Source organism: Chlorocebus sabaeus, chromosome 2 (assembly GCF_047675955.1).
Source record: "Chlorocebus sabaeus isolate Y175 chromosome 2, mChlSab1.0.hap1, whole genome shotgun sequence".
Classification (NCBI taxonomy): Eukaryota; Metazoa; Chordata; class Mammalia; order Primates; family Cercopithecidae; genus Chlorocebus; species Chlorocebus sabaeus.
In genome coordinates this window covers 60,787,616-60,859,704 of record NC_132905.1, presented here as the reverse complement: position 1 = coordinate 60,859,704, position 72,089 = coordinate 60,787,616, and positions in this window count along the sequence as shown.

Genomic DNA, 72,089 nt, shown 5'->3' with positions numbered 1-72,089 from the left:
GAATTTGTAAATAAATCTTTCTCTCCTGCCAGTGAAAGAGTTTCTTGAGGATAGATAGAGATTGTATCCATATTTATCTCTTCCTTCATCTCCAGACTCAGCACAATGTCTGGCACCAGTGATCATTTTGAATAAATAAATTACATTAAACATATTCTTCTGTATTCTTCTATTGTCTAAGATGGAAGTTTTTTAGACGACAGAAATGCCTTCGCATCATGACTGCTGAGCTCACCCTAAGCTCAGAAGTATAACAGTGAGGCTAATGACTAAGGATGCATTTTTGGCAGTTAACTTTTAAAACAGTGTACGGTACCGCAAAATTACAATGCAGGCCAGGCAAATGTAGGCCATGAGTGTGACTTCATCAGGAAATCAGAGGACACAAGTCGGAGACCAAGAAACACTGTGCAGGGCAACTAACACATTTCACTTGGACAAGCGTTGACTCTGGACATCATTCCCAGTGACTTAGTAAATGGGGAGGAAGCTGTGCTGGACGCTGGCCATCCTTCACACGCGTTCTGCCTTGATGCTGCCTGCCCTCTACCCCTTCCCTGCCGTTACCTGTGTGAGCCCAGCCATTCCCAGGATGGCTTTAATTAAAATAATATTGACTATTGAAACAAGTTGCGATAGCAATTGTTCATAGTGTTGATGGCCACAGAAAAGGAACAATTGCATTTAATCCTAATACATCAACCAGGAAAGAGACCAAAATGTAAGTAGAGGGAGTTGTTCTCTGTGGGTTTGTGAGATGGTGAGGATGGGTCAGCTCACTCACAGCTGGGAACAGTAACGAAACATCAAACACAAGCATGCTGGCTGGTGAGGCTGGGACACCCCTGCAGGCCTCATAATTCTAACAAACGGTGTCTCTGTGGGGTGGAAGTCAGAGATGTAGTATTACAGGAGAAAAATATAATTGGGTGCAAAACAGAAGACTGTAAAAGAGAGGTCGAGAGGGCAGAAAGGGCAGTGAACCTTGCTGGACTCTCCTCAGAAGATCTACACAAATGGACCTCCCTGGGTCTGTGGAGCACTGTGGACGTCCTCAGTGTACCCCCGTCCAGTTTGAATATATGCATGTCTCCCCATGAGCTTCTTCCAGCTCCCTCGGCTGTCCATCCCCAGTCTCTACAGGGATTTCTCCTCCCTTTCGCTCCTTAAGTGACCCCCAAATTCATCATGGCATCTGTCCCTGCTGATAATTGTGAATAAACAGATACTGCTATGTATATTCCTCTGGGTTCTTACAACTCGAATGGCAGTTTCTTAGACCAGAGCCTCTGTTTTCATCCAACTCACTCTCCAGGATCACAGCCGTCTCCACGCTGTGACTCTCAGATGAGCCATCTCTTCTCTTCTAAAACAGGCATAATTTTAGACTCATCACCTCTATGTTCCCCTAGAAATCAAGTGCCCACAGCTCCACACCTTTTACTGCAGTCACCCTCTATGTTCCTGTCATAGCACACAATTAAAAGCCCACATCTCTCTCTGTTACTTCTTCTCTCCCAGTCCCTTCAGAGTCAAATGTATAGAAAGTTGTCTGTACCCACCTCACTGTACACTCACTTCTCAGTCACGTGGAAACCATCTTGTATCCCCACCACTCTATGGAAGCTGTTCTCCCCAAGTCACGAAAGATTTCCTTGCCTTGAAATGTAACGTAGGATTTTTAGTCCATAGCTCAACTTCATCTTGGCAGTGTTTTATGTAACTGCTTCTTCCCTCATCCTTTGTGGCATTCTCATTTTCCTGACTTTCCTCTCACCTCTCTGGCCATTCCTTTTTGGCCTCCTTTGTTGCTTTCTATCTGCCCTTTAAATGTAGTTCTCATACTTCTGCTGGCACTTCTCACTCTCTCTCTCTGCTCAAATGAACAATGTTTCCCTGAAACATTTTGTCCTGTTTCATGAATGCATTTAGCCTCTGTATATATGAATGATTTCCAAACTCAGCACATGCCCCTGTCCTAAACTTCAGACCCATATAATACCACTGTATAAGTCAACATTGCTATGTGCATGTCATATAGTAGCTCAAATACAACAATGGCAAAACTGAACCCACCAGCTTCTCCTCCAGCTTTCTTCCCCTGCTCCATCCTCTTGCCCATCTAGTTGCACGAGTCATGGTTTTAGGGACATCCTGGGTTCCTCCTTCTCTCACAACTACTAAATAGGCACATGTCCTTTTGTTTCCACTGTCCACAAATCCTTCAGATCCATCCAGTCATTTCATTCCCACTGCTAATTCTATCCTTTCTTGCCTGCCTGGCTCTAATAGCTTCTTATGTGATCTCACAGCCTACAGTCTTCCCCCCACTCCAATCTAATTGGATCTATAAACATAAATCCCTTAAAATGTCAATACAATCATTGTCCTATCCCATGTAAACCCCTCTGTGACTTTCCATTGTTCTTAGCATAGAGAACACATCTCCCAAGGGTCTTAGGTTATAGTCCATGTTGCACCTCAACTTTCCCCGTTCACTGCCCTGTACCTTATGTTGCAGCAAAACTCTAGGAAATCGCCTTCCAGGAAATTCTTTTAGTTTCACTCAAGCAAGTCATGCTCATTGCCCCCCCAGCCCTGCTGGATCTTTAACCTAGTTCCCGCACTGCTCTCCAACACCTGCCATTGCTTTAGGGGACAGGTTCCTCCTCGTCTTTCAGGTTTCATCTTGGCTCTCATTCCCTGGGATGATTCCTCTGGTCCCCCAGGCCTGGGTTTTGCCTTAGGTTAGCTTCCCAGGGAAGCAACTTCTGAGACAAGGATTCCAATGCAACAGTTTATCTGGGAAGTAACCCCAGGAAATGCCAGGTGAGGAGTGGAGAATGGGAGAGAAAAGAGAAGGAAGTGGATACAGGGTGTTTTCACACAGGTTACCACCATGGAAAATGGGACTTTTTCCTGCTGGCAACCTCAAAGAGAAGTATAGAGCCCTTCTCCAGAAGAGTGAGGAGGTTGAGGTATTTTCCCACAGACTCCCCCACATCACTGGTTGAGCTCAGCTCCCTGCTGCATAACTCCTCTGGCGCTTCCTGCCTCCTCTGCCTGCAGGTGGGTCCCTTTTCTGAACCAGAGACAGCGTCAGGCAGTCACTGGGGCCGGCAGCAGGAAAACATCAGCATTTATGGGAGTGGGGAGGGCAACGGGGGCACCTACAGTCGGCTGTTATCGCACTTAATCACTATTTATTAGAATTGCCTTTTGACTGTCTACCTGTAAATCTTAGGACAGCCTTGCTTTACAAAAGAAGAATCAGTAATAATGTTTGGGGGAAGCTAAGTGTAGACATGGAATGCAAGGCGGGTTGAAGCAGATAATGACAAGCTGGTGTCAGCTGAAGTAAAAACACAAGTATGAGTGGTGAGCTTCAAAAGACAGTGACCTCAGAGGGACTGGAGAATTGGAGTGGAAGAGACAGAATTCATAAACCACACAATGGCAGGACATAGGGTGATTGCATTTAGGGAAGGAAAAGGAGGGAAGGTCAAAGATGAGTCTCCGATTTCTAGGCTGGAGGGATGGACTCACGTGGGAAGCAGTGGAACTTGGAATCTGGTTTCCATTGCAGCTCCTGCTAACTTCCTGCTGGGTGCTCTCAGGGTGATCGCCAACACTGGAAAACCTGTTTTCTCATGGTTTTCATAAAGAGACTGGAATATATTTTTCAATCTCTGTATGTCTTTAACATGCTATCATTCCGGGTTACTCATAGCAATAGGAAACTCATATTACTAAATAGAGTGCCAGACCATTCTCATTGAAAAACTTAAGACCAGCGACCTGGGATTCCTTTACATAACTGTGCAATGCTGTCCAGTGGGAAATGTGCCAAAAACATACAATGAGTATAAAAGTGCCAATGCTTAGAAGTTCTTTCTTTAATTAAAATTAGAGCTAGTTTTAGAGCTCCTTATAACAATATTACTCTCTGCCCATTGTTTATTCAGTGGCTGTCTTTAACTATATGTCCTTGTAAGATTCAGAACATTTTTCCCTTTCACTTTCCACAATAGTTATCAGTGAAGGGTGTATGGTAAACACACCTGATAGCAATAACTTGAGCATACTGTCAGAATGACCCTGTATGGGAGATGAGATGCACCTGAATGTGTGTTCTGAGCTAGGGAATCTGAGGGTGGCCAACCTGGAGATTCATTCATTGCCTATGAGGGACATCTGAGCCCCAGGTCCATCCCATGAAACATGGGCCATCCAGGAGATTGAGACCCTGAGCTTCAGTCTTGGGTTAAATGAAGATTGCCAGGCCAGGTCTGGTGGCTCACGCCTGCAATCCCAGCACTTCGAGAGGCTGAGGCGGGCAGAATGCCTGAGATCAGGAGTTTGAGACCAGTCTGGCCAACATGGTGAAACCCTGTCTCTACTAAGAGTACAAAAAAATTAGCCAGGCATGGTGGTGTGTGCCTGTAATCCCAACTACTTGGGAGGCTGAGGCAGGGGAATTGCTTGAACCAGGGAGTTGGAGGTTGCAGTGAGGCAAGATCACTCCACTGCACTCTAGCCTGGGTGACAAAGAGAGAATCCATCTCAAAAAAAGAAGATTGCCACGTGCAGGTCATTAAGGGGAGGGAGTTGAGTGAAAATGCCATATAAACTGCACGCTTTTTACAAGCGGTTGCAGTTCTCATGTCCAGCCTGCCACCACTAGGCCATGAGAATATCTTGTCCAGCCTGCAGACCCTGGACTCTCTCCCGTGTATGTAAGCCGTTAATAAAACCCTATGTATTGTTTGCTGGGTCTGGGTCTCTTCTTTGGCCTCTTGAACCTGGCGCCTTTCCCACTGAGGTTAGTAGGGGATTGGTGCAGCAATGGCTTAACACATATTGGCAGCGAAGCGTGGTGTCATGGTTTACTTTAGAAGAAAATGGTTAGAAGCAAAGGAAACCTATGTAGTAACCCATACCATGGAAGTCTGCTTCTTTCCTGCATCTGCCACAGTGACTGCTAGGTTCTTGGATCTTGACATTATTGCCAAACCCATCAGATCCCCAACATATCCAAATCAGTGAGGGCTCCCAAGTGTCTTCTCAATTTTTAATTCCTTGATTAAAATTCATCTCTATCTTCTCTTTATCACTTTGGCCAAGGTTCCAAAGTGGAAGTATCTGTACAAGTTTCCCATCAGCTCAAAAAGGGGTAGAGATTCTAACTCCAGCGGCGAGGACTCTGTCTCTTGGGGCACATTCCCCCACTGTCCAATCTCTTGTGCCTTATAGGGTTGTTCTGGAAATGAAACGTTATGATACCGGAATGGCACTAAGAATATGCATGAATTTTCATTCATAGTACAATGTCTTCCTTATATTGGCTTTCCCAGAAATAGGACCTGAAGCAGGGGTGTGGGAACAAGCAGCTTATTTGAGAGGTGATCCCAGGAAGCACCCAAGCAGGAGTGGGGAAGTGAGACAGGGAAAGGTAATACAGGATGCATGAATGAGAAGGCCACATCTGTGATAACCGGGGCTCAGTCCTGATGGGGACCTCTGAGGAACCAGGTGGAACATGCCTCAGAATCGTCCCATCTCATGTGTGAGGAAGCTGCATTTTTATTTTCCACGTCCTGTCCCTTTCTGCTTGAGAGCTGTTCCCCAGGGCACTAACTCTTCAGCACTTTTGACCTGGCTTGCAGCTGAAGTTAGTGGTCTGAGCGCATCTCAGATGTGAGCACACCTAAGCAAGCCCTCAACAGAGCCCCAGGGGCCTGCAGCAGGAAGCAGTGGAGCTCATGGGAAAGTAAGCATCTGTGGCTACCGCTCTCAGTCTGAGTGAGCAGCCGAATCATCTGCAGGGCTGGCAAACACACAGATGGCAGGGCCTCTATTTCAGGATCTTATCCAGGAGGTTTGGGGAGAGGACAAAGTCTGCACTTCTCACAAGTTCCTAGGAGATGTTGATGTGCTGCTGGTCCAGGGACCAAGTTTGAGCAACACCGGCCTAGTAGACAACAGTAAGTCTTCAGTGGTGTCTGCTACAGAAAGCTTACTAGTAAAATCTTCAGAGCAAGAAGTCTGCAATTGTGGATGGTGAATGAAACTCAGAGAGGAGGGGATATGGAATAAGAAAAAAATGGGAAGTGAGCACACATGGCATCTCTTTTCTCTCACTCTTAGAGAACATGATTTCTTGGCAAAGGGGATCAGCTGTAAGTTTCCATTCCTGAATATCATCTTCACTTATAATGGAGTTTTAAAAAATCGTGCTGGATCTGTTAGACATAGTGGTCTTAATCTTTTCCAATAGCCACATGTGTAAAGAACAACGGTCTCAAGTGTGGCACACTCTTATGGGTGTATCCAGATTTCGACAAAAAACTCAAATTTTGTGAATGGATAAAGCACTATAATACTTGTAAGCACCATCTTATTCATGGTAAGAGTGCAAGAACATTTCTAAAAGTGCCTCAGCAGGAAAGGAAATTGGTCAGTGTTTATTCAGGATACTGCTGATTCCAGACCCACTCATGCAAGCCTGAAGGAAGGCCCTGGCAAGGTCAGGCTCTAAGGGTCTGGTAGCATGACTCCCTGCAAGGCTGGGCAAACAGCCTTCACACCAGGCCTGCAGCTCTGATTTGAAGAATGTCCTTGACACACTGCGCAAGCTGGTGGAGTCTGTTGAACTCTTCGGTGCTGTGCTCTCATCATCGCCTCTCTCATGCATTGCTGCTGGTGATGTGTGGCACTTGGCCTGGATTCAGGGGTCTCCATCCTGGGTCCAGGTAAGATGGCTTCCTGGGCTGCTTTGGCCTCATGCATGTGGCAGGGTCAGGAGGCCCCTCGAGTTTCTGAAACTGCCCTCATTTCAATTGTGTGTCTGTTGAGGGTGGTGGAGGACCAGAGAAGGTTGTACTTCCATTTGTCATGGAGAATATTTTTGCTGGGAGTCCCAGCAGTCCAACTCCTCTCTGTGAGTGGTAAGGTGCCCTCTGTGGTCTCTGTGTCCCTTGAGCCTATTTTTCAGGCACTCTAAATCAGGACAATATGTTATCTATGGTTTTCCAATGCTCCTTCAGCTGGAAACGATTCATCAGAGGCTGAGTCATCCATTCAAATAACCCAATGTTTTTGAAACCCATTCGTATAATTGCTGGTCTTAATTATGAACATTTCTGGATCATCAGGGAAGAATTAAATCTTCTTCAGCTGAGTTTTGATTATAAAGAGTGTTTAATATAGTTTCATTTACAATGTGCGATTAATCAGGAAGCCCAGTTAGCCAGCATGCCATACCTCCCACCATTAAAGACAGGAAGGAGATGAATATGCAGAGTGAGTGGGAGGCGTGGAAAATGAAGCCAGTTCCATGATCTTTCCTTAGATTAGGTACAGTGGCTCACGCCTGTAATCCCAGCACTTTGGGAGGTCAAGATGGGCGGATCACAAGGTCAAGAGTTGAAGACCAGCCTGGCCAACATGGTGAAACCTTGTCTCACTAAGGCTACAAAAATTAGCTGGGTGTGGTTACCTGTGCCTGTAATCCCAGCTACTTGGGAGGCTGAGGCAGGAGAATCACTTGAACCCCAGAGGTGGCGGTTGCAATGAGCTGAGATCACGTCACTGCACTCCAGTCCGGGTGACAGAGCAAGACTCTATCTCAAAAAAAAAAAAAAAAAAAAAAATTGTCCCATTGTTCTCATGAAAATTATTTTATCTGAACACAAATATTTCCAAATTTCAAACAAGAAACAATTCTTTAATTTTTACAGTGGCTGAGAAATCAATGTTTATAGCTTGTAGCAGAGAGTTCTGCGAGTCACTGCTGCTTCTGATACACATGAAAGGAAAAACGGATTACTGAAGGAGGTCTTTGTTTCCTTTCAATCAGTCTACATTATTTTAGGAGACAACAGAAAGATGAAGTAAGTCCAACATCAAAGAAAAAAACAGATGAGGATTTTGTGTTGTCTTACTTAAGGTCATTTCAAAGTGTCCCACTTGAATCCTGACCTGTCTTTAGTACTGACCACACAGTTCCAAAATTTGAAATTTTGCTTTAGAGAAAAATTTAGTTTTGTAAGAAAGCCTGGGTTTTCTTTATTTCTTCCCTCACATTTCTTTTAGTTTATTTTCTTTACTTTATAAAAGACAACCCATCTTCTTAACTTTCTTATGGTAGTGGGTGGGCAGTCTTAGCAACTAAAACATTGTGTTAAAAATCAAGAAAAGAGAAAAAATGCCAAAAAAAGGTTTTACACCGCAATGAATAAGATAGTTAAGGCAATTACAGCCTGACAGACCCAAGCACCCAAGATTGATGTCTTATCATCCTTTAGAAAGTTGAAAACAGAATTAGTGTGGCTTTGGCAAAAAAAAAAAAAAAATTCCTTACATCAAGAAAGCAGACAAAAAAAAAAAACCCTACTTTTTTTAGTATTCTTTTAAATAATGGAGGAAGAAAAAAAAGTATATTAAGTAATAGAAACTCCTTGTTTGTGGTGATAATTTCACAGGTGTCTGCATTTGCCCAAACTCACCAAATTGTGTGCATTAGATACACGCAGATTTTGTATATCATTTACACCTCAACAAAGCTGTTCAAAAAGCATTAGAGAAGTATAATCACTTCTATTTTGACAAAGATATGGCTTTCTGGCTCTAGTTATTTACTTGTTTATTTTTCTTTCCAGCTTTTGGGTTTGGAGTACCTGTGCAGTACTTGAAGGTATCATCTTGTTTCAACCACACAGTAGCCTGTGAGCTCAATCTGTTCATTGTCTTTCACTAGTGAGGCAGTGGAGACCTCCAAGTCTCCCTCCCAACCATTAGCACCTAGATTTTTTACCTTCTTATTTCCTCTGGCCACCAGAGTTTTCTCTGCCCAAGCATGACAGACAGGAAGTGCTGGAAACAGTGACTCTCTGGAGCTGCGCTCAATTCAGTGGCTGGTGGGGTGGAGGGTAAGGACCCCAGCTCCCTCCCATTTCATGTGGGATGGTTCTGAGGTGTGGCAGCAGATTTCTCCAGCAGAACCAAGCTTCAGCTACCTACAGGTCCCCTGCTTGTTAACAAACACTCCACTGACTGACTTTCCTACCTGGTCTCTCTTCTCCACTTTCCTACCAGTCATCACCTCCCAGATAAGCTACTTATACTGTCATCTGTGTCTCAGGGTTGGCTTCTGGGAAAAACAGAAATGAAAATAATGTTCTCTCCCTCCTAGAAAAAGAAAAGACTTGTCCTAACAGGCAAAAGTTCCCTTCAGTATAGGGGCTCTAACCAATTGTCCTACCACCTTTCCTCTAGAAGGGCCTGAAAGGGTAGAGCCCAGCACTTCTGCTTCCTACTACAGCACTTTTCCAAGTCTGCTGTGCTCAAGTCTTTACACTCATTGCAACTATAAAAGCAGAGGGTGGCTTTTACCTTGGCCTAGAGGAAAATAATGCAGAGTTGGAAACATGCAAGGGAGAGAAAGAAAGAATAGAAATGAATTAGCTTAGAGACCCTGCCATTTCTCTATGCCCATCTTGCTATGCTGTGGATACTAGCATGAACATTTGCTAGGGGGAGGATGGGAATGGTTGATGGCAAAGATTTTTTTTTTTAATTTTTATTAAAGCAATTTTTCTTATATGCTCTGGAAAAAAAACAGGTATGACTGTGGCTAATCTGTTATTCTCAGGCATGGTGGATGTCAAGAAGTGACTATAAATCAAGGGCAGCTATCAAACCCAAAGAAGCTAATAATCACGTCCTGGAATATTTCATGTGAATGCCCATGTGAAAACTTGTACTCTTTGATTTCAACTTTATTAAAGTACTAACTAGGACTGAAATGCTGGAATTCAGTTCAGTGGGAAGGAATCAATGTTGACTCAGAAATAACTTAGGAAGAAAAATTCTACAGCATGCAGTAAAGAGATATGCAGGGACTTTGGATTTTCTCTCTTTTACCTTAAGACAGATCTAGAAAACTGAAGACTGAGGTAAGAACAGAAATACATACAATGGGTGAACTGGAAAAGTGAATCTGAGCCTGCCAGTGTCCCAACTCTCGGGTTGGCAGCTTTTCAAAGGCATTGCTTCAGGACAGCACTTGCTCTTCTGTCCTGCTTGTAGCTGTGGAGGGGAGTGAGAGGAGATAAAAGATGCAGTTGTATTGCATAGTTCATCTAGATGGAGGTGAATTTTTAGAAACAATACTTTGTAGACACAGTATCACTTGATTTAGTCCATTCTGGGTTTGGGCAATAAAATACAAGGTCATGAATTTTATTTTTTTGTTTTATTATTATTATTATTTTGAGACACAGTCTATCTGTATCACCCAGACTGGAGTGCAGTGGTGCGATCTCGGCTCACTGCAGACTCTGCCTCCCAGGTTCAAGCAATTCTCCTGCCTCAACCTCCCAAGTAGTTGGGATTATAGGCGTGTGCCATCATGCCTGGCTATTTTTTTTGGATTTTTAATAAAGACAGGGTTTCACCAGGTTGGCCAGGCTCGTCTTGAACTCCTGACCACAAGTGATCTGCTCACCTTGACCTCTCAAAGTGCTGGGGTTACAGGTGTGAGCTACCACGCCCTACCAAGTTCATGATTTTTTAAATAAATGAGAACACTTGTTTATTACTGAAAACTCAAAGATTTTAGATAATAAATTGCAAAGCTTCAATAATTTCTGTTCCCAGAAATCATCACCATGAGCTCTTTAGTGTCTGTCCTCCTTAATCTCCCACCCTTCCATGTGGATGAGACCAGGTAAGGTGCGCAATTTGGAGTCCTGCATTTGTCTCTCATTATTGATATCTTCAGGACTTCTTGTGTTATTAAGAATTCTTCTGTAATTTTTAAAACATTTTTGTGTGGGTAGCAGAGAGAAGACAATATGAATGTTACAAGGCCCCAACCCTCAGGGAGCTTGCAAGATTGCTGGGGATAATGTGAATTCCTCCAAGACAGAGAGACAAGTGTGCAATGCAAGTGTGTGGAATGGGATAAGGGGATTTTGATGAGGATGCTCTTATTCTTAAAAGGAAGTTCAAGAAGGGTACCAGACTGAATATATAAGTAGCTGGCTCTCAAAGACTGAGTAGGAGTAGACACAAGGTGTATTCGATGAAGCCACGGCACCTGTGTGGCAGAGTGTGTTTCCCACATGCTACCACAACAATATCTCTGTCACTCATGTTCTTTCTTCAAAGTGACTTTGTCACTCGTCCCATTGAGAGGGAGAGTCTAGGTCTCCTTTGGCACTTGGAATCGAGAGGGCTTTTGTGACTCTCCTGGCCATAAGAGTATGACAGAGGTGACCTTATTTACTTCCAAGGCTAGGTAATTAAAAACAAACTCAGCTTCTATCTTCCTGCTGGAACACTCATGAGTGGAGCCCTGAAACACCACATAAGCAGTCTGACTGTCCTGAGGCCACCATTCTGGAAGGGAGCCCACATCATTCCATGTTGGGAAGCCACATGCAGCAGTCCCAAAACCACACGAACTGCAATGCTGTCCAGCCATCCCTCAGCCTCTCTAGCCCTCTGATACCCCAATCTCTTCCAACTCCAGCCAAGAGACTCTGAGCCAGAACCACTTGCCCAGCTCTTCCTAAGTTCCAGACCCATGGAAACTATGAGAGAGTAAAGTAATTGTTACTGTTTTAAGCCAATGCATTTAGAGGGGATACGTGAGCAGAAACTACGTGATAACATGTGGAAGGATGTGGGTCATCATGATTCTACTCCTTCCCCATCAACAGACCCTGAGAACAGCCCACCTGCCATCTTTGGCATGAGAGGTTTGCACAAAACTGAGTTGCCATGGAAAGATGTGAGCTGATGGGCAAAGGGCTAACTGTAAGTATGTGGCCTGGTGCTGACATGTATTGACTGGGTTTTTAATATTTTTAACACTACTCAAGTATAAAAGGAAGCCTATGACAAATGCAGCATCAATCTTTGTGTATCTTAGCTTAGTGATCTAGTACAGACTGAAGTGTGGAAACTAGAAGGAATGGGAAGTTGTTGGGTGCAGGCCAGCAAATGATAGGAGTGCTGCATCTTGGGAGGGATGCCTGCTGTATTGAATGGGATCTTCCAGGAATGGCTGGAGGCTGTCATTTGACTTTTTGAATTGAAAAATAAAATTGTATGTATTCATTGTGCGTAACATGATGTTTTGAAGTGTATCTATATTGTGCAATGATGAACTCTAGCTAATTAACAAATGCATTATTTGGGGGGTGAGAACACTTAACATCTACTCTCTGTGTTTTTTAAGAATGCTGTATATCAACATTAACTATAGTCATCATGCTGTACAATTGATTGCTTTAACTGACTGATTCTTCCTGCCTAACTGTAATTATGATTTTAAAGGATCACACCTCGCTGTGTTGTGAGTTTGGCCCTTTTCCTGCTTTAGAACTACTATAAAAATCTGTGTTGTGGAGCATGTTTGGAGTAGCATGATAATTTTCTTCAATTACAAAACAATTCTTATTGACTTTTAGAACTTCCTAAAATATTTTAAAAATGAATAAGAAACCAAACTTTATCAATAATCCTATCACCCATTGTTACCATTTTCGTGTACTGGTTTCCAGCCTCTTTCAGTGTTTATACATACATTAATACATATCTACTTAGAGCAATGCTTGCTTTCAATATTCAGAGGGAAAAATACTTGCATAACATTCGGTCTAACACACTAGCATTTGCTCAGTAAGTATGGAAATGCACATATAAATATGATTACTTGTCTATAATGGAAAAAGTTTTATAAGAGCTATATTGTCTATACAAGCTATGATTTTCCTTTTTTTCACTTCACATTATGTCATAAGCATTTATGAAATGAGATCATGGAGGGATAAAGGATGGAACCTCAGCGCCTTTCATCTCTGACTTGAGTTCTGACTCTGCCTCCATGCCCTTTAGTTACTATCTGAACCATGGGGCAGGACAGGTTTCTAACAGGCCCTGTGTCCTGGGACATACCACCCACCTCTGTGCTGTGGGAAATACTTCTGGGCAATGATAGCCTCCAAGTAACTTTGAGGCAGCTGCCCCAGAGGTCATAAAACAGAGTGGATTTTCCAAACACAGTGAGAAGCAACACAGTGAGAAAAGGGATGGGGTAAGTTTCACGCTCCAGATGGAGCATCAGTGGGCTGAATGCAACCAGTTACTGTAATGTTATGTTTGCTGCTTCCCTTTCCTGCTGATGGGGAGTGATAAGGACCTGAGTGGGGCTCAGGAGATGGAGGGACCTGGGTGTCAGGCCAGAATCTATAGCTCGCAGTGATCTGCAACCAGTCATGACTCCTGTCTGTGTGTTTTGGGTGACAGACACATGGAGCCCGAAAGTCTGTCACCAGTGGGTGGGTGGGTTCAGTTTCAGATCTCATAAATGTTGGTTACCTCTCTGGCCCTCCCATCCCTTTCTGCCCACACTTGGGAGCACACACATGATCAGCTTGAGTCACTGAAGTCTTTGTGACTTGCAGGCCACCTGTTTCTGCACTTAGATTTGTCTGTCACCCTTATTTGTTTATTTCTCTTATTTTCTAGAGCAAAGTTGAATATTCTCAAAAATACAGAAAATACGTGTCACAGTAGGAAAATGGCCAACTTCTGGATCCCAAGTACATGGACAAGTCAGAGCGGAGTAGATGAGGGTTGGTTGTCTGTTACCTACTTAGGGGAACTTCGAAGTCAGAGAGTGGAAGAGTGCAGGGACATCAACAGCACTGCAGTCAAATCATGAGGCAGCATCTCCCGGGCTGGGGATTTCTGTGAACTCATGAGGCCAGGGCAAGAAAAGGAGAAGCCATATGGGGCATTATTAATCTGTTTTAAAGCTTGGTAATGGAAATCTGTATTATTTTTAAAGCCTGATTTGATGACATTTAATTACAAAAAAAGCTCATTGGACTTCTCTCTTAAAGAAGGGTTATACCAACTTGTCCACCAAATCTCTGTTCTAGTGCATCCAAACTAAGGTTGTTCAACTTTTGAGACACACGTGTCTTTTACAGATGACCAGCCAATCCTAATTATAAAGAAAAAATACCTGACCTCAAACTTACTTCTATATTTTAACTTTACGTTTCAATAATTAAAGGAAATATCATGCAATTCTTCCTTTCCTATTTTTTATCTTTATTTATTTTTTCTCTAGTGCTTAACTTGGTTTAAGTTAGGTTAAAACTAAAAAGCCAAGGAATCCTGTTACCCACCAGGATATTTTCAGATTAATGCTTAACTCAAAGTTTAGCAGGCCTGGATAATGAAAATGACATCAAAGCCATCATCACCCATTAATGAGCCTCCAAAAAGAAAAGAAAAGAAAAATCAAACTGCTTAAGAGAAGAGGCTGGAGTCAGGAGTTATAGAATTGTAGAATGTCCAGGGGACTCTGTGCTGTTCAGGAAGGAGGATGCTGTGGGAAGGATCTGGGGCGGGGTGCTTGTAGACCTGGGGAGTAGGGAAGACATGCAGCTCTGCAATTAAGATTTCTGCCAACACCAAGAAGCAGCCAGCTTGACATTTTTCCAGATGGTTACATGAGGAATGCTGCTCCTGTCTGCTCCACCATGACCATGCTAGCCACCCCAACCCTGGCAGGCGTGCTGAGGCCACTGTGGGCCTTGGCTTCACCAGCAGTGAATGCTAAGTACGGTCCTAATGGAAACCTCTGAACTTGATTCAAATTCAATATTTCCACGAGGGCTTTGGTTCAAACACCAAAAAGCATCCCTAATTCAGACACCACAATTATATTTTTGATATTTTGGCAGAGGACTGTATTAGGCCATACTTGCACTGCTATAAAGAAATACCTGAGACTGAGTAATTCATAAAGAAAAGAAGTTTAACTGGCCCACAGTTCTGCAGGCTGTTCAGCAAGCACGGTGCTGGCATCTGTTCAGCTTCTAGAGAGGCCTCAGAAAACCATCATCATCGAGGAAGGTGAAGGGGAGCAGGCACTTCACATGGCAAAAGCAGGAGCAAGAGAGTGGGCAGGGAGGTGCCATGACTTTTTAAATGGCCAGATCTTGTGAGAACTATCATGAAGACAGCACCAAGGCATGAGGGATATGCCCCCATGATCCAAACACCTCCTACCAGACCCCACCTCCAGCACTAGGGATTGCAATGCAACATGATGTTTGAGTGGGAAGAAGTATCCCACCTATATCAAGGACTGTACTAAATTTAACTAAGTGAGAAAGCTTGTTGAATAATGTAAGGAGGCCACATAAACGGCATCAGAGAGCAACTATCTTTCAGGCTTGGAGATGCATTGTCTGTAGACAGTTTGCTGTTCACAGACGGTTCTTAGCCACTCCTAAATGTAACTGTGGTGGGTTACTGCTGTGTGTGATGCATGAAGTCCTAGAAACTGCATATATCCAAGAGAAGCAAAGCTGCATTGTCTGAGACAAATTCTGTAACTCAAACTTTCTACTAAATTAAACCAACTGTCATGATTCAAAAGAAGAACTTTCTCTGTGTAATTGGTTTACCATAGAGTTGTAGGTATTGCAGACTTCAGAAATCCCTCTTTTTGGAGTGTTCTGACATTCATTGGTATTTATCACTCCTTTTCCCTCTATATTCATTTAAGAATCTAAGACTTCATTGTCTTAGACTAGGTCCCTTCCTAGAGGCAAACCCCAAAATGAAGATGTGGATGAATGCGGCTTATTTGGGAGGTGGTCCCAGGAAGCACTAGGATGGGCATAGGGAAAAGGACAGGGAAGACAAGGGAGCACCATTGCTCCAGTCAAGACTATGGGAACTCAGGATGCTAAGGAAAATGGCATAGGACATGGGTCGTCTCACTGAGGGGAGAAGAGGCTCAGGTGTCTACCCACCAGCTTCCACCCTCATTGCTTGAGACTGTGCCATTGCCATCTGTTTTGATATGGAGGATGCCATATCCATTCTACACAGGATTTCCTTTAGTGGAATGAAAGGGGGGAAAACAAAAATGCCTTTTGTTATGACTCTGCCTGTTTCCTTAGCTATATAGTAATGCCTAGACTGTGGGGCTATTTGGGGTTGCATCAGTACTTCTAGTCTTTTGAGACACTCCTTTTCCCAAAAGTTTCCTCAGTGGTAAAAAAGACAGAAAATATCAAGGTAGACTAAGCGCTTGCGATGATTTTCCTGCACCAGAAAAAGCAGTTCAAACCCAAACTATGACATCCAGCGCTCCATTTTTAAAGTCTGAAATCGATTCCACAAGCAGAGAATGGGGAACACAGGTACGGAAGGGCCTTTGAACTTGAGCAGACCACGAGCTTCACAGAGGCTGTTCTGCAGCTGCTAAAGTGATGTAGATTTTAGGAGGGAAGATGATTCTCCTCTAGGGAAAGTACTTGTCTGAATGGTTTCTCTTGCTCAGGTGGTATTGAAAGTCAGCGGCAGGGATGGGTGGAGCCTTTTGAGAGACATATTGACAAAATAAACTAATGAGCAGTCTAAGAAGCAGCTCACACAGAGAATGACCAAAGAAACAGAAAATATTGTTCTCAGAAAATCTAATATTCATGGGAGTTATGAAAAGTCTAGTTATCAGAAGCACTGTCTTGTGCAAAAGGTGTCTCTGGGTTTTGTGCAGCTCCAGAAGGTAAAACAAGGACGCGCAGGTGAGTGTTAGGGGTATGGGTCTAGCAGGAAAGGGCTCTAACTCCAGGACTGCCTGACAAGAAATGAGATCCTTAAAGTATCTGAAACTTCTGGTCTGTTCCTGCTGCAAACCAGTGTAGGTATTTTAAACATGGGAGCTCAGAAAAGCCCATTTTTTAAAAAGAGAGACAGGGTCTTGTTCTGTTGCCAAGGCTGGAGTACAATGGCACAATTAGGGCTCACTGCAGCCTCAAACTCCTGGGCTCAAGCCGTCCTCCTGCCTCAGCCTCCCCAGGTAGCTGGACACTACAGGTGCACATCACCACACCTGACTACTTTTTTATTTTTATTTTTTGTACAGACAAGCTCTCACAGTGTTGTGCAGGCTGGTCTTGAACTCCTGGACTCAAGTGATCCTCCTGCCTCAGGCTCAAAGTGCTGGAATTGCAGGCATGAACCACCATACCTGGCAAAAGGTGATTCTTCAGCATGTTTTATTTATTTGTTTTCTTGCATAACAGTGGGTAGTGAGTAGGGGAACCTAGTGGCAATCTCTGCAGAGAGAAATTGCCTTTCCTCTAGATATGGCTGCTATATTTAATATTTCTATTTCAGACTCAATGTCAGTCTTTCCAGAGGAGCGTAGAGCTTATGCATTCCCACAGGTGCCAATCATGAAAGTATACAATTGGAGGATGTGGTGGCATCTCAGAGCCAGCTTAAACGTAATGGGAATAGCTTGTGGTTGCTGCTGCCTGCCCGGGTCTCCTTCCAGCTCACCTTATGGAAGACTTTTGTGAAGGATTGTCCATCTCTTTTATCCTAGGTCCCAGGGAGTTCTGGCAAGGTGGCCTAGATGGAAAACAACTAGGAAGTGGTGGCTTAGCTTCTCATCTGGCAAAATGACATATCACAATCATCCCACTTCTCATACTTGGCAGCCTTGAAAGCCAGCAACCCTTCCTTGGAGTCACGCAGAGTCACAACACAAGTGGCCCCTCAGAGTTCAGAAGACAGTGTGTCATCTGAACACACTTAAGGTATGTCTTAAGACACACTTAAGGTGTGTCTTAAGGTAGCAGACCTTTGTTTATGGAAGTCACTTGGTCTGGGCACTTGGGATTTCGTCGGCTTTGGCCAAATGATTTTTTAATGTGCAGGGAGAGGTGGGCTGAGGACAAAGGAAAGTTAAAAAGAAAGCAAAGCTGCATGGTGTTGGGTTGCAGGGATGAGGAGTAGGGATGTTTAAGGGCTGAGGGCAAGAAGAGAGTGTTCCAGGCCTTGCTTAGGGGATCTGTTTATGAGAGACTCTGCGGCAAGAGACAGTGTGACTGGAAGGAAAACTGTTCAGAGTGGCTGAGGTCCAGATGGAGGTGCAGGGCAGTGAGACGGGCAGGAGAAGTGTAGTAGCCAGGCTTCCGGGGGGCCATAAACTCCTTAAGAATTCAGATGGTGTAGATATGAAGATGCTGGGACATTCTCTAATGCTCAAGCTTAAAGATTCTTTAGCTCAGGGTGAAAAATTAGAGTCAAGAAAATATTGTTTTTTCTCTCTAGTGTGAGTGAGTTATGTCTGGCTCTGTGAACTGTGCATATGTGTTCATGCGTGTGTGTGTATGCGTGTGCATGTGTTTGTATGTCTGTATGTGTGTGTGTTGGGGATGGAGAGGAAATGAGAGACCCTTGGGGTAGAGGAAAAATCATCGATTGAGGGATCAGGAGAGAGCATACCAATGCCATCCTATCACATTTTTTTCCTTCCTGATAAGTCTTTTTGTTTCCACCAAAGAAACGATTTGCAATCTCTATGAGCCTCCATCATGAAGATGACAGGGGTCCTCTGTCCTCAGCCTTTTGCCTGAGAATTACTTGGGACAGAGAAAGCAGTAAGGGTGAGTGTGGATACCAGTGGGCATTGTCCTCTGGCTCCCTGAGGGCCAGACAAGAGAGGCTGGGTGCTGAATCCGGGTAATCCCTGCAGGCCGTAGAGGTGCTCTCAGAAGTTTTAATGCAGGAGGGATTGGGGCTGTGCGACTCCATCGTCCTGTCTGCCCAAGGAGAGTGTGCCCAGCCTTCTGAGTAGAGAAACTTTCAGAGAAAGAACTTAAACAGTGGGTCTCATGAAGGTGATAGAGAACAATCTTGGATTTCTAGATTCCAGCCAGCTAAATTATTTCTCCAAAACCTTGATAACTTAATGGGTGACCTGGTGCATTCTAGAAAAAAAGCCACTGAGCTAAGAAGTGCCTGGACTTTGGTAGGTGGTAGGTACTTTTTGACCCCAGGTGAAGTGGGCTTGTAGAACGGGTATAATATGAATAGCCAGTGCAAGAATATACCTGGGCTTCAGTAGCTGGGTTCTGTAACTTCAGTGGGAAGGTGGCATTGAGCTGCCTGTGTGGGCCATTGTAAGTGAAAGACAGCTCTCCAAGCCTTGCACTGGGCGGTCTCTGACTTTTGGTCTCCTGATCTCTGCCCCCACCCAATGATGAGCACTGAATCAGATCTTTTCAAATGATTTTTAAACTGTGGTGTATTTGATACACATAATCACAGCATGTACATATGTATCATAAAGTACAGATATAAAATAGAAATTAACATACCCACCACCCAGTTTAAGAAACAGATCACTTGTTCCCAAATATTCCACCTGGGCCCCATCACTGCCTGCCCCCCTGCAAGAAGTAGCCACTGCCCTCAAGTAGTTGTCCTTTAATTATCAACAGGTATTTGTATTCTTTCCAGGATTTTGGCTATAAGAAAAACACTGTGGTAAAGATTCTTAGACACACATCACAGAGCAAATGGACCAGAGTTACCAGTATATACCACCAGGTCTGAAAATTGCTTTATGGAAGGGCATGTACAGCTTAAACTTCCTAGATAATGACAAGTTTTCATGATTTGTACTTCAATCAGAAATTTATAACTGTTCCATATTGCTCCATAGCTTTGCCAGGCACTGGGTGTGATCAAATCTCTTAACTTTTGCCAACAAGTGTGTGTTCAATGAAATTTACTCTTGTGTTTCTCTGGTAACTAATGAGGTTGTGCATTTTCAATGTTTCCTGGCCATTGTGTTTCTTTTAATCTGTGAAATGCCAGTCCATATCTTTTGCTGTTTTTCTTCCTTGAGGCTTTCTTTTCTTGATATTGATCTGAGAAGCTCGTGGGCTCTCTCTTTCCCTCTCTCTCTCTCCCTCTCTCCCCCCACCATCTCCCTACCCCCAATCTATTTCCATTGACCTGTGTGGCACACATTTTTCCACTTTCTGTTAGTGAAGAGAAGTTCTCAGTTTTAACGCAGCTGAATGCATCACTGTTTTCCTTGTGGTTTATATTTTTATATTTTATATTTTATATTTTCTGGAGAAAATCTTTGCTGACCCTGAACTCCCAAGGATACACTCTTCTATGTACTTCTAAACATGTAACATTTGCCTTATATATTGAAACCTGTAATCCACTAAGGTGCACGGTGTGAAACAAATGTGCATGCTTGCTCTCTGTTTAGATATGAAATTGCCCCATCCTGTTTCTGTGGATCAGAACCTTAACTTTTCCTTACGTTCTATTGCTTGATATTTTTTTTCTTTACATATACTGAAATCTCACTCTTATTACCATGCCTTTATAATATTTTGATATCTGGAAGCGCACCTCTTCCCACTTAGTTCTCCATCTGCAAGAGCCATGCCAACACTTGCTGCTGTTAAAACAAACTGCAGGCCTCCTGGAAAGGAATTCCCAAGTCAGCTGACAGCTTTGCACTTGTCTATCTCCTGGGATTCCTGCTCTCACTTGATTCTTGGCATCAGGGTATTTATCTTACCTTCCCGTAAGACCTGCCATGCATTTAAAAGTATATATTAAAATATTTTTCCAGCGTTTATGCACATTTTATTCCAGATGAGTGTAGTCAACCATTGGCAGAAACCTTGATTGATTCTTAAATCACCACTACCAGCTAATAGCAAATGCCCTTGAGGAATGTTCCTTTGGAACAACACAATTCATTCTGCTGCTCTCATGCTGGACCTGGCAACACATGATACAATAAATGTTTCATGAATTTTCTAGTTGGCTTTAGTGATAAAGTGAAATTTTAAATGCTTAGAGATAGTCCTGGATATTTTAGCCAAGAACCTTTCATTCTTCTTTTTGATCACCTCTTCTAACTCTGAGTCAGTCCAAACTCTAAGGAAGGTAGAAGATTTCCCCAGAACTAAATGAGATGACCTAGGAGAGAAAATTGTGGGATGTCTTCTAATGCTTGGCCATACAAACATACTCACTAGACTCTCTAATTGCCTCCGACCCTGCAGGGGAAGTTGCCTCATCAATCTACATACAGTCTGTCCGCAGGTAGGGTGATTGACTTTGTTGCTGAGATACGCACCACTGAACACCTGGTCAGCCAATGCAACCACTCACCAGCGACTAGAGCAGCTGGCTCAGCACTGGGGAACACATGGTCAGTCTGTAACCCAAGAGGCACCCAGCACATTCTCTTAAAACTGGTTGACAGTACCCAGATGGCACAAGCCTCTTGCTTAGGTCAATCCTGGCTTTTGCGTTTGGTTGCCATTATCTCTTTCTAGAGCCATGAAGCTAGTTTCCATAGGTAATGAAAACTGTAGCAGAGCCATCAAGTGTCAAGATAGGTCTACACAGCCTCCTAAGGCCCTGGACACCTGCTCAGAAGCCTTACCCTAGACTTTCCCGAGTTCCTGAAAACTAGCTGCCTTGTGGGCTTTTTCCACCTTGCTGAAGGATTTTATAAGCAAATATGCTTTACATAGGTTTGCAATCCTATTTTCTGACAAAATAGTCTTCACACCAACAAAGATAAAAAAAGACAAAGACGGGCGTTACATAACGGTGAAGGATTCAATTGAACAAGAAGAACTAACTTTCCTAAATAAGTATGCTCCCAACACAGGAGCACCCGGATTCATAAAGCAAGTTGTCAGAGACCTTCACAGAGACTTAGACTCCCACACAATAATAGTAGGAGACTTTAACACCCCACTGACAATACTAGATAGATCATAGAGACAGAAAATCAACAAAGATATTCAGGACCTGAACTCAGCTCTGGATCAAGTGGATCTGATAGACATCTACAGAAATCTCCACTCCAAATCAACAGAAATACATTCTTCTCATTGCCACATGGCATTTACTCTAAAATCGATCACTTAATTGGAAATGAAACACTCCTCAGCAAATGCAAAAGAACCGAAATGATAGCAAATAGTCTCTCAGACCACAGCACAATCAAACTGGAAATCAAGTCTAAGAAATTCACTCAAAACCATACAATTACATGGAAATTGAATAACCTGCTCCTGAAGGACTTATGGGTAAATAATGAAATTAAGGCAGACATCAAGAAGTTCTTTGAAATGAATGAGAACAATGATACAACACCAGAATCTCTGGGATGCAACTAGGGCAGTGTTAAGAGGGAAATTTATAGTACTAAATGCCCACATCAAAAGGCTAGAAAGTTCTCAGATAGACACCCTAGCATCACAACTAAAAGAACTAGAGAACCAAGAGCAAACAAACCTTGGAGCTAGCAGAAGACAAGAAATAACCAAGCTCAGAGCAGAACTGAAGAAAATAGAAACAACAACAACAACAAAAAAAAAAAAACCATTCAAAATATGAAGGAATCCAAGAGCTGGCTTTTTGAAAAAAATAATAAACTAGATTGACCACTAGCTAGACTAATAAAGAAAAGAGAGAAGATTGAAATAAACACAGATATGTAGGGGGGATTATTACCACTGACCCCGGAGAAATGTGAACAATCATCAGAAAACATCATAAACACCTCTCTGTACATAAACTAGAAAACCTACAAGAAATGGATAAATTCCTTGACACATACACACTCCCAAGACTGAACCAGGAAGAAATTGAATCTCTGAGCATCCTGGTGGGAAAGAAGTCTTAAGGGAAGAAGTCTTAAGGCAACAAGCTGGAGGTGACGCTACTGCATACTTTGAGGATGTTGGGCACTCTACAGATGCCAGGGAAGTGTCCAAAGCATATGTCACTGAGGAACTCCATCCAGATGATAAACTTAAGTTAAGCAAGCTTTCAGAAACTTTTATCACTACTGTTGATTCTAGTTCCATTTGGTGGACCAACTGACTGATCCCTCCCATCTCAACAGTGGCCGTTGCCTTGATGTATCACCTGTACCTGGCAGAAGACTGAACAACTCCTCAGAAGCCAGTGCAGGAAAAGCCTGATTTGGACACAGGAGAAAAGAAGCCAATGCTAACTACTTAACAGACAGAAACCTTCACTGGAAAAAAATAATTTTAATGTCTCTTTCTCTTTCTTCAGGCATTAGAAACAAAATGAAAAGAACTGTCCTTTCTGCTCTTGAATTTTTTGAGTATGCCTTTTTATTCATCTACTTTATTCTGATGTTTCCTTACTACGTAATTTGTGTATTATAAGCATGATCTTTCAAAAATATATCTAGCTTTTAAAGTAAAAATAATAATAATAATGAAGTTCTGAAATGATAAATAGCCTACCAACAACAACAACCAAAAAGGCCAGGACCAGATGGTTTCACAGCTGAATTCTACCAGATGTATAAAGAAAAGCGGGTGCTATTTCTACTGAAACTATTCCAAAAAGTTGAAAAAGAGGGACTCCTCCTTAACTCATTCTATGAAGCCAGCATCATCCTGATACCAAAGCCTGGCAGAGACACAACAAAAAAAGAAAACTTCAGGCCAATATCCCTGATGAACATTGATGCAAAAATCCTCAACAAAATACTGGCAAACTGGATCTAGCAACACATCAAAAAGCTTATCCACAGTGATCAAGTAGGCTTCATCCCCAGGATGCAAGGTTGGTTCAACATATGCAAATCAATAAATGTGATTCATCGCATAAACAGAACTAAAGACAGAACCCGCATGCTATTCTCAATAGATGCAGAGAAGGTCTTCAACAATATTAAATATCACTTCATGTTAAAACAAAAAAAAACTCTCAATAAACTAAGCATTGAAAGAACATGCCTCAAAATAATGAGACCTGTATATGAGAAACCCAGAGCCAGCATCATACTGAGTGGGCAAAAGCTGGAAGCGTTCCCCTTGAAAACTGGCACAAAACATAAATGCTCTCTAAAATCACTCCTATTTGACATAGTATTGGAAGTTCTGGCCAGGGCAATCAGGCAAGAGGAAGAAATAAAGGGCAACCAAATAGGAAGAAAGGAAGTCAAACTGCAGAGGGCATGATTCTATATCTGTATGATTCTATATATAGAAAACTCCATTGTCTCAGCCCGAAAGCTTCTTAGTCTTATAAGCAACTTCTACAAAGTCTCAGGAGACAAAGTCAATGTGCAAAAATTGCTAGCATTCCTGTACATCAACAACAGTTAAATTGAGAGCCAAATCGGGAATATCATCCCATTCACAATTGCCACAAAAACAATAAAATACCTGGGAAAACAGCTAACCTGGGAGATGAAAGAGAGAGAACAAAGAGAACTACAAACCACTGTTCAAAAAGAAAAAAAACAGAGATGGCACAAACAAAATATTTTATGCTCATGGATAGGAAGAATCAATATTGTTTAAATGGCCATAACTGCCCAAAGCAATGTATAGATTCAATGCTATTCCTATTATACTACCATTGACATTCTTCACAGAACTAGAAAAAACTAATTTGAAATTCATATGGAACAAAAAATGAGCCCAAATAACTAAGGCAATCCTAAGCAAAAAGAATGAAACTGGAGGCATCATGCTACCCAACTTCAAACTATACCACAGGGCTACAGTAACCAACGGCATGGTACTGGTGCAAGAACAGACACATAGATTAATGGAACAGAATACAGAACACAGAAATAAGACTGCACGCCTACAACTATCTGATCTTCAACAAATCTGACAAAAACAAGCAATGGGGACACAATTCCCTATTCAACAAATAGTGCTGGGATATCTGTCTAGCCATATGCAGAAGATTGAAATTGGAACCCTTTCTTACACCATATACAAAAATTAACTCAAGATGGATTAAAGACTTAAATGTAAAACCCAAAACTATAAAAACCCTGGAAGACAGCCTAGGCAATACCATTCAGGACATAGACATGAGTAACGGTTTTATGATGAAGAAGTCAAAAGCAATTGCAACAAAAGCAAAACTTGATAAATGGGACCTAATTAAGCTAAAGAGCATCTGCACAGCAAAGGAAACTATCAACAGGGTAAACAGACAACCTACAGAATGGGAGAAATTTTTTACAAGTTATCCATCTGACAAAGGTCTAACATCCAGCATCTATAAAGAACTTAAACAAATTTGCAAGAAAAAAACCAAATAACACTGTTAAAAAGTGGGCAAAGGACATGAACAGACACTTTTCAAAAGAAGAGATACATGTGGCCAACAATCATATGAGAAAAAAAGCTCAACATCACTAATCATTACAGAAATGCAAATCAAAACCACAATGAGATACCATCTCACTCCAGTCAGAATAGCTGCTATTAAAAAGTCAAAAAAAAAAAAAAAAAAAAAAAAAAAAAAACAGATGCTGGCGAGGTTGTAGAGAGAAAGGAATGCTTTTACACAGTAGGTAGGAGTCTAAATTAGTTCAGCTATTGTGCCACAATTCCTCAGAGACCCAAAGACAGAAATACCATTAGATTCAGCAACCTCATTACTAGGTATATACCCAAAGAAATATAAGTCATTCTATTATAAAGACACATGCAAGCATATGTTTATTGCAGCACTGTTCACAATAGCAATGACATGGAATCAACCTAAGTACCCATAACTGATAGACTGGATGAAGAAAATGTGGTGGTTCATATACACCATGATATACTATGCAACCATAAAAAGGAACAATATTTGCCTGGTGCAGTGGCTCACGCCTGTAATCCCAGCATTTTGGGAGGCCGAGGCGGACGGAAATCCTGAGGTCAGGAGTTGGAGACCAGTCTGGCCAACATGGTGAAACCCTGTCTCTATTAAACATACAAAAATTAGCTGGATGTGGTAGGTGGGTGCATGTAATCCCAGCTGCTTGGGAGGCTGAGGCAGGAGAATCGTTTGAACCCGGGAGGCAAAGGTTGCAGTGAGCTGAGATGGTGCCACTGCACTCCAACCTGGGCGACAGAGTGAAACTCCTTTAAAAAGAGAGAGAGAAGAAAGAAAGAAAGAAAGAAAGAAAGAAAGAAAGAAAGAAAGAAAGAAAGAAAGAAAGAAAGAAAGAAAGAAAGAAAGAAAGAAAGAAAGAAAGAGAGAGAGAGAGAGAGAGAGAAAGGAAGGAAGGAAGGAAGGAAGGAAGGAAGGAAGGAAGGAAGGAAGGAGGGAAGGAAGGAAGGAAGGAAGGAAGGAAGGAAGGAAGGAAGGAAGGAAGGAAGGGAAAGAAAGGAAGGGAAAGAAAGAAAAAGAAAGAAAGAAAGAGAAAGAGAGAGAAAGGGAGGGGAGTTGGGGGGGGAGAGAGAAATAAAGAAAAAGAAATAGAGAAAGAAAAAAAAGAAAAAGAAAGAAAGAAGAGAAAGAAAGAAAAAGAAAGGAAGGAAGGAAGGAAGGAAGAAAGAAAGAGAAAGAAAGAAAGAGAAAGAAAGAAAGAGAAAGAAAGAAAGAGAGAGAAAGAAAGAAAGAAAAGAAAAGAAAGAAAGAAAGAAAGAAAGAAAGAAAGAAAGAAAGAAAGAAAAAGAAAGAAAGAAAGAAAGAAAGAAAGAAAGAAAGAAAGAAAGAAAGAAAGAAAGAAAGAAAGAAAGAAAGAAAGAAAGAAAGAAAGAAAGAAAGAATTACTATGTCATTTGCAGGGACATGGATGAAGCTGGAGGCCATCATTAGCAAACTAGGGTTGGAACAGAAAATCAATCACTGCATGTTCTCACTTATAAGTGGAAGTTAAATGATGAGAACAGATGGACACACAGAGGGGAACAACACACACTGTGAGAGGGTGGGGAAAACTGCTGTTACTAGGCTTAATAACCGGGTGATGAAACATCCTGTACAAAAAAAACTTCCATGACACACGTTTACTTATGTAACAAACCGCACTATACCCCTGAACTTAATAAAATTTGAAAAAGAATTAATCATTTAAAAAATCTGTTTTAAAGAGTTGGGTGGCTTACCAACCTGGAGTTATTCCTCGGCAAACCTCGGTTAAAATTCCCTAAGATATTTTAAAATTCTTTATAATTAATGAATTGAGGCCAGTTGATGATAATGAGTATCATTTATCCTATGGTCTTTTCCTTTCTTTTTGGAAAGTCTCAGCCTTCCAAATTCAACCCTGCTTTAAGATATTGTGAGGTCTGAAATCTAGGAGTACTCTGAAAACCTCTAGAAACCTCTGAAGCAATTTTTTTTTTCTTTTTGAGTTTGCTACAATTGGTTCATGGCCATTGTTGATTACGGATAGAGTTTCAAGGTCAATACTGTCTCCAGGCTGGGACCTCTGTGTCCACTAACAAAGGTGCAGGGAACTCGACACATGTCTAAGGACAACATTAAACTATTTTCCTGAGGGGACCAGATATCCAAAGGACCTTGCTTCTATTCTTCTGGTGCTGGTGAAAATAATTATCTCATCTAAATAAACAAATGCTGCTATATATTTCACATCCTCATTAATCTTTTCCTTTACCTCAAGATCTCTTTGTAAATTGTTAAAAGCCAACAGGGAAATGAAGGCAAACTGTGTCTTTGTTCTAACCAGCTAAGGACACTCTTTGAGTCCTTTACTTAAAGCTACTACTCCCTAGCAAGCAGTCCAAGGTGTCCTCAATTCAAGCAGAAGTGTACTAATCTTCTTTAGCATTTTTATGGGCTTTGTGCTGGCTATATTCCTTCTGCGCTATGAGAATGGATGATTTATAGTGCTGTAGGATTCAGATATTATACTCAATTAACCTCTGTTCAATGTGTTTTTTCAAGTCTTTGATATTAGACAATGAACATAGCTTAGATTTCTCTGGAAAAAATGTTATTCTCTTCTGTCCTGTTTTGCTCACAGTCTGAAGACAACTTAAATCCCATACCTGAAGTATTCTTTTCCATGTGTACTTTTCCTTCGACTGTCCATTACTGAGGAGCTATCAAAATAAAAACTCTCAGACTCCATTTGGTGGGGAGGGCTTTATACATACCACCCTGGAAGATAAATTACTGTGTATAATTACTGTGTGCCTTTATTCAGCCTTCATCTGTCCATAGTGTCTGCACATGGGAGGCAAATATGAAGAGTAGTTAGGTATTCATTTCTGCATGCTGCCTGACATACTGGGCTGGAACTCTGAAAAGAACCCTCGTGACAAACCTGAGCCTTCCATAGGGAACCTCTGAGTCTTCTTATTTATAATCCTCCTTAGCCTGGAGAGTTCCCATCGTGCCTTCCTCCATCCTTGGAGCAGATGCTGCTGATGCTGTGCTTAGATGCTTCGTTATCATTCATACATGTTGCTCCCTGCTCTAGGCTTCCACTGGCAGGGGAGACATGCTCGGTCCACATGCAGGGCAGGCCAAAAGTGATGGGAGGTTAATGCCTTGGAAGAAGACTTCAAAGATAAGTGAAAGTTGATAGATAAATGCCCCAGCTTCTCTCACCCTCCTGGACACCTCTGGGACAATGCTCCCAGAGGTCTTCATGGATAAAGTTCCAGCTCCCCATGAGTGACCAGCTCATGAAGGCACACTACATTGGCTGACTTCCCTTCCATGTCATACTCCCCATCCCACAGCAGTATTTGCTGATATCATCTTCTGGGGCAACCAACCTGAGGCAACAGCTGAGGAATGGAAGTTGTCTCCACCAGCTCTGACATTCCCCAGCTCCTGCTTCTGTTCCCACCCTACATGCTATCTTCCTTCTTATAATCCCTGCATCCTTCCTTACAGATGACCACACAAGCATGGTTGGGTGGGTTTTGCTCCTTAAGCCAAATTGGCCCAGCATGTCCTGCCTTTACCTCAGGTAGTGGCTCAGCTCTCTGTCATTTACTATCAAGAATACACCTGTCACTTGCGACCCACTATCTAGTACTTTGAATTCCAACCTCGTATATTTTCATAGGCACTTCACTTGAGGACCTACTTGGTGCTCTGGGAAAAATAAAGTGCTGGTAGGCTTGGCCGGACCCTACTGCGGTAGGGCTCAGGGAAAACTCAGCTCTCCTGCTTCTTTCCCACTTTCTTTGAGTGAGATAGTTTTTCCTTCTTCATGATGCTAGATCCAGGTGGATCCCTGTGTTGAGGTTACCAGGGCCCTGTTGGTTCAACTGTTGCTTCTTAAGGGAATTTGTGGTAGGTAGAATAGTGGTTTCTATCCAGTCCCAAGATGTCCATGGCACAGTCTGTAGAACCTGTAGTGTGTTATTTGTCATGGTAAGAAAAACTAAGGAAGCAAAATCAGCTTACATACCAACCAACCTTGAAATATGGAGATTATCCAGAGCAAGATGGCCGAATAGGAACAGCTCCAGTCTCCAACTCCCAGCGCGAGCGACACAGAAGACCGGTGATTTCTGCATTCTCAACTGAGGTACTGGGTTCATCTCACTGGGGAGTGCCAGACGATCGGTGCTGGTCAGCTGCTGCAGCCCGACCAGCGAGAGCTGAAGCAGGGCGAGGCATTGCCTCACCTGGAAAGCGCAAGGGGGAAGGGAATCCCTTTTCCTAGCCAGGGGAACTGAGACACACAACACCTGGAAAATCGGGTAACTCCCACCCCAATACTGCGCTTTAAGCAAACAGGCACACCAGGAGATCATATCCCACACCTGTCCGAGAGGGTCCCACACCCACGGAGCCTCCCGCATTGCTAGCACAGCAGTCTGTGATCTACTGGCAAGGCAGCAGCAAGGCTGGGGGAGGGGCGCCCGCCATTGCTGAGGCTTGAGTAGGTAAACAAAGCTGCTGGGAAGCTCGAACTGGGTGGAGCTCACAGCAGCTCAAGGAAACCTGCCTGTCTCTGTAGACTCCACCTCTGGGGACAGGGCACAGTAAACAATAACAAAGGCAGCAGCTCTGCAGACGCAAACAACTCTGTCTGACAGCTTTGAAGAGAGCAGTGGATCTCCCAACACGGAGGTTGAGATCTGAGAAGGGACAGACTCCCTGCTCAAGTGGGTCCCTGACCCCTGAGTAGCCTAACTGGGAGACATCCCCCACTAGGGGCAGTCTGACACCCCACACCTCACAGGGTGGAGTACACCCCTGAGAGGAAGCTTCCAAAGCAAGAATCAGACAGGTACACTCGCTGTTCAGAAATATTCTATCTTCTGCAGCCTCTGCTGCTGACACCCAGGCAAACAGGGTCTGGATTGGACCTCAAGCAATCTCCTACAGCTACAACCTACAGCTGAGGATCCTGACTGTTAGAAGGAAAGCTATCAAACAGGAAGGACACCTACACAAAAACCCCATCAGTACATCACCATCATCAAAGACCAGAGGCAGATAAAATCACAAAGATGGGGAAAAAGCAGGGCAGAAAAGCTGGAAATTCAAAAAATAAGAGCGCATCTCCCCCGGCAAAGGAGCGCAGCTCATCGCCAGCAACGGATCAAAGCTGGACAGAGAATGACTTCAACGAGATGAGAGAAGAAGGCTTCAGTCCATCAAATTTCTCAGAGCTAAAGGAGGAATTACGTACCCAGCGCAAAGAAACTAAAAATCTTGAAAAAAAAGTGGAAGAATTGATGGCTAGAGTAATTAATGCAGAGAAGCTCACAAACGAAATGAAAGAGACGAAAACCATGGCACGAGAAATACGTGACAAATGCACAAGCTTCAGTAACCAACTCGATCAACTGGAAGAAAGAATGTCAGCGATTGAGGATCAAATGAATGAAATGAAGCGAGAAGAGAAACCAAAAGAAAAAAGAAGAAAAAGAAATGAACAAAGCCTGCAAGAAGTATGGGATTATGTAAAAAGACCAAATCTACGTCTGATTGGGGTGCCTGAAAGTGAGGGGGAAAATGGAACCAAGTTGGAAAACACTCTTCAGGATATCATCCAGGAGAACTTCCCCAACCTAGTAGGGCAGGCCAACATTCAAATCCAGGAAATACAGAGAACGCCACAAAGATACTCCTCGAGAAGAGCAACTCCAAGACACATAATTGCCAGATTCACCAAAGTTGAAATGAAGGAAAAAATCTTAAGGGCAGCCAGAGAGAAAGGTCGGGTTACCCACAAAGGGAAGCCCATCAGACTAACAGCAGATCTCTCAGCAGAAACTCTTCAAGCCAGAAGACAGTGGGAGCCAATATTCAACATTCTTAAAGAAAAGAATTTTAAACCCAGAATTTTATATCCAGCCAAACTAAGTTTCATAAGTGAAGGAGAAATAAAATCCTTTACAGATAAGCAAATGCTTAGAGATTTTGTCACCACTAGGCCTGCCTTACAAGAGACCCTGAAGGAAGCACTAAACATGGAAAGGAACAACCGGTACCAGCCATTGCAAAAACATGCCAAAATGTAAAGACCATCAAGGCTAGGAAGAAACTGCATCAACTAACGAGCAAAATAACCAGTTAATATCATAATGGCAGGATCAAGTTCACACATAACAATCTTAACCTTAAATGTAAATGGACTAAATGCTCCAATTAAAAGACACAGACTGGCAAACTGGATAAAGAGTCAAGACCCATCAGTCTGCTGTATTCAGGAGACCCATCTCACATGCAGAGACATACATAGGCTCAAAATAAAGGGATGGAGGAAGATTTACCAAGCAGATGGAGAACAAAAAAAAGCAGGGGTTGCAATACTAGTCTCTGATAAAACAGACTTTAAACCATCAAAGATCAAAAGAGACAAAGAAGGCCATTACATAATGGTAAAGGGATCAATTCAACAGGAAGAGCTAACTATCCTAAATATATATGCACCCAATACAGGAGCAACCAGATTCATAAAGCAAGTCCTTAGAGACTTACAAAGAGACTTAGACTTCCATACAATAATAATGGGAGACTTCAACACTCCACTGTCAACATTAGACAGATCAACGAGACAGAAAGTTAACAAGGATATCCAGGAATTGAACTCATCTCTGCAGCAAGCAGACCTAATAGACATCTATAGAACTCTCCACCCCAAATCAACAGAATATACATTCTTCTCAGCACCACATCGTACTTACTCCAAAATTGACCATAATTGGAAGTAAAGCACTCCTCAGCAAATGTACAAGAACAGAAATTATAACAAACTGTCTCTCAGACCACAGTGCAATCAAATTAGAACTCAGGACTAAGAAACTCAATCAAAACTGCTCAACTACATGGAAACTGAACAACCTGCTCCTGAATGACTACTGGGTACATAACGAAATGAAGGCAGAAATAAAGATGTTCTTTGAAACCAATGAGAACAAAGATACAACATACCAGAATCTCTGGGACACATTTAAAGCAGTGTGTAGAGGTAAATTTATAGCACTAAATGCCCACAAGAGAAAGCAGGAAAGATCTAAAATTGACACTCTAACATCACAATTAAAAGAACTAGAGAAGCAAGAGCAAACACATTTGAAAGCTAGCAGAAGGCAAGAAATAACTAAGATCAGAGCAGAACTGAAGGAGATAGAGACACAAAAAACCCTCCAAAAAATCAATGAATCCAGGAGTTGGTTTTTTGAAAAGATCAACAAAATTGACAGACCACTAGCAAGACTAATAAGAAAAGAGAGAAGAATCAAATCGATGCAATTAAAAATGATAAAGGGGATATCACCACCGACCCCACAGAAATACAAACTACCATCAGAGAATACTATAAACACCTCTACGCAAATAAACTGGAAAATCTAGAAGAAATGGATAATTTCCTGGACACTTACACTCTTCCAAGACTAAACCAGGAAGAAGTTGAATCCCTGAATAGACCAATAGCAGGCTCTGAAATTGAGGCAATAATTAATAGCCTACCAACCAAAAAAAGTCCAGGACCAGATGGATTCACAGTTGAATTCTACCAGAGGTACAAGGAGGAGCTGGTACCATTTCTTCTGAAACTATTCCAATCAATAGAAAAAGAGGGAATCCTCCCTAACTCATTTTATGAGGCCAACATCATCCTGATACCAAAGCCTGGCAGAGACACAACAAAAAAAGAGAATTTTAGACCAATATCCCTGATGAACATCGATGCAAAAATCCTCAATAAAATACTGGCAAACCGGATTCAGCAGCACATCAAAAAGCTTATCCACCATGATCAAGTGGGCTTCATCCCTGGGATGCAAGGCTGGTTCAACATTCGCAAATCAATAAACATAATCCAGCATATAAACAGAACCAAAGACAAGAACCACATGATTATCTCAATAGATGCAGAAAAGGCTTTTGACAAAATTCAACAGCCCTTCATGCTAAAAACGCTCAATAAATTTGGTATTGATGGAACGTACCTCAAAATAATAAGAGCTATTTATGACAAACCCACAGCCAATATCATACCGAATGGGCAAAAACTGGAAAAATTCCCTTTGAAAACTGGCACAAGACAGGGATGCCCTCTCTCACCACTCCTATTCAACATAGTGTTGGAAGTTCTGGCTAGGGCAATCAGGCAAGAGAAAGAAATCAAGGGGATTCAGTTAGGAAAAGAAGAAGTCAAATTGTCCCTGTTTGCAGACGACATGATTGTATATTTAGAAAACCCCATTGTCTCAGCCCAAAATCTCCTTAAGCTGATCAGCAACTTCAGCAAAGTCTCAGGATACAACATTAATGTGCAAAAATCACAAGCATTCTTATACACCAGTGACAGTCAAACAGAGAGTCAAATCAGGAATGAACTTCCATTCACAATTGCTTCAAAGAGAATAAAATACCTAGGAATCCAACTTACAAGGGATGTAAAGGACCTCTTCAAGGAGAACTACAAACCACTGCTCAGTGAAATCAAAGAGGACACAAACAAATGGAAGAACATACCATGCTCATGGATAGGAAGAACCAATATCGTGAAAATGGCCATACTGCCCAAGGTAATTTATAGATTCAATGCCATCCCCATCAAGCTACCAATGAGCTTCTTCACAGAATTGGAAAAAACTGCTTTAAAGTTCATATGGAACCAACAAAGAGCCCGCATCTCCAAGACAATCCTAAGTCAAAAGAACAAAGCTGGAGGCATCACGCTACCTGACTTCAAACTATACTACAAGGCTACAGTAACCAAAACAGCATGGTACTGGTACCAAAACAGAGATATAGACCAATGGAACAGAACAGAGTCCTCAGAAATAATACCACACATCTACAGCCATCTGATCTTTGACAAACCTGAGAGAAACAAGAAATGGGGAAAGGATTCCCTATTTAATAAATGGTGCTGGGAAAATTGGCTAGCCATAAGTAGAAAGCTGAAACTGGATCCTTTCCTTACTCCTTATACAAAGATTAATTCAAGATGGATTAGAGACTTAAATGTTAGACCTAATACCATAAAAATCCTAGAGGAAAACCTAGGTAGTACCATTCAGGACATAGGCATGGGCAAAGACTTCATGTCTAAAACACCAAAAGCAACGGCAGCAAAAGCCAAAATTGACAAATGGGATCTCATTAAACTAAAGAGCTTCTGCACAGCAAAAGAAACTACCATCAGAGTGAACAGGCAACCTACAGAATGGGAGAAAATTTTTGCAATCTACTCATCTGACAAAGGGCTAATATCCAGAACCTACAAAGAACTCAAACAAATTTACAAGAAAAAAACAACCCCATCAAAAAGTGGGCAAAGGATATGAACAGACATTTCTCAAAAGAAGACATTCATACAGCCAACAGACACATGAAAAAATGCTCATCATCACTGGCCATCAGAGAAATGCAAATCAAAACCATAATGAGATACCATCTCACACCAGTTAGAATGGCGATCATTAAAAAGTCAGGAAACAACAGGTGCTGGAGAGGATGTGGAGAAATAGGAACACTTTTACACTGTTGGTGGGATTGTAAACTAGTTCAACCATTATGGAAAACAGTATGGCGATTCCTCAAGGATCTAGAACTAGATGTACCATATGACCCAGCCATCCCATTACTAGGTATATACCCAAAGGATTATAAATTATGCTGCTATAAAGACACATGCACACGTATGTTTATTGCAGCACTATTCACAATAGCAAAGACTTGGAATCAACCCAAATGTCCATCAGTGACAGATTGGATTAAGAAAATGTGGCACATATACACCATGGAATACTATGCAGCCATAAAAAAGGATGAGTTTGTGTCCTTTGTAGGGACATGGATGCAGCTGGAAACCATCATTCTCAGCAAACTATCACAAGAACAGAAAACCAAACACTGCATGTTCTCACTCATAGGCGGGAACTGAACAATGAGATCACTTGGACTCGGGAAGGGGAACATCACACACCGGGGCCTATCATGGGGAGGGGGGAGGGGGGAGGGATTGCATTGGGAGTTATACCTGATGTAAATGACGAGTTAATGGGTGCAGCACACCGACATGGCACAAGTATACATATGTAGCAAACCTGCACGTTGTGCACATGTACCCTACAACTTGAAGTTTAATAATAATAAATAAATTAAAAAAAAAGAAAATATTATAGGAACTATAGTATTCTAGACACTATATTAAAGAATAAAGAAAGATCAATAAACACAACCCCTGCCCGCAAAAAAAAAAAAAAAAGAAATATGGAGATTATCCTGCATAAGCCAGGAGACCCCAGTGTAATCACAAGGTTTTAAAATGTGGAAGAGAAAGAAGAGGAGAAAAGGTGGAGCGATACAATGTAAGAACACAACCCATTGTCACTGGCTCTGGAGATAAAGAAAAAGGGTCAGCAGCCAAGAAACAGGGTGGCCTTGTGAGGCTGGAAATACCAAGGATAAGGATTCTCCCTGGGAGCCTTGAGAAAGAAATGCACTTCTGCCAATATTTTGATTTTAGCTCAGCAAGACCCATTTTGAATTTAGGAATGATAAAATGTAATTTGTGTTGTTTTAAGCCATTGAATTTGTGGTAAGTGGTTACAGCACCGTAGGCAATGAATACAGGCTTGGGAAGGAGTTCTCCTGCGCTGCTGCCTGAAGCTGGAAGCTTCCATTGCAGCTCCCATCTGACCTGCTATCTCCACACTGGCGCTAGCTACTCAGACGTGGCTAGTGTCACCAGCCCGTCTCTATGATTTTCTCTTCCTAACTCTTTCTGTGGATACTTGGTCTCTTTCTGCCCCTACCTCTTTGGCCAGCTTTAAAAACAGAAGATGGACAGAACCTGGTCAGCTTTTATCTCCTTAGGTGAAGGACAGAGTTTTAGACTTGAAATAGCTCTATGTTTTACTCCTTCTAAGTGGAGCAGGTATGCATTTTCTGAATCAGACCGTCATCTGGACAGGGCTTTCTCTGCAAAAGTCCCCAGGCTTTCGTATGTCTACATCAGCTAAACATGTTTTCTCCAGACTTCTGGTAATCACAAGTATCTGGTAATCACAAGAGATGCCCTAATTGCCCCCAAGTCATTTTTGAAAGACACTGATACCCAAGTCTGTGGACTGATCAGATATTCCACCAACCTCAGTTGTAATCCTGACTATATGAATTCTGTCCTCAAGACATGTCTTTGCCATTGTCCTATCCCACTGACACATCCTAGGGATGAGGTCCAGTCACCTGGTTAATTAGAAAGAGCCTTAACTCTGGGTAGGGTAGGACTCCCCTTCTGAATGTGATGGATCAGTTAAGATCAGGCTCCCTCCCTCCTGGATCAAAGCCTTTACTTGTCAAAGGAGTGTATTAGAGAATGAGGATAATGAGGGATGAAGGAAGCGGCACTTTTGAACATAACATTCCAGTCCCTCTACTTTTCAATCCCAGGTCTTATTTTAGGGTCAATGGACTAGGTTACTTCATATAAAATTCCATCCATCTGCAAACCAAACATGACTCAATGTTTTAATTTGGTCTTGATGAAGTTCCCCTTGTCTCTGAGTTCTGACCACAGATGATAGTTCCCACTACCTGAGTGAAATGTCCACCCTCTGTCCCCATGCACCACTCTTCCAGCAGTTCTGGCAAGTTGGTCAATGCTCAGTAGCTTCAGTCCAGGCTCCCTTTGGAGATGATTTTGTTCCATAGGACTTTTTAGTATTTGGATGAAACAGTCATTCCTTGGAGAAGGGCAAGTGTTTTACCTTGGGCCTCCTGATCCTGTATTTCTAATAACTGCATCTTCCACACACACACTCCTAATATGGGTGAAAGAAACCATCCAAACTCCAAATCTATACATGGAAGTCTTCCTTCTTGTAGGCAGACCTGTCTTGCAGCTAGGAGCATCTGAACTCAGCTTCCTTTGCCATCAACCCTTGCCTCATGCCCAGCTACAAAAGGGGTTACTAGAGTAGCTGTGATTTATGCCGATTATTACTTCTTTTATTTGTTCCTCTTGGAATATTATAGGAAAGTATTGGTGAGAGCTAATTGTTAAGCTTTGAGAAGGGAGGATAATCTTGTCGATGTCCCCTGCTTAATAGGTAGCCAGTGGAAATTTGTGTGTCTTTTGTATTAGGAACTTTCATCTGGAAAAAGGATGGGATGGAGGCTGCCCAGCGAAAAGGGTGGAGTAGATGATTTCTATGTAGACCTCCAGCACCACTTACCACTCACTACTTGATTTGTGCCTTTTCTAACATGCTCGTGCTCCCAAAGGCTGACCTATGGAGACTACATGGGGACTACTCAGCAGGCTCCCTTATCCTCAGACTTCTAGGTGGTGTTGATTAATGGGTGAACGCAAGGAGGAGGGCTGAGAACAATAGCAGAGTGAAGCAGAGGATTTCACTCCCCAGGTCCCTCCCCAAAAGGTTGCCTCTATCTAAAGCCAGCACTCCCATGGGTGGTGCCTCTTCTATAAGCCGGTGCTCCAGCTCTGTATCTGCTCCTTGCTGCTCCCCAACCCCAGGCCCAAGTGGGTAACATCTCCCCAGCTGAACCTATCTTTATGAGTTTTCCGCACCCTGAACCATGCCATTGTAAACAGCCCATTATTAAATTTTCCTTAGTTAACCCTTGTGGATGTCATCTGTCTCCTACTGGGACCCTAACTGATTCGCAGTCATTTCCAACGTGGCAGGTCAGTGATTTTTTCCTTGCTAGATATAGATACTTATTCTGGACATGAATTTTTCTTCTTTGATTATTAAGCTTTTTCAAGCATCAGCATCTGTGAATTTATACAGTGCCTTATTTACTGCCATTGGACACCACTTTATGTTGCTTCTGATCAGGGAATCTCTTTTACAAGAATACAAGTCGAGGTTGGGTGCAGTGGCTCGTGCCTGTAATCCTAGCACTTTGGGAGGCCAAGGCAGGTGGATCACTTGAGGTCAGGAGCTTGAGACCAGCCTGGCCAACACGGTGAAACCTCGTCTCAACTAAAAATACAAAAATTAGCCAGATGTGGTGGTGTGTGCCTGTAATCCCAGCTACTCGGGAGGCTGGGACAGGAGAATCGCTGGAACCTGGGGGGCAGAGGTTGCAGTGAGCTGAGATCATGCCACTGCACTCCAGCCTGCACCCTGCATGACAGAGCAAGACTCCATCTCAAAAAAAAAAAAAAAAAAAGGAAAAGAAAGAAAGAAAAGAAAACAGGTTTATTGGGCATCGTTGTTGCCATGTTGCCGTGCACCCCATCACCCTAAAAAGTTGCCTGAAAGAATACTGAAATTACCTGTTTAAGACTCCATTGAAGCTGCAGCCATGTGACAAAAACCTTGAGGGCTGGGGAGTTATCCTACAGAATGATCTGTGTGTTCTAGACCAGTGACCAATATATAGTACTTGTTCTCCCATAGCTGAAATTCACATTTCGGAGCCAAAAGATGACAGCAGGAATGGATCCTCTCCATTACTGCTAATGATCTGCTCATAGAATTCTTGCTTCAGTCCAGAAAATTCAGCTCTGCTGTTTTAGGGGTCTGAAGAGAGAGGGCTGATTCAACCAGAAGGCACAATGGCCCCACTGAATTGGAACCATTAATGTAGCCATTGAACCAATGGGCATACTAGTGGTTCCTTTTTATTGGCCCCAATGTGGCTCATGGTTATCAATAGGAATAAAGTTGCTGCTTCTCTGTGGGGAAGGACTGTCTGGAACCCAGGGACTTTTCTAGGAATCTCAGAGTACCCCCATGTTTAGCAATAAAAGTAAACAGATTTCTGCAATCAAATTAACCAGAAACAGTATTCACTCATACTCTTTAGGAATAAAAGTTTGGGTCACTGCAAAGGCCACTGAAGTGCTGGCTGAGGACAAAAGGAACATGGAATGGGTAGCAACAGGAATAAGTATCTAAGTATCAACTCTAATCTTGTTGCCAAAACAGAAACAAACATTATAGTAGAAATGCTAATTTTCTTCTTTGTATTCTTGTGCTTGTATTTATAACATCATCAGTTATAAGTCATATTTATGACATGAACCCTTGCATGACATGTTGAGAATAGCACTTTAGCTCTGTCGTCTACTCCCAAACTCACAACCCCTGTCTAACCATGAGAAAAACAGCAGACAAACGCAGATTGAGGGGCATTCTACAAAATGCATGACCAGTACTCCTCAGTGTCAAGGTCAACCAAAACAAGTAAAGTCTGAGAAACTGTTGCGGAGCAGAGAAGGCGAAGGAGAGATGATGGTTAAATGTAACATGGTGTCCTGGGGGGGGGGGGGGGGGATCCTGGGACAGAAAATGAACATTAAGGAAAAACTAAAGAAATTTGAATAAAGTATGGTGCTTAATGAATAAATATACACTAATATTGATTGATTAGTGTGACACATATACACTATTAATGTAAGATGTGAATAACAGAGGAAACAGGGTTTGGGGTATATGGGAACCCTCTGTACTACCTTCACAACTTTTCTATAAGTCAAAAACTACTCTGAAAGAGGAAAAAACCCTTCTTGTTCACAATATGTAGATATACAAGGACATTTATTAAAAATATTAGCATGTATTCCTTTTGGGGAAGGAGAATAATTGTGATTATAAGAATAAAGTGCAAAACAATGAATGAATCAATCAATCATCAATAGAAATAAGAGGAAGGCATTGCACAGACCAGCAATGACATTGTGCATGATTGAACCGAATGCTTATCAAGTCAAGTTTTGTACTAAATAATGGAACTTTTGGGGGGCAAGGGGTAAGCTTAAAGATTTTCATACTGCCCCTTCAACACTTCAGTAGTGATAATTTCTGCTGTTTTAAACTTTTAGATGATACAAAAAAATAAAATTAGTGTCAGCTTTGAGTTCTCTTGTTCCACCAAAGCCACAGTGCAGGGTGGACTGTAACGTCACTGCTTTAGCTTCACTTCACTTCACTTTTTTTTATGGCTATAATTAGATTTCCTACTTCTCACACTACTTATAACTGCAGCCAATCATGGCAGGTGTAGGTGTGAGTAGAGTGATGGGAGAAGAGAAGAGTGGCGATTCCTGAAAGGTATTTGTGTAAGATACAATCCATGTTGAACCCAGTAAAAAGCAATAATAAGTAGGTCAGCATTTAAAATTCAGTGCTAGCAAAAGAAACTAGTGTCAGAGTGAACATACAACCTACAGAATAAGAGAACATTTTTTCACCATACCCATCTGGCAAAGGTCTAATATCCTGAATCTTCAAGGAACTTAAACAAATTTACAAGAAAAAAAAACCCCATCAAAAAGTGAGCAAAGGATATGAACAGACGCTTCTCAAAAGAAGACATTTACGCAGCCAACAAACAGATACTTCTCAAAAGGAGACATTTATGCGGCCAACAAACAGACACTTCTCAAAAGAAGACATTTATGCGACCAACAAACATGAAAAAAAGTTCATCATCACTGATCATTAGAGAAATACATATCAAAGCCACAATGAGATATCATCTCACACCAGCCAGAGTGGTGATTATTAAAAAGTCAAGAAACAATAGGTCCTGGAGAGGCTGTGGAGAAATAGAAATGCTTTCACATTGTTGGTGGGAATGTACATTAGCTCAACTATTGCAGAAGATAGTGTGGCAATTCCTCAAGGATCTAGAAGAATTCCTCAAGGATTCCTCAAGGATCCAGCAATCCCATTACTAGGTATATACCCAAAGGATTGTAAATCATTCTACTATAAAGACATATGCACATGTATGTTTATTGCAGCACTATTTACAATAGCAAAGATGTGGAACCAACCCAAATGCCCATCAATGATAAACTGAATAAAGAAAACGTGGCACAGATACACCATGAAATAATATACAGCCATGAAAAAGAATGAGATCATGTCCTTTGCAGGGACATGGTTGAAACTGGAAGCCATCATCCTCAGCAAACTAACACAGGAACAGAAAAACAAACACTGCATGCTCTCACTCATAAGTGAGAGTTGAACAATGAGAACACATGGACACAGGTAGGGGAACAGCATACACTGGGGCCTGTTGTGGGATCGGGGGCAAGGGGAGGGACAGCATTAAGACAAATACCTAATGTGTGCAGGGCTTATAACCTAGATGACGGCTTGATAGGTGCAACAAATCACCATGGCACATGTATACCTATGTAACAAACCTGCACATTCTGCACATGTATCCCAGAACTTAAAGTAAAAAATAAATAAATAAAAATAAATAAATAGAGGGTGTGCCCAAGACAGCCAAATAGGAACAGCTCCAGCCTCCAGCTCTGACCATGAGCGACACAGAAGATGGGTGACTTCTGCATTTTCAACTGAGGTACCAGATTCATCTCGCTGGACCATGTCGTGTCAGACTGTTAGTGCTGGTCTGCGGGTGCAGCCCAAACAGCCAGAGCTGAAGCAGGGTGAGGCATCACCTCACTTGGGAAGCACAAGGGGGAAGGAAATTCCTTTTCCTAGCCAAAGGAAATTGAGACACACAACACTTGGAAAATCGGGTAACTCCCACCCTAATACTGTGCTTTACCAAGGGTCTTAGCAAACGGCACACCAGGAGATTATATCTCACACCTGGCCCAGAGGGTCCCATGCCCATGGAGCCTCCCTCATTGATAGCACAGCAGTCTGAGATCTAACTGCAAGGCAGCAGCGAGGCTGGGGGAGGGGCGCCCGCCATTGCTGAGGCTTAAGTAGGTAGACAAAGCCCCTCAGGAAGCTCGAATTGGGTGGAGCCCATCACAGCTCAAGGAGGCCAGCCTGCCTCTGTAGACTCCTCCACTGGGGACAGGGCATAGCTAAACAGAAAGCAGCAGAAACTTCAGCAGAGGTAAATGCCCCGTCTGACAACTTTGAAGAGACCAGTGGATCTCCCAGCACAGAGGTTGAGATCTGAGAATGGACAGACTGCCTGCTCAAGTGGGTCCCTGACCCCTGAGTAGCCTAACTGGGAGACATCCCTCTCTAGGTGGAGACTGACACCTCACACCTCACACGGTGGGGTACACCCTTGAGATGAAGCTTCCAGAGCGAAAATCAGACAGCAATACTCACTGTTCAGCAATATTCTATCTTCTGCATCCTCTGCTGCTGATACCCAGGCAAACAGGGTCTGGAGTGGACCTCAAGCAAACTCCAACAGACCTACAGCTGAGGGTCCTGACTATTAGAAGGAAAACTAACAAACAGAAAGGATACCCTACCAAAACCCCATCAGTATATCACCATCATCAAAGACCAAAGGCAGATAAAATCACAAAGATGGGGAAAAAGCAGTGCAGAAAAGCTGGAAATTCAAAAAATCAGAGCACATCTCCCCTTCCAAAGGAATGCAGCCCATCACCAGCAATGGAACAAAATTGGACGGAGAATCACTTTGACAAGTTGAGAGAAGAAGGCTTCAGTCGATCAAACTTCTCAGAGCTAAAGGAGGAGCTACATAAACAGCACAAAGAAACTAAAATCTTTGAAAAAAGATTTGATGAATGGCTCACTAGAATAACCAATGTAGAGAAGTCTTTAAAAGAACTGACAGAGATGAAAACCATAACACGAGTACTACGTGACAAATGCACAAGCTTCAGTAACCGACTCGATCAACTGGAAGAAAGAGTATCAGCGGTTGAAGATTAAATGAATGAAATGAAGTGAGAAGAGAAGTGTAGAGAAAAAAGAGTAAAAAGAAATGAACAAAGCCTCCAAGAAATATGGGATTATGTGAAAAGACCAAATCTACATCTGATTGGTATGCCTGAAACTGATGGGGAAAATGGAACTAAGCTGGAAAACACTCTGCAGGATATCATCCAGGAGAACTTCCCTAACCTAGCAAGGCAGGCCAACATTCAAATTCAGGAAATACAGAGAATGCCACAAAGATATTCCTCGAGAAGAGCAACTCCAAGATACATAATTGTCAGATTTACCAAAGTTGAAATGAAGGAAAAAATGTTAAGAGTGGCCAGAGAGCAAGGTCAGGTTACACACAAAGGGAAGTCCATCAGACTAACAACAGATCTCTCGGCAGAAACTCCAAGCCAGAAGAGAGTGGGGGCCAATATTCAACATTCTTAAAGAAAAGGATTTTCAGCACAGAATTTCATATCCAGCCAAACTAAGTTTCATAAGTGAAGGAGAAATAAAATCCTTTACAGGCAAGCAAATGCTTAGAGATTTTGTCACTGCCAGGCCTGCCCTATAAGAGCTCCTGAAGGAAGCACTAAACATGGAAAGGAACAACAGTTACCAGCCATTGCAAAAACATCTCAAAATGTGAAGTCCATTGATGCAAGAAAAAAACTGCATCAACTAGCAAGCAAAATAACCAGCTAATATCATAGTGACAGGATCATTAAGTACACACATAACAATATGAACCTTAAATGTAATTGGACTAAATGGTCTGTGTCTTTTAATTGGACCATTTAGTCCAATTACATTTAAGGTTCATATTGTTATGTGTGTACTTAATGATCCTGTCACTATGATATTAGCTGGTTATTTTGCTTGCTAGTTGATGCAGGAGAATGGCGTAAACCCGGGAAGCAGAGCTTGCAGTGAGCTGAGATCCGGCCACTGCACTCCAGCCTGGGCGACAGAGCCAGACTCCGTCTCAAAAAAAAAAAAAAAAAAAAAAAAAAACAACAACAACAAAAAAAAACACAGACTGGCAAATTGGATAAAGAGTCAAGACCTATCAGTTTGCTGTATTCAGGAGACCCATCTCACATGCAGAGACACACATAGGCTCAAAATAAAGGGATGGAGGGAGATCTACCAAGCAAATGGAAAACAAAAAAAAGCAGGGGTTGCAATCCTAGTATCTGATAAAACAGACTTTAAACCATCAAAGATCAAAAGAGACAAAGAAGGCCATTACATAATGGTAAAGGGATCAATTCATCAGGAAGAGCTAACTATCCTAAATATATATGCACCCAATACAGGAGCACCCAGATTCATAAAGCAAGTCCTTAGAGACTTACAAAGAGACTTAGACTCCCATACAATAATAATGGGAGACTTTAACACCGCACTGTCAACATTAGACAGATCAACGAGACATAAAGTTGGCAAGGATATCCAGGAATTGAACTCAACTCTGCACCAAGCAGACCTAATAGACATCTACAGAATTCTCCACCCCCAATCAACGGAATATACATTCTTCTCAGCACCACATCGCAGTTATTCCAAAATTGACCACATATTTGGAAGTAAAGCACTCCTTAGCAAATGTAAAACAATAGAAATTATAACAAACTGTCTCTCAGACCAGAGTGCAATCAAACTAGAACTCAGGACTAAGAAACTCAATCAAAATCACTCAACTACATGGAAACTAAACAACCTGCTTCTGAATGACTACTGGGAGCGTAACAAAATGAAGGCAGAAATAAAGATGTTCTTTGGAACCAATGAGAATAAAGATACAACATACCAGAATCTCTGGGACACATTTAAAGCAGTGTGTAGAGGTAAATTTATAGCACTAAATGCCCACAAAAGAAAGCAGGAAAGATCTAAAATTGACACCCTAACATCACAATTAAAAGAACTAGAGAAACAAGAGCAAACACATTCAAAAGCTAGCAGAAGGCGAGAAATAACTAAGATCAGAGCAGAACTGAAGGAGATAGAGACACAAAAAACCCTCCAAAAAATCAATGAATCCAGGAGCTGGTGTTTTGAAAAGATCAACACAATTGATAGACCACTAGCAAGACTACTAAAGAAGAAAAGAGAGAGGAATCAAATAGACAGTAAAAAATGATAAAGGGGATATCACCACGAACCCCACAGAAAAGTAAACTACCATTAGACAATACTATAAACAGCTCTACACAAATAAACTAGAAAACCTAGAAGAAAATGATAATTTCCTGGATACTTACACTCTCCCAAGACTAAACCAGGAAGAAGTTGAATCCCTGAATAGACCAATAGCAGGCTCTGAACTTGAGGCAATAATTAACAGCATACCAATCAAAAAAATCCAGGACCAGATGGATTCACAGCCAAATTCTACCAGAGGTACAAGGAGGAGTTGGTACCATTCCTTCTGAAACTATTCCAATTAATAGAAAAAGAAGGAATCCTCCCTAACTCATTTTACAAGGCCAACATCATCCTGATACCAAATCCTGACAGAGATACAACAAAAAAAGAGAATTTTAGACCAATATCCCTGATGAACATCGATGCAAAAATCCTCAATAAAATACTAGCAAACCGAATCCAGCGGCACATCAAAAAGCTTATCCACCATAATCAAGTGGGCTTCATCCCTGGGATGCAAGGCTGGTTTAACATATGCAAATCAATAAATGTAATCCAGCATATAAACAGAACCAAAGACAAAAACCACATCATTATCTCAATACATGCAGAAAAAGCCTTTGACAAAATTCAACAGCCCTTCATGCTAAAAACTCAACAAATTCAGTATCGATGGAACGTATCTCACAATAATAAGAGCTATTTATGACAAACCCATGGCCAATATCATGCTGAATGGGCAAAAGCTGGAAGCATTCCCTTCAAAAACTGGCACATGACAGGGATGCCCTCTCTCATCACTCCTATTCAACATAGTGTTGGAAGTTCTGGCTAGGGCAATCAGGCAAGAGAAAGAAATAAAGGGTATTCAATCAGGAAATGAGGAAGTCAAATTGTCCCTGTTTGCAGATGACATGATTGTATATTTAGAAAACCCCATTGTCTCAGCCCAAAATCTCCTTAAGCTGATAAGCAACTTCAACAAAGTCTCAGGATACAAAATCAATGTGCAAAAATCACAAATATTCTTATACACCAGTAACAGACAAACAGAGAGCCAGATCATGAATGAACTCCCTTTCACAATAGCTTCAAAGAGAATAAAATACCTAGGAATCCAATTTACAAGGGATATAAAGGACCTCTTCAAGAAGAACTACAAACCACTGCTCAGTGAAATAAAAGAGGACACAACCAAATGGAAGAATATATTATGCTCATGGACAGGAAGAATCAATATTGTGAAAATGGCCATACTGCCCAAGGTAAATTATAGATTCAACCATCCCCATTAAGCTACCAATGACTTTTTTCACAGAATTGGAAAAAACTGCTTTAAAGTTCATATGGAACCAAAAAAAGACCCTGCATTGCCAAGAAAATCCTAAGCCAAAGAACAAAGCTGGAGGCGTCACACTACCTAACTTCAAACTATACTACAAGGCTACAGTAACCAAAACAGCTTGGTACTGGTGCCAAAACAGAGATATAGACCAATGGAACAGAACAGAGCCCTCAGAAATAATACCACACATCTACAGCCATCTGATCTTTGACAAACCTGACAAAAACAAGAAATGGGGAAAGGATTCCCTAGTTAATAAATGGTGCTGGGAAAATTGGCTAGCCATAAGTAGAAAGCTGAAACTGGATCCTTTTCTTACTCCTTATACGAAAATTAATTCAAGATGGATTAGAGACTTAAATATTAGACCTAAAACCATAAAAACTCTAGAAGAAAACCTAGGTAATACCATTCATTCAGGACATAGGCATGGGCAAGGACTTCATGACTAAAACACCAAAAGCAACGGCAACGAAAGCCAAAATTGACAAATGGGATCTAATTAAACTGAAGAGCTTCTGCACAGCAAAAGAAACTACCATCAGAGTGAACAGGCAACCTACAGAATGGGAGAAAATTTTTGCAATCTACTCATCTGACAAAGGGCTAATATCCAGAACCTATAAAGAACTCAATCAAATTTACAAGAAAAAAACAAACAACCCCATCAAAAAGTGGGCAAAGGATATGAACAGCTACTTCCCAAAAGAAGACATTCATACAGCCAACAGATACATGAAAAAATGCTCGTCATCACTCTCCATCACAGAAATGCAAATCAAATCCACAATGAGATACAGTAACTAAAAGAAGCAAATAAATAGGCCTTGAGTGTGGGGTTTTAAAACTCATGTGACTAGAAGTTGGGATGTCTTTTATTTACTTCAGTTTTCAGTGTTAGAGGCTACATATCTCCTGGTATCACTTTTTGGATATCCCTTGTTGTCTTTCAGTTTCTCCAGAGACGCCTTTTTTTAAAAAATAAAGTCTGACATTAACAGTTCTTTCAGCTGTTATCTTCTGTTATTCACTGAAGCCCTATTGAAGTGGTGGTAAATTGTGTGGAGAGAGGAAGCATTCTGTAATCCTATGATTAGATCTCAATCTTTTAGTGGATCTGTGCCTCTGAGTTGTGACCTGCACAAATGCTTCTCAGCTTCCCCCATCCACTTAGATAGAACAGTGAGGTTGGAAGGGGCTGAAATTGGATATTGCCTTTAATCCATGTTGAGTTGAGTAAGGCTCTGATAAAACAGTTTTTGTTTTGTTTTATGTTGTTTTGTTTTATGTTGTTTTGTTTTAAGGCTGGGTCTTCAGGCGAAAACACTCAGACGTCAGCAATTAGCCTATTATCCCTTAAGTTTTCCTATGAGTCACCGGCTGCAGCAGCACTCTCTTCTCCCAGTAAGCTATGATCCTCTGTATTTGCTTGCCTCTACCGTTTTGGGGACAGCATTTGCCCTGTGACATTAATATTCTGTTGAATCTTAGAAAAGAGTTGACTTTCAGTTTATTCAGCGTTTTCCTTTTGTGAGGACAGAAATGATGACTTCCAAACTTTTTATATGCCATCAGATTAGAAGTTTTTTTAAGATAAGAAACAAAATGAAGAAAATCTCAACAATATTCATCATCATAAAATCATTACTTTTATTGTATATGAAAATCTTTACTAAATAGGAGTAAACTACTGAGCAGTGAGAGGTGAGAATATAAGATAATTTATTATGGATTGTGCCAATATAGAATAAAATTAAATGGGATCTGAAACCTAAATTTTGAAAGAGTAATGAAAGAATAATGAGTAAAACTTGATTCAAAAGAATCATATGACATTTCAAATATTACATTCATCTCTCCACACACTTGACACATGAGGAACTAAGACAATGGGAAATGAAATGTATTGGCCTGGGCAGAAAAGTTTTTAGGAACATACCCAGGTAGGAACATTGGCCACTCATGGACTCTCCTGCTTCCCAAGCAAACTCTGAAACTGATCTTGTACTTACTCTTGTTTCTGTTGTATTAAAGTGGATCCAGTAGTTCATGTGATGTCTTCATGTATCTGTCCCTCTCTCATCTTTGTGTTTGTTTCCTGTGTTGACTTCATTCTCAGGAATGCTTTTTCCATGGAGACAAAACTGCTATTTTCATTCTCTGTATAAATAAATGTATGCTTCCCTGTCTCCCAGTGCCCCTTTTACTCCCTATTTATGCACTCATCCATCTATCCACCCATCATCCACACATTTGACTGCCTCTCAGTCCCATAGTCACTCAGTCTTTCTCTTTTTCTTCTTATCTTTCCCTGTTCGTCTTTTGTTGAGAAAGAAATGGATAGAGAAACAAAGACTAACAAAAACGGGTCTGGTGTGTCTTACAGTGAAGAGTGCTAAAACATCATGTCAGGAATCAAATTACTTTATTTTTATAACTTGGGATGCCAGTTCTATTTAAAAGAAATATGATTTTTATCTGTATTTAATTTGTCGTGTGCACTGGAACCAATTTATGCACACAGCTTGCTCTCATGTGTTTTGCGCTGTTTTGAGATCAAGTGTCATACCTTGAAATGTAAACTCACACCAGAGGAGCCTGATGCAGCCCAGCCCAGGCATGGGCACCAAGTCAGCTCAGGTTCATACACTATGGGATTATTTTCCTTACTGCTTAACTGTTAAGGAAAACTTAACGGTTTTCCTTACTGCGTACTGCATGGTGTCCTGTTGGAACCTAGTTTTTAGATTCCTTCCTGGGCAGGGGTCGCCGCGAGAGACCACTCGACAGGGAAGTCACAGCCGAGAGATTTATTGCTAGCGCGCTAGGATCCTATGTCCGAAGTTGGCCACAGGACCCCGAATGCCTAGTACAGACAGTTTATAAAGGCAAAAACCACAGAAACTCACAAAGCTTGAGGCGCAAGATGATTGGAGCAGGTTATGGCCTGAGCAGGGTGTCTTACTCTGATTAGTTGGTTTGAACCCGTGGGGGGTATTTCTCGGACTCGTTTTTCTGTTTGAGTTCTGGGAATTTTGGGTGGGTGTTTTGGATAGCCACATGGACATTGGGCGGGTGCTTTAGATGGCCACCTGGTCATTGGGCGGGTGCTTTAGATGGCCACCTGGTCATTGGGGGGGTGCTTTAGATGGCCACCTGGTCATTGGGCAGGTGCTTTAGAGCCTGGTGTGGCTTTTCTAAGCTTTCTAAGTTCTAAGTCTCTAAGTCTCTAAGTTTCTAAGTCTATAAGTTTCTAAGTCTCTAAGTTTCTAAGTCTATAAGTTTCTAAGTCTCTAAGTTTCTAAGTTTCTATGGCCTATTTTCATTCCCTCCTCTTTTTGTGCCTTAGAGGCTCAATCTTGAGCCTCCTCTTCTGTCCTGAGGGCCTGGTATTGTTGGGTCAGGACCATAGCCTGCACAATGTTTAATTTATCTTTAATAAAGGCGAGCAAGCGGTTAAGTATACACGGCCCGAAAGTCAAGATGAGCATGAGTAGAATAAGGGGGCCTAAGATAGTGGAGACTAAGGTGCTGAACCAAGGGGACTGGTTGTACCAGCTTTCAAACCAATTTTGTTGAGACTCTCTTTCCTTTCTTCGTTTGTCTAATCTTTCTCTTAGTTTTGCCATAGAATCTTTAACCACTCCTGAATGGTCTGCGTAAAAGCAACATTGTTCTTTGAGGGCTGCACAGAGCCCGCCTTCCTTTAAGAAGACAATTTCTAGTCCTCGCCGGTTTTGCAATACAACTTCAGACAGAGAGGTTAGAGATTCTTCAAGTTTTGAAATAGAGTGTTCTATGACTCTAAGGTCCTCATCCATGGCTGCCCTAAGTTGTTGCAGATGGTAGCTACCACGTACTAAAGCTGCTGTTCCGGTCCCAACCCCGGCTGCTACCCCCACTCCTAGCATTACAGCGAGGGTGAGTGAGACAGGTTCCCTTTTGGGTCTACTATAAGCTTTCTGTTCATACCGGAGGTCAAAGGAGTCTCCAGAGTGATAGTATACCCGGGGAACAACCTGTACTAACACGCAGTAGTCTGTGCTGCGGTTAAACGCTGCTGTGGATACACAGGGAGTGAGTCCAGTGTTGCAAGCCCACCAGTCTGTCCCGGAAGGGACCAAATAGTGATTGGAGCTAGGCACTGTCAGAGTCTTGTCACAGAGATGCTGATGGCTAGTGGGCACTTTTCCTATACAGATTCCTGACCCAGAAACTTCAGCCAGGGTCAGCTTTTTATGTTGATCCCATGCACATCCAGGAGGATTAGTGGAGTTGGTGAAATTATTAGTGGAGGCAATGCCCTCATAATAAGGGGGGGCTGTCGCTAGGCACAGCCAACAAGAGGAGGTGGATTCTGGCCTGGTCTGGTTCAAGGCAAAGTAAGAGCCCTTTATGAGATTAAGGAGCCTGTCACCTAAGCCCGGAGAACTCAAGGGCAGGGTAGTGCCTTGAGGGGCCTTTGGCTGAGGGCCCTGAGGGGCCTCTGGCTGAGGAGGCCTTGCTTCTGGTAAAACTGGGTTTTACCCTATTGAGACAGGAGCTGAGGCAGGGCTGACTGCTAGCCTAATTTGGATGGGGATCCCAAACAGTGGCTTTTGGTGTAAATATAGGCCCCATATTAACCCTGACATCCAGCGGCCATCAGATTTCGTCGCTTTTTTGAATTTGATGCGGACCAGATTACAATCGGCCGAACACCGGGTTCTGGTGCAGGGCTTAACAAAGGACATGGTTATGTACCACGGTGTTGTGGCCCATTTCCATTCTCCATCATTAGTAGTTACACAAGTCCAGCTAGCGCAATACAGGGAAGTTATATCCCCGCAAGTTTGTTTCATTTCTCCTGTCCGGAATCCGGGGCAGGCATAGAACCCGTTCCGGCTTATGGACACCCTTCTAGCCTGTTTTCTCCATGCTCCCCCTTCCATGTTATCTACCCCTGCTACTTTATCTAGGTTGAGATAGAGGTCAGGGAACCAAGTCCCCACAGGGGCAATTTGTGAGGTCTCATATAGGACTTCATGGGTATTAAAATTAGTTACTCTCCAGGTTAGGTTAAAAGGTTGGTGGGGGTTTCTGGTGTCAGCGACGCGGGGAAGGAGGGCTAGTAGTAAGTAAAGGGTTAGGTACGAGTGAGTCTTATCTTGAGGGGGTCCTCAGAGCGACGGAGTCTCCATGTCCCAGGTGGTCTGGGCGTCTCTGGAGCAGCCTTTGCGTGGGATGCGTGGATCCAAGTGGTGATTCTGTCAACCTTTATGGCTGTGGGTGTGGTCAGGAGAACAATGTAGGGTCCTTTCCACCGAGGCTCCAGTCCTTGAGAACGGTGTCGTCTAATGTAGATGGAGTCCCCCACCTGGAAGGGGTGGCTGGTCTGCGAATGTCCTGGCCGGTACAGTTCTGCCAAGGGGGCCCAGATTTGGGCCTGTACTGCTTGTAGTCCTTTTAGCCGGGCCTGCAGGTCAGTCTTAGAGTTGGAGGGAGAAAAGGAGTCAAGTAGGGTCGACAAAGGGGGAGGTCCTCCGTAGAGGATTTCATATGGAGTGAGCCCAAAGCGGTTAGGTGTATTTCGGGCTCTTAATAGAGCTAGAGATAGGAGGCATCTCCAATCTTTTAAGCCAGTCTCTAAGGTCAATTTAGTAAGGGTCTCTTTTATTGTTCTATTCATTCTTTCTACCTGTCCTGAGCTCTGGGGTCTATAAGCACAATGCAATTTCCAATTAATCCCCAGTATCCTGGCTAGCCCCTGACTTACCTGGGAAACGAAGGCCGGCCCGTTGTCTGACCCAATTACCTTGGGAAGTCCAAATCTAGGAAAGATTTCTTCCAGAATCTTCTTGGCTACTATGTGTGCCGTTTCTTGCCGGGTGGGGTAGGCTTCTACCCATCCTGAAAAGGTATCTACAAACACTAGTAAGTACTTATACCCAGCATAGTGAGGTTTTACTTCAGTGAAGTCTACCTCCCAATAAGCCCCCGGGCGGCTGCCACGGGTTCGTATTCCTGCTGGCACTCGAGTAGCCCCAGCGTTCACCTGCTGACAGACCTTGCAGGCAGAAGTCACCTGTTCTATTAGAGTACTTGCCTTAGGAATTAGAAAGTCAGTTTTTTCAATCAACATTTTTAACTTCCGGCTACCTAAGTGTGTCCAGGCGTGCATCTGCTGGATCATAGCCACGGCTTCTTTTTGTGGGAGGACTGTCTTCCCTTCTTTTTCCCAGTTCTTGGTGTCCTTGTTTTCTATAGCTCCTATGGCTCTTGCCTCTTTCTGGTCTTCTGGGGTGTAGGTGTGTCCCGACAAAACCTGGTCGGTTTTGTCGGGTTCTGAGGCTAAGGTTAGTACTTCTGCCATGGCTGCCTGCTTGGCCATGTGGTCCGCCTGTTTGTTTCCCACTGCAACTGGATCCTGTCCTTTCTGATGTCTGGGACAGTGGATTATGGCTACTTCTCGTGGGAGGAAGAGGGCTTTTAATAAGGCAATTATTTCAGCTTTGTTCTTGATTTCTTTCCCTTCTGATGTTAGGAGACCTCTTCTTTCATAAATACTTCCATGGGTATGAGTCGTTGCAAAAGCATATCGGTTATCTGTATAAATATTAGCCTTTTTCCCCTTGGACAGCTCTAGGGCCTTTGTTAGTGCTATTAGCTCAGCCTTTTGTGCAGACGTGCCAGGGGGCAGTGACTGTGCCCAAATGGTGGTGTGGTCATCTACCACTGCCGCTCCCGCCCTCCGGGTACCTGAGTCAAGATAGCTGCTGCCGTCTGTATACCATGTGTGGTCCGTGTCTGGGAGTTCTGTGTCCTTGAGGTCCTCCCGCGTTCTGTGGGTTTCTGCCAACACCTGCCGACAGTCGTGAGGGCTCAGTTGGTCTTCTGGTAGCGGCAGCAGCGTTGCAGGGTTCAGGGTGACCGGAGGGCCAAACCGGACGCGGTCTGTGTCCAATAGGAGGGCCTGGTAGTGGGTCAAGCGTGCGTTGGTAATCCACCGGGCCGGGGGCTGTCGCACTATGGCCTCTAGAGCATGTGGAGTAATAACAGTCAATGGCTGCCCAAGGGTTAACTTAGCAGAGTCTTTGACTAACATGGCGGTGGCTGTCATGATGCGGAGACACGGGGGCCAACCGGCTGCTACAGGATCTAGCTTTTTAGACAGATACGCTACCGGTCTCTTCCAGGGCCCCAATTTCTGGGTTAAGACTCCTTTTGCAATTCCTTGCCTCTCATCTAAGAAGAGGGTGAAAGGTTTTGAGGTATCCAGTAACCCAAGGGCTGGGGCAGAGAGGAGTGCTTTCTTTAGAGTCTCAAAAGCCAATTGATGTTCCTCCTGCCAGGTAAAAGGGGTGCTTCCCTTGGTGAGGGTATAAAGGGGGGCGGCCAGTTCAGCGAAACCGGGTATCCACAAGCGACAGAACCCAGCAGTTCCCAGGAATTCACGCACCTCTCTGGGATTCCGGGGCGGTGGAATGCGAGCCACAGTCTCTATGCACCCAGGGGTGAGCCACCTTTTCCCCTTACTCAGTATGTACCCCAGGTAGGTTACCTTGGTCTGACAAATTTGTGCCTTCTTGGCGGATGCCCGGTATCCTTTCTCACCCAGTTCCTGGAGTAGATGCCTAGTACCTTGCATGCAGGCTTCCTTTGTGGGGGCCACCAGGAGGAGGTCATCTACATACTGGAGCAAGGTCACTTCTGGATGCTGGGTCCGGAAGTCGGTTAGGTCCCAGTGGAGAGCCTCATCGAAGAGAGTGGGAGAGTTCTTGAACCCTTGGGGAAGTCGGGTCCAGGTCAATTGGCCTGAGATTCCTCTCTCAGGGTCTTTCCACTCACAGGCAAAGAATTCCTGGCTTTGGGGGGCCAGGGGTAAACAAAAGAAGGCATCTTTTAAGTCCAGTACTGTATACCAGCTGTAGTCTGGTTTTAAGGTACTGAGCAAATTGTAAGGATTGGGGACCGTGGGATGGATATCCACAGTTCTTTTGTTAATTTCTCTCAAATCTTGGATGGGCCTGTAATCCTGGTACCAGGCTTTTTTACTGGCAGAAGAGGAGTATTCCAGGGTGAGCGACAAGGTCGCAAAACTCCAAGTTCTAGAAATTTGATAATGTGCTGCCGAATACCCATATGAGCCTCTCGGCTCATGGGATATTGTTTGATAGACACAGGCACCGCCGTGGGCTTTAGATCAATTATAATTGGGGCTTGACACTTGGCCCGCCCAAGTCCTCCCATTTCCGCCCAAGCTTGGGGAAAATCTTGTAACCAAACATCAGGGAGGCTGGTGGTGACCGGGGTGTCAAAAAGCTGGTGTTCATCTTGCAGAGACACAGTCAAAATTTGGATGGGCTGGCCGTCCCGGTTTAACACTTGGGCCCCTTCCTCGGAGAAGTGAATTTGAGCTCCGAGCTTGGTCAAAAGATCTCGCCCTAGAAGGGGGTACGGGCATTTGGGCACCACCAAGAAGGAATGTGTTACCATCCCTTGTCCAAGATTAACTGTCCGGTGGTTGGTCCACTTGTGCAGCTTTCCCCCTGTTGCCCCTTGAACCCAAGAAGTATGAGAAGACAGGGGCCCGTTTGCCTGTGTCAACACCGAATGCTGGGCCCCTGTGTCCACCAGGAAGGTGGTGGGGTGCCCCCCTACAGAGAGAGTTAGCCGGGGCTCGGGGGGGTCTCCAGAGCCTTGACACCCCTACTCGCTGTCCTCACCTAAGGTGAGGACAGGGACAGGTTTCTTCTGGTCTCTAGGACGCTTGGGGCAGTCCTTGATCCAATGCCCTCATTCTTTGCAGTAGGCACACTGGTCCTTGTCTACTTTTGGCCACCTCCACTTCTCCCCCTGTCTCCCTGGCCCTTTCTCTGTTACTACTGCCGTCAGGATTTTTGTCAAGTGCTTATCTCTCTTTTGGTCTCTTCGATCCTCCCGTTCCTCTTGTTCTTTCGCTAGCCTGGTCTCCCTTTCCTCGGGGGTTTCTCTCTTATTATACACTTTTTCTGCCTCTCTGACTAATTCCTGTAATCCATAGGTCTGGATCCCATCTAATCTTTGGAGTTTCCCTTTAATATCTGGTGCTGCTTGGTCTATGAACGACATGGCCATGGTAGCCTTATGTTCTAGAGCCTCTGGATCAAATGGGGTATACATTCGGAACCCTTCCAGAAGTCTTTCCATAAAGGTTGCCGGGTTTTCGTCCTTTCCCTGAATTATGGTCCTTACCTTGGCCAAATTGGTGGGGTGTTTCCCTGCCCCCTTGAGACCCGCCAACAGAGCCTGGCGATAGATTTGGAGACTCTCCCTACCTGGTGCTGTCTCATAATTCCAGTCCGGGCGGGGTGAGGGGAAATCCCTCGTCTATTTCATTGGAGAGCTGGGTTGGAAGGCCTCCTGGCCCCGGCACATTTTTCCAGGCCTCCAGGAGGACTCGTTGCCTTTCTTCGGTGGTCAGAAGGACCTGCAAAAGCTGTTGACAATCATCCCAGGTAGGCTGGTGGGTGAGGAGAATGGATTCTATCAATAAGGTTAAGGCCTGAGGGTCTTGGGAAAAGGGGGGGTTGTGAGTTTTCCAATTGTAGAGGTCGGAGGCAGAAAAGGGCCAATACTGGATCACGCGGTTGACCGTGCAAAGGGGGAAAAGGGAGGACTGCCAGGTGGGAGTGCCACCTGGGTCTTCAGTCCGCCACAAGCGGAGATGAGGTGTTGGTGGCGGCATTCTAGGGGTTAATTCGGGTGGGGTTGGAGAGGGAGGCGAGGTCGAGGAAGGGACCGATGAGGGGGCTGGAGAAAGAGTAGGGGCCGAGGGAGTAGTGGGAGGGATTGGGGATAGGGTAAGGGACGAGGGTGAAGCGTAAGGTGGAGGCCTCAGGAGGGGGTTGTGAGGAGGAGGAGGAGGTGGAGGGTCGAAAAGGAGGAGGTCTTGCTGAGTTCCATCAGGGAGGACTGGCTTAGGAGGATCCGGAGTCTGATTCTTTGGGGCTTCCATGGCAAGGAGGGTAGATTGGGACGGGGAGGGGGAATGGAAGAAGGGTTTCACCCAGGAAGGGGGGTTTCGGACCAAATCTTCCCAGGTGATTATGTAGGCCACTCGGTCCTAGTGTCCTTGTGGCCCAGGATTCATCACTTTTGCTTTAACCTGTAAGATAACGGAGAGGTTAAATGTTCCGTCTTGGGGCCACCCTACATGGAGAGTTGGCCATTCAGACGAACAGAAAGTTTGCCATCGTCCTTTATGGACTTCCACGGAGAGATCGCGGGCTCGTGCCCGGACGTCAGGGAAGTGGGTCAAAGTCAAGGCTAAAGGAGTTGTTAGTGTCTGTCCCATAGTTTCGTCCAGAAAGACACGCACACACAAGGATGAAATGACAACAATATACACAGTGACCAAACAAACACAGAGGAGCCGCGCGGCCGGAGAGTGGCGCCACAAGTTTACAAAAGATTCAGACGGCGGGGGCGACCTGCCTACCGATTTGAGGAGGCCAACAGAGTCATCAGCTTTCCTCCCAACAACCGCCAGGGCGTCCCCCAGGGCGCAAGGGGGAAGGTACCGGACATGTCTGTCCCCCTTCCCCACTTGATTATTCAGGCGGAGTACTCCTCAGAGCTAGCCGGCAAGACAGACAGAGCAAAACGAAAGTACCTGACAGAGTCTGTTCGTCCGGTCAGCAGTCGGTGGCCCGGGCCAATTGGGTCTCCGCCGGAAGGGTCGAGGGTCCTCGGGTGACCCCGATTCCCGGCCAACGCACCAAATGTTGGAACCTAGTTTTTAGATTCCTTCCTGGGCAGGGGTCGCCGCAAGAGACCACTCGACACGGAAGTCACAGCGGAGAGATTTATTGCTAGCACGCTAGGGTCCTATGTCCAAAGTTGGCCACAGGACCCCGAATGCCTAGTACAGACAGTTGATAAAGGCAAAAACCACAGAAACTCACAAAGCTTGATGCGCAAGATGATTGGAGCAGGTTATGGCCTGAGCAGGGTGTCTTACTTTGATTAGTTGGTTTGAACCCGCGGGGGGTATTTCTCGGACTCGTTTTTCTGTTTGAGTTCTGGGAATTTTGGGTGGGTGTTTTGGATAGCCACATGGATGTTGGGCGGGTGCTTTAGATGGCCACCTGGTCATTGGGCGGGTGCTTTAGAGCCTGGTGTGGCTTTTCTAAGCTTTCTAAGTTTCTAAGTCTCTAAGTATCTAAGTTTCTAAGTCTATAAGTTTCTAAGTCTCTAAGTTTCTAAGTCTCTAAGTTTCTAAGTCTCTAAGTTTCTAAGTTTTTATGGCCTATTTTCAGTCCAAGTGTCCAACACCTGCCTAATGGCCTCTTGGGTCACCAGAGTCGGGATATCATCTCCTGTTTTCATGCTTTAAGCCTGGTGTAACTTAAGGATGGATTTAGCCCTCTGTAGCTGCCATATTCCCTCTACCTGTGGTCAGTCTGTCTCATTTCAAAATGTATATTTTATCCCTACATAGACTACAGTGCAAGAAAGGATCTTCTCTTGCTATTTTTGGATATGGGTTTCTGGAATTCCATGAAAGTCATTTCGCAGTGACTTCCCTCATAGAACTCTAAGATTCTCATCTAACTCCAGAGTCACTGCATACCTGACTCATGAAGACCTTTTCCCTCTGCATGAGCCCCTTAGACGTTCCTTCTATTGAAGTCAACATGAGTTTGCCTTCCACCCTGGATGTGGGTCAGGGCTCTGATTCCACCCTCCAGAGGAAGGGCAGCCCCTGCTGCCCCTGTCTCATTTTTTGGTAACTATTTGGGGTGTGGCGTTTGCTACAGAAGGATGCCACTGAAAGGTTCTTCTAAAGAGACCAGGGGTGGCATTGCTGAAGGCAGGCAGCTCTCTCAGGGATGGCATGGTAGTTTCTTTTCCATAGCAAGGCCTGAATAAAGGCCTGCATGAAAGGTAATCTTACATGTCTTCCCTCTCCTCTTTGTTTTTATTTTAAAATTTCTTAAAGAGATAAAACATTTTTCACAGGTCAGTTTTCCTAGAAGCAAAGCCCAAGGTAAGAATTATTCTGAATTATTTACTAAAAGAGTATTTTAGGAGAAGAGATAGGAAAGAAGTGAGGTGGGGCAGGGGAAAGAGCCAGGTGAAAATTTGGTGTTGCTGGGGTCTAATCTCAGCCTGACCCTACATGGAACATGACAGCACTCAGGTTTATCCCACTTCAAGGCAAGGGGACCAGTCTTTTGTATTCCTGTATCAGACACCATTGCGTGTGTATGCTACCTGATATTTCAGGACAAGTGGAAACCACTGGCCAAAGGCAGTTCATCAGAAAAGTATGCAGCTGTGAAGTGTTAGCAGCCCACATGCCCAGCAATTAGGGATGAGTGCAGGGTCCTGATAAATGAATCTGGGTTAACACACGACAGGGCACAAATTACTGTTAGGAGAACCATGCTTTCTTGCTTTATTTTTCTGTTTTGTCCTGAGAACTCCTGTGCATGTAACGTGTCCTTGTGGAATAAAGGCTCATGAGCTCAGAGCCTTTACACCTGAAAAATCAAAACAAAATCTTTTTATGTCAAGGGTTGCCCTGCTTGTCCCTATCACGCCCAAGATAGTGGTGGACACAAGGCGGTAACCTCAAAGTGTGTGTTGTTGAGTGGCTAGTTCACTTGAAGGAGAATGACTCAATAGCAACATCTCGAGAGCAGCTGTACAGCCCAGTGGGTGGGGGGCCATGGAGAGGTCATGGGGAGACAGTGGGTGGTCTTGCACAGAAAGTAACCTGACACCCTCAGTCCTGCCCACCACAAAATACGTTTGCAGCTCAAGGCCCAGTCAGTTTATGCTTCTTCATATCAAAACGCTTCAGACACAGCCAGGATCATAGAAAAATCCTTGCAAAACTTGAGAGCCTTTTGTTTTAAGCAGCCAATTCCAGAAATGTTCACAGGCAGCTGGCATTTTGCAGAGCATTAGGGGGAACAAATTACTGGAGAAATTAGTTAAAAAAATTTTTTTTTGAAGTGAATGCTGAGCACAGTCATAGTCAGAGAATAAGGACTTTTTGCAAACAATAACAAGGTCTCTGAAAAAGCAATATAATAGCCCAATAAAGATCAAGGTGGGCTAAGAAATAAATGGGGTTCCTACAAGAACAGAACCAAAAATAAGTGTAAGACCAACTGAATAAGGATAGAAATTTCTGTGTCTAGGAAGAAATAAATGTTTGTGACAGAGATCATTAGAGTCACCTTCTGCAGTTATTAAGCATATTTGTGTTTAAATTAATTGGACAGTGAAAAACACATGGCACATTTCCCTAATTCAGATTGCATAAGATGGAAGACAAAGAACCAACTCAATAACAGATTTGTTTTTTTCAGGAGAGGAACATGACATGAAATGTAAACTCTGATTGTAAGAGGCATCTCAATTTCAGGAACATGAAGAATGTGGGGGTGGAAGGGAAGGGTGTGTGTTGGAATCGAAATGTGGGAATACAATTGTTCTCTTTCTGAAGTGCAGGTTTAATAATGCTCTATTTAAAGTTTTATTTTTTCACATTATTCCCAGGTAAAGAAAATATGTAACTTGTTTTTTCCTTACCTGAGTATTATAAGAAGGATCTTAGTGTCAGGACTGGACAAAAACCGGGCAGAATCTCATGTTTTTCAAGGCCTATTCCTGTCTGGACTTTTGTCCGTTAGAAGGGGACAATAGCCATTTTTGTGTTTGGCATCTTCATGCAGGCATCAGGAAGCTGAATTACAGAAAGGAACTCAGAGCCAAAGAGTCCTGAAAGCCTGCCCTGGCCGCAGCAGCTCTCGAGGTCTTTGGTTTTCCAGGAAAAGACATCGCCTGGGCCCGGGAGTCCGCGCTTCCAGGAAGGACCCTTATTATAAAGTTTAAAGGCAGGGGCTGCTGTTCCACATTCCTTAGGCTAAATTCACACTTGGGACCTTCAGCACTGAATGTGTATTTCCTTAGAAATCCCTGAGGTTATAATATTTATAGCCAGAGGTGGGGCTGTTCCGTCTGGGAGGGTGTCTGATCCTCCAGCGGAGTTGAAAACCAATGTATGCCCAGAGCTCATCCATCTTCATAACCACCCTGCAGGTTTGTAGGAAACCCTCATGCAGGGTGTGATTTACATTGAGCAGGAAGAACAAAGGGCTTGACCAAATACTATTATGAATTTTCTGTATGTTTAATGATCATCAGCTGTTAGTGAAAACATGAACAAATATTCAAAGCATTTTCAATTCTTGATTATCTGTGTGAAGCCAAAGGAGTAATGAATCCACAGTCCTTCAATTAAACAGTCATAGGTAACCTAAACCTGTCACCTGTCTGTCCACTTTTCTGCCAAGATTTTTCTATACTAAGCTTGCCTCAAGTGTGAGGGTGAATTGTGGAAGATGTCTAAAATGGAACCATTAAGCACATCAGTACTAAGTGCATTTGTCTTAAAATACAATTTTAAATAAAATACACCTACTCTGTAAGTCCCAGAATTAGCCTTGAAGGTGAAAGGCGAACCAGATATTGTCCACCTTTGTCGCCCTGATGTGCTCAGAGGCTGAGGGGACCTCACTCTTTCTTGCTGAGCTAGAAAAAAATGTGTGTGAGTCCAGGGGAGGGTGCCCTTTTTCCATCCTTTTCAGAGAGGATATTGATCATATCCTTTTCCTTCGTGTCATCACTGGGGCGGCTGCTCCAGGAAACCCGGCTCCTCCTTGATGAGGCTCAGGAACACCCAGGGCAATGCATACCACATCCTGCCCCTCCCCCTGCATCCCTCGGGCTTCAGCGCCACTCCCCTGACTCCAGGCACATCTTGCCAGAAGCCCCTCTGTCCTGCAAATCGACAAGCCTTGCCTGGTCTTTTGATGGTTGGGTTGTTTTTCTTTTTCTTTTTTGCTCTGCAGAACATAAACATTCCGCCTCCAGTGTGTATGTTGCTGAATCTGCTCCCCACATCACTGTAATAAAAACTGTCCCCAAATTCACATCTGTGCATTAAATGACTCAGTGGTTACCCATTGCTGCTATATAACTTAATACTGGCCTCGAGGGGTTGTTGTTGGAATAAAAGAGGCCTGTGTGAGCCGGTGTAGCTCATAGTCGGCCCACACTGGTGTGACATCATCCTCTTTGCTCCAGCTTCATGACTGACTTTGCTGTGTTCTGACACCACAACTTTCCGTTGCTGATAATTCAGACTTCATCCAGAGTCCTGATACTCCCACGCTGTTTCTCTGGGTTAAGGACTAGGGTGGCAGAGGGCATCCTCAATGGAAAGAGAATGCAGGTGGCCATGAGCCCTGCAAGGTGCATAAAATCAAATCTACGGGCACAGAAAACCAAAGGAAGGCTGGAGATGGCGGCCTGTTCTCTCCGTGTGGAAACCCTTATGTGAGTCACTGTCATTATGCTTCAGTTCCTCACATGACAACATTCCCCAGAAGCAAAGCAAATAGGTTTTTCAATAAGATTGTGCTTTGTTTTGATTATTGGGGATGACTTAAGCCATGAAGAATGGCTTCCATGCTAGTGTCAGTAATGAAAAAGCTATGGGGATGATGTCATTATTACTTATTTTTGAGCCCCAGTAGAATATTTGGTATTTGTTAGAACACCAGACCACGTAGTTTCTTACCACAGGGACTTCCAGTCTCATACCGTGTATAATGCACCCACCGTGTACAGTATAACAAACCAGATGATATGTCGTAAAAAGGTAGTCATCCTTACTTGGAGTTTCGCACTGCTGATTCTATTAACATTCAGTGCAGACCCTTCATTCCAAAGATAGGGGTCATACTGTCGGAGCCTCTTAGTGTGTTTACCAAGCTTGCCACCAGCTCATCAGCCCCCTTAACTTCCAGGAGTGGATCTGAGGAGCTCTGTGGTTTGCTCGTGGTCACCTCCCCATCCTGGCCATGGTTCACTGGGCTGCATGTGGACCCTCATGCAACTGGGCCTGTCGGGGTTTTATTCTGAAAGTTCAGGACGGGACTCAGATTCCCAGTCAATCTGGGCAAGTCTCTTAAATGGAAGGAGCAAGGTAACATCCTACACCCACCAAAGCTCTCTAAAATCAAAGAGAATAAATAAGATGCCCCGAGGGAGGCCATCCTGGTGGCTGTGTGCTTGATTTTGATCTCGAGTCTGGAGATACAAATTTCCCCTTGTGACTTAAGCTAGCTCACAGTGTTCGCTCCTTGAAAACAGAGTCCTTACCCAGTGTCTCCCACCAGCTCCAAAGCTGGATGCAAGAACATGAGTTTGCTGGGTATGCACATGAACCAATGGTGCTGCCAGATGCTTTGAGCCCTCGGTGGCCTACTGTGGGCCCCTCAGGACCATTGGCTCAGTCTTCCCTCCTATAAATAAATGTTAAAAGCAGGCCAGGAAAGTAATAATCTATACATATCCTAGCAGTTTGGAAGTGATTTTGCCCACATGTGTAGTAGCCTACAAAAATCTAAATGCTCAGGGGCCAAGTCACTGACACATTTTAGATTTCTGCCATACTCAGAGAAATGTCAGATGCTGAGGGTCTTTCAGTTGCCTGCATCCGTTGGACATTTATGGATTCCTCTTTCCCATGTCTTGCAACTCTTACTACCCAAACCCTGTAGTTTTACCCCTTCTACTTCTTATCTAGTTAGTTTGATTATACTGCTCATTGAGTTAGAGAGAGAGAGAGAGAGAGACAGGGAGGGAAGGAAAGAAAGACTAGAACCCAAGATCCCCCACTCCCACTTTCCAATTAATTCATTATTTGCTCATTCAACACCTATTTTATTGTGTTTCTGCTATGAGTTTGCCACTGTACTGGGCCTCTCGGACATAGTGGAGAACAATATTGGTGAGGGTTTTGTTTCCATGGAGCTTGTACTCTAGTGGAGACAAATATTAAGCCAATCATTACTACACAGGGCGGGAAGACAACTGGTCTCAACTAGAGTAGAGTCCATTGGATAGAGAACTCCCTAAGGAAGTGAAGCTTAGGCCTGAGCTCTTGAACATGTGCGGAATTAAGTGGGGCCAATATATTGGTGCAAGATGTGATGGAGTGGGCATTCCAGGCAGAAGAAACAGCATGGGCAAGAGCCCTGTGGTGGGAGATGGCACGGTATGCTCCAGAGGCTGTGAGAAGGCCAGCGTGGCTGGCACGGAGATGTAGGGAGCAGAATGAGGGAGGCCAGGCTGGCAACAAATCCTGGCTGTACCCAGGCCATTGTCCATGCCAAGGATTCTGGCTTTCGTTCTAACAGTGGGAAAATGGGAAGTTGTTGAACTGGTTTAAGCTGGGGGATGAAGGGAAAATGTGATTTCCCCTGTGAAATGTGCCAAGGTCCAAGCAAGAAATAATTGCAGCTTTGACTAGGAAATAACTGTGGATATAATGGGAAGGGGACAGACTTCAGAGTTATCTGGGGGCAAAAGTGATTGGATTTAGAAATGGATGGTATATAGGGGATGAAAGAGAGAGAAGCGTCAAGGATGGTTATCTGGCTCTGACTTGCAGGACTGACCCAAGCGCCTCCTGAGGCCACATGCTTCTCCCCACCACTCCCTCCACAGGCACAACAATGACACGCAAAATAAGAAGGACTCTCTCAAAGTGGATTACTACACAGAGGACACCAGCCAGTGCACCAAATACCCAGCAGCCCCCTGGGAGCCCCCGCATTGGTGCAGGACATGGAAAGGCTCTCCCCACCAACCCCACGTCCAGCACTGTCCTTGCCTGTGACCCTCCTTGGCCAAGGAGTTGAAAAGTGAGGGCAGCAGTTGTAAGGGGGTTTGTGCTGTCATGCAGGAGGACAGTATCTCTCACCCCCATAGCCACCGAGAGTGGATATGGCAACTTAGGAACCATTGTTAACATGATTGTCTGCGTTTCAATCCTGACCTAGGCCAAAGAGAACCACAAGCTTTGGGAAAGTCCAGAGTTGAACACATACTCTTAGCAGGTTGGATTCTGAGCCTTAAAATGCTCTTTTATTTTCCTCAAAATTCAGGATGTGGCTCTGAAAATAAACAGATAGGTATCCTAAAAGAATTAACACAGCAAGAGCCTCAGAGATGCTTCAACCTGCAATAGCATCTAGAGCTGCAGGTGTGAGTTCAGGCTTCTGCACCTCTGCCCCTGGACCTAAGCCCTGGTCACCAGTCCCCTGCACACTGGCTTTCACTGACTCCCTGAGCATACTCCACCGTTCCCGACCCCGGGGCCTTTGTGCGCACTGCTCCCTCTGCGTGGAATGCCATCTGCTCTTCATACTGCTAACCCTTCTCAATCTCCTGGACTCAGCCATCCACAGAGAGGTTTTCATTGACCATCTGACTGAAAGAAGTCTCTGCCCCCAACTCTGTCACTCTCCCTTATCTTAGTTCTTATTTCTACTTGCAGAATGATAATCACAATTTTCAATTATTTTCTTCATTAGTTTATCTACTTTTGTGATTGGTGTTTTTATTTTACTTTTTAGCTCTTTCACAGGGATGCAAACTCCAAAGGGGATGCATCTTGTCTCCCTGGATTACTGACTGTGCGCTCAGCACCCAGCGCTCAATGCCTAGTGCCTAGTCCTAGGTCTCAGTGCTTGTTGAAAGAACGAGTGAATTAACACACTGATGAATGGGTGGGCAAAAGGATGAACAAGGGAAACAACAAAGGAAGAAATGAACAAACCCAGCTCTACCCTCACCCATGCTATTATTCTGACACTAAGAAACTTAGCAACTGGTGAAAAGAGAAGCCCACAAACAGGCATTTGTGTGTGTGTTGATAGGATTATGCCCAGGGCACTGGGGGCACCAAGGAGGAACCTAATTATTTAGGTATAGATGTAAAGCAATCCCAAATGTCAGGCAATACCCATTTTCGTAGTGAGAAGATATTTTTAAAAGATATTGTGAAAACTACACTAATTTTGTATATGCGAATAAAATAGTCAACGGAACACTTGTAATATTTTGTTCATTAACTGCATTACATGTTTAAAGTCACATATTATCTAAAATATTAATGTCTAGTTATTGCTTTTCTTTCACACTTATATTTTATACAATTATTTTTTAAAACTTATTTTGAAACAAATATAGATCCATAGGAAGGTGCGAGGGAATGTACCAGGGAAGTCTGGCACACTCTTCCCCAGTCCCCCAGTAGTAACAACTTAAGCATCCATAGTGCAAAATTAACTGCAGGAATTGACATCGGTACTGTCCCTAGAGCGTGCTCAGATTTTACTGGTTTTATATGCACTTATTTGTGTGTATGTGTATGTGTTGTGTGTGTATGTATTGTGATTGTGTGTAGCAATGTGCAGTTTCATTGCATGTGCAGCTGCATGTAACCACCAACACTATCAAGATACCCCTACACCAGGCTCCCTCCGTGTGCCACCCATTTATAGGTGTTCCTACACTCTCCCTCCCACTCCAACCCCAGACAACGACCAATCCATTCTCCATTTTTATCATTTTACTTCATGAATGTCATATAAATGGAATCATGGAGTATGTCACCGTTTAAGATAGAATTTTTCATTCAGCACAATTTCCTTTAAGGTTCATCGAGCTGCTGCATGTCTCAGTACTTCCTTCTTATTGCTGAGTAATTTCCCACCGTAAGGATGGACCACAGTTTGTTTAGCAATTCACCACTGAAGGACATTTGAGCAATTTCCAGTTTTCAACTATTTATGAATAAAACATTTGTGTACAAGTTGCTCTGTGAATAAATTTTCACTTCCCTGGAACACATATCCAAGAGTGCAGTTGCTGGGCCATAAGGTAAGTGGATTTTTAGTTTCCAGAGGAGCATGGAATGATCTTTGAAACTCTTCACATGCATCTCTAAAATCAAGGTCTTTATCCTTTTCGCGTCACAAAAATATTTCAGTGCTTTTATAAAGTGATCTTGGAAATATTCATTTTTAGCATCTGAAATGAGCAACTGCACACTCACAACTTTCAGTCCATTGCTCAAGATTTTCTTTTCCTTCTTTTTAAAAATTTTTCTATAGTTTCAAACTGCATTGATTGAGATCACTTCAGACCCATACGTCTTCTCCAAAGAGTATTTTGTTTATTAGAATAGAAAAAGTAGGGATCTGTTGCTTGCTTAAGGACAGATTCCCACTTATTTTATTCTAAAAATAGAATAAGATTTGTTGAGGACTTGTTCCTTGCTTGAATATAGGACATCTCTCCTTTCTGAGAGACAACCCAGACACAGAGAGAGAACGGGGAGGCAATGACCCCTGAGTTCACATAAGTGATGAAGGTATTGCCAGTTGCCTGAAGAATGAGAACTCAGGGCAAGTGAGCACAGATTAGAAGAAAGGGGGAAGGTTAGGGGATGGAGAATGATCCTACCAAAGGGCAAAATACCCGAACACTCAGCAAAGTAATTTTCTGCAATTGCCAGGGTCTCTTTGTATGCTATGGACCAGCCAAGACCAAGTACAAATTTAATTATGTGATTTTCTAAATGCAATAGACATCTTGCTTATGGCTCCCACCCCAAGCTTTTGTCTAGTTTTCATATAATTGAATCTTTCTGTCCATTAGATGTTGGTTTTTACTTTCAAATATTAGGTATAGTGTTATGTGCTTGCTGACCAACATGGAAAAATCCTGCCTCTACTAAAAATACCAAATTAGCCAAGCAAGGTGGCACCTGCCTATAATCCCAGCTACTCTGGAGACTGAGGCAGAAGAATTGCTTGAACCCAGGAGGCAGAGGTTCTGGTGAGCCGAGATTGCACCATTGCACTCCAGCCTGGACAACAAGAGAGAAACTCCATCTCCAAAAAACAAAACAAAACAAAACAAAACAAAAGGTATTTATTGCTCAGTGCAGTAGTTTCGTTTAATGAGTATTTCAGAGAGAGGGAAATAGCCTCATCCTTCAAAATTATAAGTAATCATATACCCATTACAGTGAACACTGAGGATACAGATGAGTGCTATGAAAATCCACACACTCCTGTACCTTATTAATGTTACTAAACAAAGTAACCTTATTCCACCTCTAGAATCTAGGCTGTAAGCTCAGGTCTGACTACAGGCTGATTACTACCCTTGGAGCAACTGATGGTATTTTATTACTATTTTCACCTTTATTTTGGTAAAATTGAGAAATTTAAAATATATATGTTTAAGGCATGTGATGTGATTTCATATGCATATACATTATGAAATGATTACCACACAATCAAGCTAATTAACGTGTCCATTGCCTCACATACTTACGTGTGTGTGTTTGTGTGTGAGTGTGTGTACTGCAAATATTTAATATCTACTCTCTTGGTAATTTCAAGGATACAATCCAGTCCTATTAACTGTAGTCTCTAATGCTGTACATTAGGGCTCCAGAACATGTTCATCTTGTTACTAAAAATTTGTTATCTTTTGACCAATTATCTCCCCTTTTTCCCCATGCACATCCCCTCATAACCTCCATTTTATTCTGTTAATATGAATTTGACTTTATAAAAAAAAGATTCCATATATTAATAAAAGAGAAATCATGCAGTATTTGTTTTTCTGTGTCTGGCTTGTTTCACTTAGCATAATGTTCTCCAGCTTCATCGATGTTGTCACAAATGACAGAATTTCCTTCTTTTTTTAAGGCTGAGTAATATTTCATTTTTATTATTATTATACTTTAAGTTCTAGGGTATATGTGCACAATGTGCAGGTTTGTTACATATGTATACATGTGCCATGTTGGTTTGCTGCACCCATAACTCGTCATTTACATTAGGTATCTCTCCTAATTCTATCCCTCCCCCATTCCCCCAACCCCACGACAAGCCCTGGTGTGTGATGTTCCCCATCCTGTGTCCAAGTGTTCTCGTTGTTCAGTTCCCACCTATGAGTGAGAACATGCAGTGTTTGGTTTTCTGTCCTTGTGATAGTTTGCTCAGAGTGATGGTTTCCAGCTTCATTCATGTCCCTACAAAGGACACAAACTCACCCTTTTTTATGGCTGCATAGTATTCCATGGTGTATATGTGCCACATTTTCTTACTACAGTCTGTCATTGATGGACATTTGGGTTGATTCCAAGTATTTGCTATTGTGAATAGTGCCATAATAAACATACCTGTGCATGTGTCTTTATCATAGCATGATTTATAATCCTTTGGGTATATACCCAGTAATGAGATGGCTGGGTCAAATGGTATTTCTAGTTCTAGATCCTTGAGGAATTGCCACACTGTCTTCCACAATGGTTGAACTAGTTTACAGTCCCACCAACAGTGTAAAAGCGTTCCTACTTCTCCACATCCTCTCCAGCATCTGTTGTTTCCTGACTTTGTAATGATTGCCATTCTAACTGGTGTGAGATGGTATCTCATTGTGGTTTTGATTTGCATTTCTCTGATGACCATTGATGATGAACATTTTTTCATGTGTCTGTTGGATGCATAAATGTCTTCTTTTGAGAAGTGTCTGTTCATATGCTTTGCCCACTTTTTGATGTGGTTGCTTTTTTCTTGTAAATTTTGTTTAAGTTCTTTGTAGATTCTGGATATTAGCCCTTTGTCAGATGGGTAGATTGCAAAAATTTTCTTCCATTCTGTAGGTTGCCTGTTCACTCTGATGGTAGTTTCTTTTGCCATGGGGAAGCTCTTTAGTTTAATTAGCTCCCATTTGTCTATTTTGGCTTTTGTTGCCATTGCTTTTGGTGTTTTAGTCATGAAGTCCTTGCCCATGCCTATGTCCTGAATGGTTTTGCCTAGGTTTTCTTCTAGGGTTTTTATGGGTTTAGGTCTAATATTTAAGTCTTTAATCCATCTTGAATTAATTTTTGTATAAGGTGTAAGGAAGGGATCCAGTTTCAGCTTTCTACATATGGCTAGCCAGTTTTCCCAGCACCATTTATTAAATAGGGAGTCCTTTCCCTATTTCTTGTTTCTGTCAGATTTGTCAGATATCAGATGGTTGTAGATGTGCGGTGTTAGTTTTGAGGACTCTGTTCTGTTCCATTGTTTTATCTCTCTGTTTTGGTACCAGTACCATGTTGTTTTGGTTACTGTAGCCTTGTAGAATAGTTTGAAGTCAGGTAGTATGATGCCCCCAGCTTTGTTGTTTTGTTTTGTTTTGTTTTGCTTAGGATTGTCTTGGCAATGCGTGTTCTTTTCTGGTTCCATATGAACTTTAAAGTAGTTTTTTCCAATTCTGTGAAGAAAATCATTGGTAGCTTGATGGGAATGGCATTGAAGCTATAAATTACCTTGGACAGTATGGCCATTTTCCCAGTATTGATTCTTCCTATCCATGAGCATGGAATGTTCTTTCATTTGTTTGTGTCCTCTTTTATTTCGTGGTGCAGTGGTTTGTAGTTATCCTTGAAGAGCTCTTTCACATCCCTTGTAAGTTGGATTACTAGGTATTTTATTCTCTTTGTTGCAATTGTGAAAGGGAGATCACTCATGATTTGGCTCTCTGTTGGTCTGTTATTGGTGTATAGGAATGCTTGTGATTTTTGCACATTTATTTTGCAACCTGAGACTTTGCTGAAGTTTCTTTATCAGCCTAAGGAGATTTTGGGCTGAGACAGTGAAGTTTTCTAAATATTCAATCATGTCATCTGCAAACAGGGACAATTTGACTTCCTCTTTTCATAATTGAATACGTTTTATTTCTTTCTCTTGTCTGATTGCCCTGGTCAGAACTTCCAGCACCATGTTGAATAGGAGTAGTGAGATGGGGCATCCCTGTCTTGTGCCAGTTTTCAAAGGGAATGCTTCCAGTTATTGTCCATTCAATATGATATTGGCTGTGGGTTTGTCATAAATAGCTCTTGTTATTTTGACATATGTTCCATCAATACCTAGTTTATTGAGAGTTTTTAGCATTAAGAGCTGTTGAATTTTGTCAAAGGCCTTTTTCCCATCTATTGAGATAATCATGTGGTTTCTGTCTTTGTTTCTCTTTGTGTGATGGATTACATTTATTGACTTGTGTGTGACAGACCAGCCTTGCATCCCAGGGATGAAGCTGACTTGATCTTGGTGGATAAGCTTTTTGATGTGCTGCTGGATTCGATTTGCCAGTATTTTACTGAGGATTTTTGCATCGATGTTCATCAGGGGTATTGGTCTAAAATTCTCTTTTTTTGTTGTGTCTCTGCCAGACTTTGGTATCAGGATGATGCTGGCCTCAAAAAATGAGTTAGGGAGGATTCCCTCTTTTTCTACTGATTGGAATAGCTTCAGAAGGAATGGTACCAGTTCCTGCTTGTACCTCTAGTGGAATTTGGCTGTGAATCCATCTGGTCCTGGACTTCCTTGGGTTAATAGGCTATTAATTATTTCTCAATTTCAGAGCCTGTTATTGGTCTTTTCAGGGATTCAACTTCATCCGGTTTGGTCTTGGGAGGGTGTAGGTGTCCAGGAATTTGTCCATTTCTTCTAGATTTTCTTGTTGATTTGCATAAGGGTGTTTATAGTATTCTCTGATGACAGTTTGTATTTCTGTGGGGTCAGTGGTGAGATCCCATTTGTCACTTTTTATTTCATCTATTTGATTCTTCTGTCTTTTCTTCTTTATTAGTCTTGCTAATGGTATATCAATTTTGCTGATCGTTAAAAAAACAACTCCTGGATTCATTGATTTTCTGAAGGTTTTTTTGTGTCTCTATCTCCTTCAGTACTCCTCTGATCTTACTTATTTCTTGCCTCCTGCTAGCTTTTGAATTTGGTTGCTCTTGCTTCTCTAGTTCTTCTAATTGTGATAGTAGGGTGTCAGTTTTAGATCTTTCCCTCTACACACTGATTTAAATGTGTCCTAGAGACTCTGGTATGTTGTGTCTTTGTTCTCACTAGTTTCAAAGAACATCTTTATTTCTGTCTTCACTTTGTTATTTGCCCAGTAGTCATTCAGGAGAAGGTTGTTCAGTTTCCATGTAGTTGAGCGATTTTGAGTGAGTTTCTTATTCCTGAGTTCTAATTTGATTGCACTGTGATCTGAGAGACGGTTTGTGGTGATTTCTGTTCTTATACGTTTGCTGAGGAGTGCTTTACTTCCAATTATGTGGTCAGTTTTAGAATAAGTGTGATGTGGTGCTGAGAAGAATGTATATTCTGCTGATTTGGCGTAGAAAGTTCTGTAGATGTCTATTAGGTCCACTTGGTGCAGAGCTAAGTTCAAGTCCTGGATATCCTAGTTAACCTTCTGTCTCATTGATCTGTCTAATATTGACAGTGGGGTGTTAAAGTCTCCCATTATTATTGTGTGGGAGTCTAAGTCTCTTTGTAGGTCTCTAAGTACTTGCTTTATGAATCTGGATGCTCCTGTATTGGGTACATATATATTTAGGATAGTTAGCTTTCCTTGTTGAATTGATCCCTTTACCATTATGTAATGGCCTTCTTTGTCTCTTTTGATCTTTGTTGGTTTAAAGCACACTGATGGGTCTTGACTCTTTATCCAATTTGCCATTCTGTTTCTTTTAATTCGGGCATTTAGCCCATTTACATTTAAGGTTAGTATTGTTATATGTGAATTTGATCCTGTCATGATGATGTTAGCTGGTTACTTTGCTCGTTAGTTGATGCAGTTTCTTCCTGGCATCGATGGTCTTTACAATTTGACATGTTTTTGCAGTGGCTGGTACTGGTTGTTCCTTTCCATGTTTAGTGCTTCCTTCAGGATCTCTTGTAGGGCATGCCTGGTGATGACAAAAATCTCTCAGCATTTGCTTGTCTGTAAAGGATTTTATTTCTCCGTCACTTATGAAATTTAGTTTGGCTGGATATAGAATTCTGGGTTGAAAATTCTTTTCTTTAAGAATGTTGAATATTGGCCCCCACTCCCTTCTGGCTTGTAGAGTTTCTGCCGAGAGATCCGCTGTTAGTCTG